This window comes from Danio aesculapii, chromosome 8, assembly GCF_903798145.1.
Source record: "Danio aesculapii chromosome 8, fDanAes4.1, whole genome shotgun sequence".
Classification (NCBI taxonomy): domain Eukaryota; kingdom Metazoa; phylum Chordata; class Actinopteri; order Cypriniformes; family Danionidae; genus Danio; species Danio aesculapii.
In genome coordinates, this window is record NC_079442.1 from 13,494,534 (window position 1) to 13,566,622 (window position 72,089).

The 72,089-nt window shown below is 37.0% G+C and overlaps 2 protein-coding genes and 1 long non-coding RNA gene across 3 annotated transcripts; 1 reads left to right on the forward strand and 2 right to left on the reverse strand.

Moving 5' to 3' along the window:
- Nucleotides 1-7,750: 7,750 nt before the first annotated feature.
- On the forward strand, nucleotides 7,751-8,619 carry LOC130233975 (uncharacterized). The gene is made up of 3 exons (XR_008838260.1): nucleotides 7,751-7,812; nucleotides 8,013-8,189; nucleotides 8,551-8,619. It is a non-coding gene; the product is annotated as an uncharacterized LOC130233975 (long non-coding RNA).
- A 10,429-nt stretch (nucleotides 8,620-19,048) lies between these two features.
- Nucleotides 19,049-30,909, reverse strand: LOC130233299 (cytosolic sulfotransferase 2). Its single transcript, XM_056463259.1, has 8 exons — nucleotides 30,755-30,909; nucleotides 30,283-30,421; nucleotides 24,720-24,848; nucleotides 23,939-24,039; nucleotides 23,047-23,173; nucleotides 19,544-19,641; nucleotides 19,282-19,456; nucleotides 19,049-19,206 (listed from the first exon to the last, which is right to left on the reverse strand). The coding sequence occupies exons 1-8, from the start codon at nucleotides 30,776-30,778 to the stop codon at nucleotides 19,094-19,096; spliced, it is 906 nt and encodes a 301-aa protein (XP_056319234.1). The 5' UTR covers nucleotides 30,779-30,909; the 3' UTR covers nucleotides 19,049-19,093.
- Nucleotides 30,910-63,357: 32,448 nt separating this feature from the next.
- LOC130233300 (H-2 class II histocompatibility antigen, I-E beta chain) lies at nucleotides 63,358-67,361 on the reverse strand. Its single transcript, XM_056463260.1, has 5 exons — nucleotides 67,256-67,361; nucleotides 66,743-67,015; nucleotides 63,856-64,137; nucleotides 63,666-63,779; nucleotides 63,358-63,577 (listed from the first exon to the last, which is right to left on the reverse strand). Exons 1-5 carry the CDS (start codon nucleotides 67,359-67,361, stop codon nucleotides 63,519-63,521), a joined length of 834 nt encoding a protein of 277 aa, XP_056319235.1. The 3' UTR covers nucleotides 63,358-63,518.
- Nucleotides 67,362-72,089: the final 4,728 nt, after the last annotated feature.

Here is a 72,089-nt window from a genome sequence, read left to right on the forward strand (position 1 = left end):
AACTCTGCCCCTCACTGACTCTTTTGCCCCCCCAATACACCCCGCACACTCCTCTAACTTATACTCCTCACACTCACTGCACTATTTAACATTTGCACATTTAAAGTTTGCACATATTCATTGCACTGATTCACTTATTTGAACTGGACATACCCACTGCACATGGACATTTGTAATTATGTTTATCTATCTGCACACTTCTGCTATTAATAGTATCCTGTACATATATTCATTTATTGTAAATCTGTTCATAGCTAATACAACCTGTATATAATGTTCATAGTACATCCATCTGTAAATATTACCATAGTTTTTCTATAAATGCACTTTATAACTTATACCTATATCCTGCACTTGCTGCTATTGCACTGCTGGTTAGACCTAAACTGCATTTCGTTGCCTTGTACTTGTACATTTGTAATGACAATAAAGTTAAATCTAATCTAATCTAATCTAATAAAAACGAACAGGCCTATTAAATACTAAGCAATAAGCACAAATTCTAGGAGTTTACACATCACTCTAATACTTCTTGTTTGAATATGCTAAAAAGGGGTTTACATTTATAGATATATAACTTGCCAATATATAAAACCTAAAACAAGGTGTTTTGATTAAGTCTTAAACCATGATTAAGATTATTTTGGATAATGAAAGCATTTTCAAAACAGCACTTTAATCCAAAAAGATTGAACAAAAGGACATTCCAAAAATAAGTGAGCTACACTTTCAGTAGAAGTTTCGCAGAAAGAGCAGGTATAAATGGCAAGACAGGGAATAATGTCTCGGTGTTTCGTAGGTTGCGCGACCATCAACCGTTTTCTAAGAAGATGACAAAACATTGCTGTGACTCTGAAACAAGTTTTATATATGAAGAAAATTACAAAGCACTGCAGTGTTTAAGTGATCTGTGTTTGTCTGAGTAAATTAATCTTACCGAAATGTGAATATTCCATAAAAGCTGAAGCTGATCGGCCAATTCTTGTCACGTGACTTGCGGTGGGCTCGCGGGATTCATTGGCGCGAGGGCAAATCCATACCTTAGCAGTTCGTGGGTCCTTGGGCATTTTCCTCTTTGCAGAGAAACTTTCCAAAGATGTCTGTTTCTTACTCATTTTGCTGCTTGTGGGTTAAATTTTGGGCACTCAAGTGACCGAGATGTAACGTTAACGGTGAGAATACGAACATTTTTCAAAATAAAGGACTTTTCAAAATAAAAGATCGTTCAGACTTAGATAATAAATAAAACAGAAATGATTAATGATTTCTTGTGCAGCTATGGAATAATTTTTGTGCCAATAAGAATGAACGTAACTTTATAAAACTGAACGTAACTTTCCAAGAAACGATCAAAAATATGCCACTGCAAAAGAAGAAAAACACAATGAAAACAAAAAATGAACTCAGTCGCACGAATTTAACATGCTCTTCAAATATGCTTCATTCTTTGTTAATGATTTTCAAAGAATCGTTTTCGCGAATCATGGATTTTGAATGAGTTGCCACAGTTTTCGCTTACGCTTCGTAAATTTTCGTTTGCTGTTTTGGCACAAACTTCTCGTGGGGGCGGGCTTAACAGCGATCTACACTGATTGGCTAATGAGCTTTTGATGGACAGTTGCTCTCTGACCTGGAAGCACAGACGTGACGTCAGTGGCGCGCATATCGGAAAGTTGTTGCGGTGTGCAATACGTTGTGCTTAATGTTAAGTATTAATGTTAGTATTTTACCTACGGTCGTCTCTTAGTTTCTAAAGATGACCTCCCGGGAGAGACACGGAGCGGTGCCATCATCTTCCACCTCAGCTTGTCCCTCAGGGCAGCTTGAAGTAAGTTCGTGTTGCTAAAGTAACGTTTATCAATAACAACAATAAAATTTTTATTCATGTACAGTGTGCAACAGTTCTGGCTTTTTTTAAACACTTTTATTGTTTAAATGTTGTGTTTAGAAACGTTATACATTTTTGGTTTATTGTGTAAAAATGTTTAATGTATATCAAGATACACTGAACAGGCTAGAGACCTAAAATACACAGACAACTTCAGATTAGAAAATAATTATTGTTAATAATTATTAATACGGTTGTTGATAACTAAGAATAGGCAAAGCTGTTTAATAAACGAATGGCGTATAAACATGCATCACCTCTGAATGTGTCAAGTCATCAGGCATAGTGACATTCCGTTTACCCAAGCCAGCTTGCAAAAGTTGCACCTCTTCAGCTGATGAAGGGGCCATGTCTGTATTTTTACTCAAAAGAAACACTGAAAACACAAAAGGTTTCCATAGTTTGTTGAGCTTCGCTGGTCTGCTAAAGCTGGGTAGCCGTCTTTTTGAACCACGCTTAAAAAATCCAGGGAAAGACCTTCAATAGATTGAAAATAAAAATTACTAACGTTATTAAATTATATTTAATACATGGATATGTTTATTGGGAACACAACAAAACCTCAAAAATAGCCCCTAACTACTACCACTGTTCTATGTATAGTGTTAAAATGTATTATAAATAGAAAGTGTTGCTATTTGTTATTGTCATGACTGCAAAACTGAAACCTGGCCATCTCTTGGTCCACTGTTTGACTCTGTCCCGAGTGCTGACCCTGCCTTGTGCTGGTTTTCCCGAGCGACTGGTTAAGAATTTCAAGGATGTTATGAACAGCTGCAGATGCAGCATGTGCACCGAGATTAATGCCTTGCTGTAGAATATAAAGACCAGTTTGATACCTGCACTACAATGACACGTCCTTACATATTATAAGTATAACTGTATAAAACAGCAATCTAACTAAAATTAAAACAATTAAACTACATCACATAACATCAGTGCACTGCAAACTTGTGAATAACAACAATAACCCGCAAAATAACTGTTGCACACTGTACATGAATAAAACTTTTATTGTTGTTATTGATAAACGTTACTTTAGCAACACGAACTTCAAGCTGCCCTGAGGGACAAGCTGAGGTGGAAGATGATGGCACCGCTCCGTGTCTCTCCCGGGAGGTCATCTTTAGAAACTAAGAGACGACCGTAGGTAAAATACTAACATTAATACTTAACATAAAGCACGACGTATTGCACACCGCAACAACTTTCCGATATGCGCGCCACTGACGTCACCGTCTGTGCCTTCAGCTCAGAGAGCAACTGTCCATCAAAAGCTCATTAGCCAATCAGTGTAGATCGCTGTTAAGCCCGCCCCCAAGAGAAGTTTGTGCCAAAACAGCAAACGAAAATTTACGAAGCATAAGCGAAAATTGTGGCAACGCATTCAAAATCCATGATTCGCGAAAAAGATTCTTTGAAAATCATTAACAAAGAATGAAGCATATTTGAAGAGCATGTTAAATTCGTGTGACTGAGTTCATTTTTTTGTTTTCATTGTGTTTTTCTTCTTTTGCAGTGGCATATTTTTGATCGTTTCTTGGAAAGTTACGTTCAGTTTTATAAAGTTACGTTCATTCTTATTGGCACAAAAATTATTCCATATGCAGCCCGGTACCAATTTATCCACAAACCGGTGGTTGGGGACCGCTGAGCTAGGGGATGCAACATGATCAGTTTCTACTGCTAAAATTTTTTTTAAATATGATGACGCGACCCCCACAAAGCTCGCTAAGGCCCCCTTGTGGGCCAGGACCCCCCTGTTAGGAACCGCTGCTTTACAGTAAGTTTAATTGGACTACTTAGAAAGCAAACTTTTTTTATTTAGATAGGAAACTTTTTTTAAAGTGAGTGTTTACTTTGCCTCTTTTTATGAAAACGACAGAAATAATATAGAGCAATAAAATATTGGTGCTGGCTTTCATCAGACAATATATCCGATGCAAAAACAAAAATAATAAAATAAAATAAGGATGCTAGCCTTCTGTAACTCAGAAGACCACAACACTTTGGATATTAGAAGCATGGATATTAAAGATATTCTATCATTAGGTATTTATGGTCAGCTAAAGTTCTAAAGAAACTTTTTAAAGGTAAACCCATATTTATAGTATTAATTATAAAACACAAAATTAGGAAGTATTGCAAAAGTTTTTTGTTATGCTGATTTTTTTCACCCAATTATACACAACAATTATATAATACAATATATATATATATATATATATATATATATATATATATATATATATATATATATATATATATATATATATATATATATATATATATATATATATATATTATACACACTTTTGTGAGGTAAAAAAATAAATAAAATGGGGCCTTTGGATTTCCCATAGCCCCAGGGCCCAGTTTTTCAAAAGTAATTCACTAGGATTTTGGATAACGGATTGGATCAAATCTTGAAAATTGGTTTTTCAAAAGAAAAAAATGTATTACATAACTGGATTAGATCACGTAATCCAATCTTGGTTTTGATTCGGAGCAAACCTTTAGTTGGGTGTTTCAGACCTTTTTTTTTTATAGGATTTGGATCACTTTGATCCAAAAAATGTGGATTAAACTGATCGCATCAGAAGGGTGGATTCAGGGTGGATTTCATGCCCAAAATGTAATGAAAACTTTAAAAATGTATCAAATAATACTATATATGGATCATGCAGTATCTTACAAGATATCCTATTTATTCATAAGGTTTTAATTGTATTTTCTCATCCGTCAGACTACAGTGACTATAGGCTTTAACATATTCAGCCTTTCAGTATAGGCCTATAGCAAGGTAGAAAGAGTTTGGCCTCATAAAATAATCCCCCAAATAATCCCCCTGTCAAAATTGACCAAAAACAATACATTTTATTCTGTCACTAATTTATATATATATATATATATATATATATATATATATATATATATATGTATATATATATATATATATATATATATATATATATATATATATATATATATATATATATATATATATATATATATATTCATCACAATGGAAAATATTTTTGTCTTTAGAATATTTATTAGTGATGCATGCAATGATTACAGAATAACCAAAAAAAAATGCAAAGAATGGCAATCACTGATTTTAAAATCACTTTCAACAATTGCAAAGAGACTGAAAGGGCAGAAGCACAGCTTCGTCTGGCAGAGGAACAACTGACTCTGACCAAACTGCAGCAAACCAAGGCCAGACTTGAGATCCACCTCCTAAAGCCTATGCTCAGACAAGCTGGTCTCTCCACATTAGATGAGGAAGTCTGAAATTATCGTGGAGTTTTTGACATTAAGTCTTTTTTTTTATTTCAATACATCTATATTTCAAACTTATTATAAATAACCTCAATGTACAGTGTTTGTGTTGTAGTTCTCAGATGAATGGACTGCTGGAAGAGGATGGGGTGGGAATTTTCTTGTTTTTAGTTTTTTAAAAATGTGTGTTTTTATTTCAAATAAAAATAAAGTTATATTGACTCCGCACTGGCTATTCTACTTGTCGCCCTTTACATATCTATAGTTCTACACTGTGATTTCCTATCCTGTTTGAGCTCTGATTATCCATATTTAGTGATCCTGAAAAGTTCCTATTCTGATCAGATTGATCCAATCCGATGTTGCTTTGAAAAACTGGCTCAAAAAGTAAGATGGATTACGTGATCACGGATTGCAAAAAAAGGATGACTAAATCCGGATCAATTTTATCCGGATTAAACCTTTAGACCGGGCCCAGGGCCTAAAATTTATTCAATGTTGATTTAACTTAGGTCCGCTATCTGGGGAAAATCTCGGATATTATTAGTCTTTTTTCATACTTATCTTCCTGAAATTTTGACTGGATAACTTAATATAGGATTTGAGTACACAATAATAAAATAAAAACTCGAGACTGAAGCTAAAATCCCATATTGAGTTATCCAGTCAAAATTTCAGGAAGTATAAAATTTCAGGAAATATATAATTATCCCTCATTGGTTTAATTAGGGTTCCTCCACTGTAATGATACTGTAAGCCCGCTACTGATTTTAAAGCAAAACATATTCGCGGCTCGGAGGCGTTGCTATGCGACCTTAGAACGCGTTCTAAAAAATTCTGTTCTGTTCTCATTTTTCATTTCTGCATTCAGTGTTCGATAACTTTCAGTGCAAACGCAAGCAATTTAAAGCTGATCATATCATACTATCTGACATGTCATTTTCAGCAGATTACTCAGTTTTTCAGCGTCGAACCATGGCCCGAAACAGTCTAGATCACGCGATGTGTTTCAGGAGCGCTAAAGATCAGAGTCTGTATTTTGCCGCGTGCAAAGACGCAAACTCTGTCTTGAGCGAGGAGACCAAAGAAGCTCTGTTTGGGAAAGAGCTCTCAAGATGGCGACACGCACAGCCAACTCCTCCAGCGGTGAGTATCCTATCTTTACATATATTGTTCATGTAGTGTTCTTGTACCGGATATTCTAACATACGTGAAAAGGGACAGTTCACCAAAAAAAAAAAAAAAAACTCACTATTTACTCTCCCTCGTGTGGTTTTTATATTGGCTACTTTCTTTGTGTTATTAAATAAAATATTTTGGAAACAACAGTTGATGGTACACTTTGATTTCCATATTTGTTGGTAAAGTATGTTTTGATGCTAGATTTTGCTTGTCAGACCAGTAAAAATGGAAGAAAATGTGTACCCTCATCTTTAAAATAACATTTTGTGTTCAACAGAAGAAAGAAAGTCATATAGGTTTTGAACAAGTGAAGGGAGAGTAAATGATGAGAGAAATTACATTTTTGGTCAAACTATCCCAAAATGTGGCTTAACCCATTAGAATGTGGTTTAAGTTCAGTATATGGTTTATTGCCTACAGTTTTATGACCTTTCAAGCGCATATAGAAACATCTACAATCTACATGCAGTCAAGAACCCAGTATATGAACACAACACGTAAAATACCATGTTATGTGTTTTCCTCCCCTAATAAACTATTACAAAGAAAAAGCTTAATGAATTTGGAGGGGGATAAATGTGACCCTGAACAGCAAAACAGATTTTTTTATCAACTAATGAAATAAACGTCCACTTGTGTATATTTTGTTAGGATAGGACAATATTTGGCTCAGATATGGCTATTTAAAAAGTTCAAAAATATTGAGAAAATATCCTAATTAGTTATTCTGTTTAGCTGAACAGAAAATATTTTACAATTTGTTCTTGATTTTCTCAACACATTAAGCCACTTTATATTTTTAAGGCACATGTTGTTTACATTTAGTTTTAATTTATTGTGTACTGTATATTAAGCAATGTTAAGCATTTTTTTTCACATTTTCACATTTTTACCTGCATTTATATGCCAACTATAATTTTAAATAGTTTTTTCTTCCTTTTTTAACACCAACAGGAGCGAGGGATTTCAGAAGTCCTCACAAAATCAAAGAAGACACCGCAAATGCAAGGTGAGCTGGTCAAACTATCTCAACTGAATTCAAAACTCATTTGTAAGAACCACATTAATGTTTAAACAATCATGTGATCCTTTGCAGCAACACGTTGGATTCCAGAACTTGGGGTGAATGAGAAAGAATGGATCTTCGACCCCCTGTTTTATAGATTCAACGACTGCAGAGTGAGGACTGTCTCCGCCATAACAGGCAGGCCTGAGCAGCCTCTAAGTGGCAACTATGTAAGTAAATGTTGAGTGTTTTTGATTTTTTTTTAATTAATACAAATTTCTGTATTATGAAATATCATTGGGCGTCTACTGTATGTTTATGAAAAATAATATTTTTTATTATATAATTGTATTGTCTGTACTTTTCTAACGTTTCTGTTTTATTTTCAGGGTTATTTTCATAGGAAAGCTGCTCAAAAGCCTGTCCGCCTGCCGCCCTTACACCAGAAAGAGTAAGAACTTTTATGTCATTGTTAATATCTCTCTATTATGCTAATTAAAAGGTTCTCATTTTGGAGTTTTTGGTACTATGTTTATGAGAATCAACTTTAATTCCTCATTTATTTAAAATCACTTCATTTTTCTCTCTAAAACCCTGCTTTCTGATAGCTCGATCATCTGTAATCATCTCTGTTATTGTAATCTCTTTCAGAAAAGACAAGGCTAGAAGGACACTTTGGCAGTCGAGACCCTGTGCTCTCCGTCCGAGAAGTCAGGTGACTCCTGTAGAATTGCCCAAACTCCAGCCAGTACCACCACCTAAAAGGCAGGATCAGAGATCAGTGGGAGCAAGTGGTAAATTATCCAGCCAACCACAGCTCCAGCAAACGTAAGTACTTTTACAACACTACATTCATGTATGTCATATTGCACTATAGTATATGTGAATGTTATATTTTACTTTTATCATTGCTACTTTATTCTTTATTTATATTGTTTAACAATTTTGAGAGTGAAAAGTTAAGTAGAAATTTACATATACAGGAAATATGTATAACAATAATGGCTTTAGACCAAGTTAAATATTTAAACCACACTTTTATGGCCATTAAATAGTTAATTTCTGTTTAGTATAGCTCTTATTGCCAGACACTGATTTCAAGACAATTGAAGCTTTTCTGTTTCCTAAAAGTGCAGATGCTTGTTATAGTGTGATTTATAATCATCTCTTTTACTGTAATCTCTTTCAGAAAAGACAAGGCGAGTAGGACATTTCGACAGTTGAGACCCTGTTCTCTTACCCCGGGACCTCAGGCGACTCCTGGACAAGTGTCCAAACTCCAGCCAACACCACCGCTGCCCAGAAGGCAGCAGAAAACAATGGGAGCAAGTAAAGAAACATCTGCAGCCTCCTGCCTACTGCAGCTCCAGCAAACGTAAGTACCATTACATCACTACATTCCTGTATATTGTGTGGCAATATTGTATATTTGAATGTTGTTAGGTTTATGACTTGTTAAATGTTTAAGCAATCCGCTTGTTAAGTCGTGACGTATTGAATACTGGTTCCCGGTTCAAGTCGCTACTCATTTGAATTGAGAAAATGTTTGTTTATGACCACTTTTTAGTCATATCACACATTAAAGTAAATTTTGTATCAAATCATGGTTTACACAACAGTCTCTGGACTTGCTTCATCACAGACACTAATATTTTAACAATTTATAAAAAATGTATCACTTTCTGGCCATCAGATATTAGGCATGGATGTATATTCTGTGATCGTGATTTTCCAAAGTATTACATCGCTTTGGAAATGTTTATTATTACCATTTGTTGAGTCTCCCCATACAGTTTGACACAGCGTTTGGACCCAAAAGCCGCTTCGCGTGACATCACACTTAACAAGTGGATACTTTTCTGCCCATTAAATAGTCCAGTTTTATTTAATATAGCTCTGATTGCCACACACAGATTTCAATCGATGTTTTTCTGTTTCTGCACATCCCAAAAGTGTAGATGCTGCTTGTCATATTGTGATTTAAATTAATCATGTTTCTGTAATCTCTTTCAGAAAAGACGAGTATAGGACATTTCAAAAGTCGAAGCCCTCTTCTCTCAGTCTGAGAGGTCAGACGGTTCCTGGAGAATTGTCCAAATTCCAGCCAATACCACCAATAAAAAGGCAGGTAGAAGGCACAGTGAGTGAGGCTCTGGGAGCGAGTGCAAACATCTCTACAGCCTTTGACCAACTGCCGCTCCAGCAAACGTAAGTACTTTTACATCACTACATTCATGTATTTATTTAAATGTTCTATGTTTCTTATTAATTCTTATTGTATTATGTTTATACTATATAATGGGATCGAGAGAGTTAAATGTTTCATTCTTATATACCTTTGTCAGACGCTGATTTCAAGATTATTTAGGAGTGTCATTCATGCATATGTGCACAATTGATCTTTTTCTGTGTCTGCACATACTAAAAGTGCAGATGCTCTTTCTCATAATGTGATTTATCATCTTGGTTACTGCAATCTCTTTCAGAAAAGAAAAGGATTGGATATTTCGACAGTTGAGACCCTTGACCTTCCCTCCGAGAGGTCAGGCGACTCCTGGAGATTTGACCAAACTCCAGCCATTACCACCACCACCTAGAAGGCAACAGCAGGATCTGGAAACAATGGGAGCGAGTGAAAACATCGCTACAGTGTCCAGCCAACCATCGCTCCAGGAAACGTAAGTACTTTTACATCACTGTACATTACATTACTACATTCCTGCATTACATATCATACTTTTGTATAGTTTTTTATATTAATTAACTGTATTGACAGTAAATCAAACTAGAACTTTAGTTGTACAGGAAATATGCATTTGATAATAATGACTTATGACTTTAAATGTCTAAACCACATTTTTATGGCCATTAAATAGTCCAGTTTTAATTATTATAGCTCTGATTGCCAGACACTGATTTTAATATAATGTAATACTGTGCAAAAATTCTGTTTATCTGTTTCTGCACATACTAAAACTGCAGATGCTGTTTCTCATAATGTGCTTTATAACCATCTTTGTTTCTGTAATCCCTTTAGGAGAATCTCTCTTAAAGAAAGAATAGAAGGCGAACCAAAAGCCCAGAGAGAACAAAACAAGAGAAGAGCAGAGAAAATAATTGAAGACATCATAGAAGAAAACGAGAAGGCCAACGCAGAGAAAGAATTAAAATGGAGGTCAATGATGAAAGAACATATTGAACGATATGACATCCTCGCGGACTACTTTGCCCAAGATGAAAATTTGTGAGTTTCTGACTTCTCCATCTTTGGGAACAGAAGACACAGTAACAGTCTTTGACCCTCTGTGTTTTGTCTTGTGTGTATTTGTGTAGTGATAAAAAGATAGACCTCCTGCAGAAGATGGTGGACACCAGTTATATCTGCCTCAAAGAGGCCAAGAAGAAGAATAAGGAGCTGTTGGAATTAAAATATGGCACTCCATTGAAAATCTTAGTAAGTGAAGAATGTGTCTTAAGTAAAGCTGTTAAAGCCTCCTACAACATAATACTAGACTGTACTACTGAGCTCAAACACAACTTCTTTTCTCTCCAGAATGAACGGATGACACAGATGATCTCCGAGATCAGCAGAAGCAGGGAGGGTGCTGAAGGGATCGTCTACCATACAGCCCTTCATTTAAAGGAGGAAGCATTGGTGGACTCCTGTTTGGACGCCTGCGAGTTTATTAAAAGCCGCAACCTCCAAACAACAGTGAAGCAGCGCTTGACAGATCTCCAGTTCCAGTAAGATAGAAAAATGCTTTTCTTTATGAACCTAATGATGATCAGAAGTGGTTATAACTCTATTCAAATGTGGCCAACTGGAGGATTGAGTGGCCCTTTGAAACCTCTTGATAATCTTATTGTTGCTTTCTATTATTCACAGACAAAGACAACAGGAGACAACAATGAAGGAATGTAAGATTGATGAATGGAGAAAACATCGAGGACAGACTGGCAAATGTCTGCAAATGGCACTCGCGCCTTCTGTGATTATAGTAAGTGTCTTGATCATCAAATACTGGATCATTGATCAAAAATGTGCGACTAAGTTTTATCATGTCTTTATTGCAGACTGGAAGTAAACTAAAGCCACTCAGCCCTCCACCAAGAGCTGTAAAGAAAGCGGAACTGGTTAAACTGCCTTCTCAAGACCTCAAGAAAAACATCCACAAAAAACAATAAAATATGAATGAAAACCTTTGCTTTTGCATTCTTTTGTGAAAGTTTATTTTTAACTGAATGTCAGACATGTCTTATATGTTGTGTTGGAAATCAGAACATCCAAATTGGAAACTTTTTGCAAGGCATCAGAACTATGGAAAGAGAAAAAGCAGAAGATCGTTGCCTTGGTATAAAAAAAGAAAATCAAACACACAGTGTCTGAAAATCTTTTTGAACGAGGAACTATTTTCTTCCACCATTCATTCACATCTGCAGCTGATCAGAACAGCAGAAACCGTTACTACTTTACCAACATCACTTAGAGCTATTGTTTGAATGATTCTTTAGCGTAATGTTTAAAGTGATGACAAAACAGGTGATTTTGCTCACATTTTTAAGATTATATCCTATCAGTCTAGTGACATTTCCCAGTATTTCTCTGTTGCAAACGGCATATCACAATATTTACCCTCAAAAAAGCCAAAGCAAAGCAAACACTAGCATATTACTATAGTATAAATACAGCAGTACAACATACAAAACATCCATCTTGTGGATGGACAACGTCAACCATCTTTGCTCTGCTCAATGACAGGCTGATGGATGCCGACATTCTGTATCTCAGAAATTATAAATATTTAAATAGGCACTATCCTCATAAATAAACTGAATAAATGCAATCTAAACAACTACATTATAACCCAAAAAACCTAAAAAGTACATTATGTTGTCCAACAGCTGTATTATTTGTCAACTGTATACTGTAGTGAGTTTATTGATCTGCTGTTACTCTATGTAGGCAGAGTATTACAGAAGGTTGAGGAGGCTGTACGAGTTTTGACATTGTAGAATATCACATGGCTATCAGCCAATCAGATTCAAGAACCAGACAATTTTTGTATAAACGAGCAATATCACACTAGTAGCAGTGCAATGTGGCTGTATATCTGTACTGGTGGGAGGCGTGCGTTGGCATGAGGCTGCAAGCCTAAAAACTAAAAATAAACAAAATTAATCAACTTAAAATACATTTTAAAGCAATAACTTATACTTTTAAAACAGAAATAAAATTACAAGGCTTTAAAATGTGTACTTTCACATTTTTCATAAGGGTTGGTCAAACAGATTATCTTATTCCAAACTCATATATTAAAAGAATTTAAAGGTGCAGTAGGTGATTGTCCTCAGAAACATTTTTGTTGTGCAGGTTGAAAGTCTCTTCACATTCCAATAGTTGATTAAAGTAAATGATCTAAATATATTTTTATGTATTTTTATATTCTGGGTAAGGCATAAAATTAAAAAATGTTCATCCAATTAAAATTTGTTGAGCCGACAATTCCCATAATTCTGATAAGTAGCCCAAACTGTCTGTCAACAAATGTAGATTTGTACATCTGTTCACCCATTTATGCAGATCCGCCATTAGTGCAAAGTGAGAGTAAAAGCAGTAAAAACCAATGCTGCATCATTCATTCATTCATTTTCTTTTTCGGCTAAGTCCCTTTGCAGCTGCAGCCTAGTACTGGGAAATATCCATACACTCTCATTCACACACATACACTACGGCCAATTTAGTTTATACAATTCACCTACTGCATAGTGCATTTCTTTGGACATGGAGGGGGGGGGGGTGTGAGGGTGGAAACCGAAGCAACCTGAGGAAACCCACTCCAACACTGGGAGAACATGCAATCTTCCACACAGAAATGCCAGCTGACCCAGCCGAGGCTTGAATCAGCGACCTTCTTGCTGTGAGGCGACAGCGCTACCCACTGAGCCACCAATGCTGATTCAAAACTTTTTTAAATATTGGAGTTACTTTTGCACGCTGGAGGAAGGATGACACCATGGCTGAAGTATGTCTTTCAGACAGGTAATGTTGCTTTAAAACAATTTGTGACCCTTTGCTAATTAATGGAGAGGAAGTTGAACAGACGAGTTCCTTTAAATATTTAGGTGTGGATGTTAACTTTCAATTCTCTTTTAATAACCACTCAGAGAATATTTTTAAAAAGGCTCAGCAACGGTTGCGTTTGTTGAGAAAACTGAGAAGTTTTGATATTGAGGAGGACATTTAGATTGTCATATATAAGTGAAGTTTATTTATAAACTAATTTCAAGGGGATCACATGTTTGATTGCTTGCAGCTGGTCCAGCAGTATCCAAATTACGATTCACCAATCAGACGATTTCTAAGCCACTATAAATAACCCAAGTTCCATATAACAGCCATCTTCATTTGAAGAATCCCCCTTTCCACCCCTTCTACTCCTCCTTTCCTAGATGGGTGGCACGGTGGCCTCACAGCAAGAACGTCATTGATTCTAGTCCTTACCAAGCCAGCTGATGTTTCTGTGCGAAGTTTGCTCTTTCTCCCTGTGCTCACATGGGTTTCCCCCAGGTTCCCCGGTTTCCTCCCACAGTCCAAAAACATGCAACTTAAGTTAATTGACTAATCCAATCGGCACCATAGACATGAAACTAGAACAGGGGTGGCGAACCCGCGGCTCGCGAGCCGCTTGCGGCTCTTTTACTGCTCTTGTGCGGCTCAACCTCTCGCGCGATTTAACATACATTAACCAATTGACTAATGCCCCATTCACACGGGGCTTCAGCGTTGCTTGCTGCAGAAGCTGGTAGTAGCTCAACTTTTCAAGCGCCAACGGACGCGTCAGCCAATCAGATTGCTGTATGCAAATACACCTGCTAGACAGTGGCCTATTGCTGACTGAATTTCATTTTCTGACGCTTCTATGACGATCGTTTCAGCTCTAACTTCAGACATGCCTTCAGTCAAGGGTTGACACGAGTGACGTGCAGTTCGTTAATATCAATCGTCATGGCAGAGTCAGGAAAGCGTACAGCTAAGCGTAAATACGAAGATGAGCGCAGAACATTTTTATCTGAATGGGAGGATTTATATTTTTTTGTTGAAAGAAATGGAAAGCCATTCTGCTTGAAATGCCAGACTTCGTTGTCACATTTTAAGGCTTCAAATCTCGAGCGCCATTTCACCTCTCTCCATTCTGCCGTAGCCCGGGAATTTCCCAAAGGCAGTGAACTTCGCAAGCACAAAGTAAAGACACTGAAAGGTCAGGCAGAAAAGCAAACTCAGCTTTTCCGAAAATTTACTAAGCATTCAGAGACGTATGTTTTGCGCATCTGTTGTGTGGCTCTTTGCAGTGATAAAGTTTTTTTTTTTGGCTCATCATGCCAAACAGGTTCGCCACCCCTGACCTAGAAAGTAGTTATCTCTTAAGAGCAATCACTATCTGTCCATTAGCTACTAAAGCAGGGGAGTTCTCGAGATCTACCTGAGCTCAAACTCCCCTCTCGCCTTGTAAACGGGAGGGAGCCCCGAGCTCGAGGATCTTATGAGCTCAGGGCTCTCTCCCGGGACAGCATTCCAAACAAGCTTTATAATCAATCATCAGCTAAGTGTGAACTCACTTATTGAAATCACTTATTGAGTCTGTCCTTGCTTTTAATATTGTAGTCTGGTTTAACTCCCTCTCTGTTAAAAGCAAAAATTACCTTTTTAAGGTTGGTAAACCTAGCGAGCAAAATAATTAGTGAGAGACAAACTGCTCTCACTGATTTATTTATAGCAGCAACAAAAAGAAAAATCCCCACTATTGTGGAAGACACTTCCTATCCTTTACATGGTTCCTTTAAAGGTGCTGTATGCAAGTTTTTGACTCTTCTAAATCATAAAAATATCATATGTTTGCAGGTATTTAAGAAACATGCCAAGTGAACATTCTTGTTTATCTGAAAAACAATGCTGAAGTCAGATATTCTGCTTTGAAAATGTGTTTTCTGTGCCGGCTGTCTTGTTCATGTTTTTTTTTTAATGTTAGCTTACCCAATTATAATTCAGCACCCTGGGTTGCCTTGTTGGAAGACCACATATTTCATACATTCAGTCATGAAGACTCTCAAAGCATGCATCCATGACCGAAATGCGACCTCCGGTAGACAGTAACATTATCAGACTCCGAAATGAGACGCAGATTCAAAGTTCCTCATGAGGTTAATATTTAGCAAATAAATATTATGATATTTACGATATTATGACTATTAGGTGAGCAGGTTACATTGTAACCGTGTGTCCTAACAACATGCTACGTGACAAGGTTTGCAGTGATAAGCAATTTGGCTGTTTGCACCAAACGAAACACGACAGAAATCCAGCAGTGCAATAGCAGCAAGTGCAGGATACATGTATAAGTTATAAAGTGCAGTTATAGAAAAACTATGGTAATATTTACAGATGGATGTACTATGAACATTATATACAGGTTGTATTAGCTATGAACAGATTTACAATAAATGAATATATGTACAGGATGCTATTAATAGCAGAAGTGTGCAGATAGATAAACATAATTACAAATGTCCATGTGCAGTGGGTATGTACAGTTCAAATAAATGAATCAGTGCAATGAATATGTGCAAACTTTAAATGTGCAAATGTTAAATAGTGCAGTGAGTGTGAGGAGTATAAGTTAGAGGAGTGTGGGGGGTGTATTGGGGGGGGGGGGGGGGGGTGCAAAAGAGTCAGTGAGGGGCAGAGTTCAAAAGGGAGACAGCTCTGGGGAAAAAGCGGTTCCTCAGTCTGCTGGTTTTTGTCCGGGGGAGCCTGAAGCGCCTGCCGGAAGGCAGGAAAGAAAACAGTCTGTGAGCAGGGTGAGAGGTGTCCTTAAGAATACTGCGTGCTCGGCACAGACAGTGTTTCTTCTGGATGTCCTCAATGGCTGGCAGTGTAATCCCTGTGATGCGTTGGGCAGTTTTCACCACCCGCTGCAGTGCCTTACGCTCAGCAACAGAGCAGCTTCCATACCAGACTTTGACGCAGTTGGTCAGGATGCTTTCTATTGTGCAACGGTAGACGTTCACCAAGACGGCTGATGAAAGCTGGTTCTTCTTAAGTTGCCTCAAGAAAAATAGGCACTGGTGAGCCTTCTTGACCAGGCTGGAGGTGTTGGTAGTCCAGGAAAGGTCCTTTGAGATGTGGGTCCCCAGGAACTTGAAGGATGAGACAGGCTCAACGGCCATCCCATTAATGTGGATGGGATCATGTGAGCCTGTTCTTCCCTTCCTGAAGTCCACAATGAGCTCCTTGGTCTTGTTGGTGTTAAGGAGCAGATTATTGTCGGTGCACCAAGTGGCCAGATGCATATCCTGGACAAGGCCTAATCCTGAGCAGCTACTGTGGTGGTCATGGAAGAGTGGAGAACATGAGACTGATTCCTGTGACGCTCCAGAGACAGACGAGTCTTCACTGAGGCCAGCTTCCAGCCTCCGCCACTGAGACTGCAGCTCTGCACATGACGTTTGGCCAGCGGAGAAATTAAAATGATCGTGCCCAACTGAGCCTGGTTTCTCTCAAGGTTTTTTTTTCTTCACTTCCGCCATTTAGTGAAGTTTTTTTTCCCTCTCCGCTGTCGCCACTGGCTTGCATGGTTCGGGATCTATAGAGCTGCGCATCGTTGGATTTGCTCTTCTGTGTTTGGACTCTCAGTAGTGATTATTAAACCACACTGAACTGAGCTAAACTGAACTGAACTTAAACACTAAAAACTGAACTACACTGTTCCAATTTACTATGACCTTTTATGTGAAGCTGCTTTGACACAATCTACATTGTATAAGCGCTATACAAATAAAGGTGAATTGAATTGAATTGAATCTCCTTCCTGTAGGCAATCTCATCATTATTGCTGATTAAACCAATCACTGTGGTGTCATCTGGAAATTTGATGATGGTGTTTGATGATGGTGTTTGATGATGGTGCAAATTTGATTATGCATTGGCTTGCACAGAGTCACTGTTCTAGATTTCAATTTCAAACGATTTATTTTATTTTCAAGATTTCAGGTGAAAGCTGCTGCTTTCAGTAGTATGGCAATAAATTATGTAAAATGACATTCAAACTCACATTATTAGCCTTTAACACTGAATAAAGCACCTGAGGTGATCAGTTTATCCTGTTGTTCACCTCTGAGAAATAGAAGTCGTTTTTAATATATCAATTAGAGGTGTTGGTAAGAACAAAAACTCCTTTTAATACGAAAAACATTCCTATCGTGTGCTGTTGCTTTTATTGAGATCACGACTTAAATCAGTCTCAATGTTGTTGTGGTCAATCTGGTAACTTGCACTTGCATTTGTTTTGATCCAGGAACACAATACCTAGTTCAACCACTGGGTGTCAAATTACATACTGCACCTTTAAGTTACTTTCGTCTGGTAGATGGTATAAATCCCTTTAGCAAAAAAGGCTAAGTACAAGAAGACATGTATTCCTACTGCCATTGTTTTTTTAAATAGAATTTTAAAAATTGAATATTTACATAATTGTAGGTGTATTTGAGTTTTGTTGTTGTGTGTGAGCCTGTAGACCATTTTCTAACCCCTGTGAGATAGACAATAAAGTTTATTGAATTGAATTAAATAATCACACAAAGCTGATGTAGATTGTGTTGTTTTTACGAATTTTTTATGAATGGGTTATATGTGTTCAGCCACTGGGTTATGTGTTCAGCCACTGAAATCTTCAGGTGAAAGATTGATTTGACCATTTTCAATTTCATAGGGGACCTTTTACAGCGTTAATAATATAGATTTTTATTTAGTTTAACAAAAAAACTTAAATAGCGTAAAATAGTAAATAGCGCTATTCCGCCTAGCCTGCTGTACTGAGGTGAAGTTGGTTTTATATTCACTTTTAAATTCATTTTTGAACAATGACAATCTGTGTATATTGTTTACCACGCATACAGTAAGCATACAGTAGTCACTTTAGGACAAAGCTTGTGAGAGAGTGAGACCAGCGATCCTTGCATGCATGAAATATTGCACTTTATGATAAGTTTGCTTGCTAACTACACAACTGAAAGCGTATACAAAACAGTTTTTCACTGGGAATTGTAGTATTATAAAATATATAACGTTTTCTATCTGGCAAATGACATGATCTAGTGGGTCTCTGTCATCTTTAATGTGCGTGTTTGTGATTTTAAGAGGCGCAGCTTTGGATGGCTGGGAAGGGTCACCAAGTCACAGTTGAATTGTTATTACTGGATGGTGTTGTGTGATGCTCAAAATAAACAAAACTAATCAACTTAAAATATGTTTTAAAGCAATAACTTTATTTTAACCAATAAAACAAATAAAATTACAAGGCTGTAAAATGTGTACTTTCGCAATGTTTTTGGACTACATACAAAATACAAAAGGCGCAGTCTGAAGTTTCTGGTTCACAGTAAAAAAATTCTTACTAGCTGCAGGAAGGGTTGGTCAAACAGATCATCCTATTTCAAACTCAAACTTAATTCCAGCAACTTAAAGAACTTAAATGATCCTTTTTAAATATAACATATGCAAGTAAACAATAGGATCTCTAAGTAGACCCCTGGATGATTATATATACTGTATATATATATATATATATATATATATATATATATATATATATATATATATATATATATATATATATATATATATATATATATATATATATATATAAAATTCTGGTTCAAGATCGAGAACTGTAGTTTTAAACCTCAGTACGGAACTTGACAGTGGTATTCTTCATCTTCTGTTTGTAGACCTCATCAAACTGTTCATTTTGTGCCACAGTGAAGTGATTTCTCCAGTCTCCAACTTTACCTACACAAATAAAAAGAAAATCAAAGCGAGTGGAAGTAAAGGATTTAGAACGACAAAATTAGATGTTTTATTAACCTTTTCGCATGAAGGGTGAGATCTTGAAGTCCATGACTGGGAGAGTGGAATAGTTGGTCATCTTGTTCTGTTTCATTACATCAAACTGAACCCCTTTTGTTATTCTGTCCCTCTCTTCGGCTGAAGTGGACAATCCCAAGAAGGAGCACAAACGAGCTACTTCACGTCCAGTGTCCTGAGCAAGACATATACAGTACATTTAATATACATACTGATTTTATTAATATTTTGCTAAAATTGTAACTTCATAAACTGCACTTACTTCAACCATATCCTCATAGAACATGTACAATATGTTAGAATACGTCTGTTTTTTCTTCCAATATCCACTAACATGATCGTACCAAGGACCAAATACATCTAGAGAAAAATGATTTATTACAGAATAGATACAAATTTTATGATTTAAGTGAGTATTTTATATGTCTTACATAATATCGTTACTCTCCAAACATGTATGTAGTAAAATTGAAATAAAATGATACGCTTTATGACAATAAAAAAATTTTCCCCCAACATTTTTCCAAGTAGTTACTGTGTGTCATTTCATGAGTTGAGCTAAATGACACAGTTACAGGGCTCTATTTGAATGATCTAGGCGCAAAGTCTAAAGCACGTTGCGCAAACTCATTATGGGCATGTCCGAATCCTGTACAATCGTAAAAATATTTTTAAAATATGGTTTGTGCCGTGGGGCATAGTCGAAAAGGGTTGTGCTTATTCTCTTAATGAGTTATGGGTGTGTTGAGCATATTGTGCAATAAATCAATAAGAGTTTAGTCTCCCATTCCCTTTAAGAGTCCAATGTGTCACACCACGGCACATTTGCTATTTGCATGGTGGACTTTGTAAGTAGAAAAACTGAATGCTTCACTAGCGAGAAAACAGCGAGTTAAACAGACCATCTGCGTGAGGATAAAGAATGAGCCTCCTCCTCGGCCTCTTTACTTTCTCTTTGCTTTACTTTTTACTCTTTACTTTACGCCTTTACTTTTGTGGAGTAAGGAAACGGTGAAAACTCACTCCACTGAAGTCATCTATTAGTCTACATATGTAATTTAGTTTATTAAGCACCAAGATTAGTTTTAAAACTATTCATTCATTCATTTTCTTTTCGGCTTAGTCCCTTTATTAATTTGGGGTCGCCACAGCAGAATGAACCGCAAACTTATCTAATACATGTTTTATGCAGCGGATGCCCTTCCAGCCGCAACCCAACTCTGGGAAACATCCATACACACTCACCTTTACTCATACACTACTGACAATTTAGCCTACCCAATTCACCTGTACCACAAGTCTTTGAACTGTGGGGGAAACCGGAGCACCCGGAGGAAACCCACACGAACGCAGGAAGAAAATGCAATGTAAACCACACAAACGCCAACCGACCCAGCCGAGGCTCGAACCGGCAACCTTCTTGTTGTGAGGCGACAGCACTACCTACTGCGCCACTGCGTCGCCATTTTAAAACTTTTACATTTTTTCAAATAATTTCCAGCAAATGAATAAATAAACGATAATAATGAAATGTGGTCAAAAAACTTTTGTTAGTTATGTCCAAACACACGTCCCATTCTTGGTTTTTATTAAAGCAAATATAAATATGTATATAATAAATAACACTGCTAATAAAAAAAACAATAACATTATACAAATGCAAATTGTCATAAATAAACTGAAGGTGAAGAAGGCATGGAGGTAGTGGTTTTTATATTTATATTGAAAATAATAATTTTTGTCACATTTTAAACCTTTGTTTTTTTTTCATATGTAAAGATATTTGTGTATTGGTGTATATCCTTTATGTATTAAGCAATGTCTAAGCATTTGGACACTCATAGGCGAATAACTAACGTGCTCTGCGCTGGACTTTGGACCAGCTTTAAGTTGGTCAATGGCGCAGTCTAATAGCAACGCACCAACAATATGCCTTAAAACACATCCTTTTCAGACCAGACATTTAAAGACAGGTCACATTAAAAAAAAAGTCTTGAAGAATCCCTCCAACCATACCTGTCAACCCTCCAGTTATTCTCGTATTTCTCCCGTATTTTTAGTCTTTCTCTTAAGGGTGGCAAATAAACATAATGAGCCGAGCCTCCCTATACGCAACCCATACCGCCGAACCATCAGGGGCCGCCCCTAACTCTTAAATGTGAGTCTTTTCCGTGCTTTCGCTTTGTTTAGGCATTTAAACACTTTGAAATAAATATAAAAACGGCGAGATTCCCTTTCCTTTTCATTACAGGTGCCGTCTCCCCTTCATATGCAATCTTCAAAGCAGTCATATAGTTGTGTGTGACTGTCAGCTGAGGCGCTCCATAGTGATAAATAGACGCTGTTTCCCAAATGAATTCTGTACACGCGATTTGAAGGGAAGTGAAAGTCTGGGTTTTGGGTGCATGTTTGAACAGACATATACACATAATTAATAATTATAATAATAACATCTATGTCGATCTTGGTGTTTTTTTTTCTTTCAAACACAACTAATTTCGTCCTAAACGAGCATAAAAAGTTAGGAAAACTATCAAATGCTTTTGTTATAACATTAAATGTGTGCATTTTTTAAAGTGACATCTGTTATTTAATGTAATCAAATGAAAAATCTAAATAAATAAGAGATTAATTTGTTGCTCTTTAATCAGAATGTGTCAGTTATACAGTAAAGAAACTGCTAATGAGATTTGATAGCTTGATTCTATTTCATTATAATAGCTATTAATTTTAAGAAGCTAAACTGTTTGCAAATGTATTTACAGCTAATGTATACTTTTTATTTTTCGTTTGTAAATATTAATAATAAAACATATTACTGACCATTTAACTGTTTATTTACAATGAAACAGCTCCAACAGAACATATTGAGTAATTTGTGGATTTTTTAAAAGGGGGTTGGGGGTCGGTTCGAGGGAATCCCTTATTATGGTGGGCATATCCCTTATTTTTACATCCCAGTGTTGACAGGTATGCCTCCTACCCTCCCCAACTCCCCCTCTTTTCCAGATGGCCGACATGGTGGCCCAGTGATTAGCTTGAAGTCCCTTCTAACCAGTTGACATTTCTGTGTGGAGTTAACATCTTCTCCCCATGCTTGCAAGGGTTTTCCCCGGGTTCTCCGGTTTCCTCCCACAGTCCAAAAAAACATGCAACCTAATTAAATTGAACATACCAAATTGATACCATAGCCAAGCTCTTAGCGAGTACACCTCTCCTCAGCCATCCTATATCTGTCATTAGCCAGAAATAAGCTGGGGGGAGTTCATCGAGATCTACCTGAGCTCAAACTCCCCTCTCACCCTGCAAACGGGAGGGAGCCCAGGGCTTAAGATTCTCATAAGCTCAGGGCTCTCTCCTGAAACAGCATGCCAAACAAGCTTTATTATCAATCATCAGCGAAGTGTGAACCCTTGAATGCATTTTTAAAAGAGCACATACATGCTTTGGTGAAAACACAGGAAATAAAACGTAAAAATTCCCAGTCAAACTACAAAGGACCTTATTTTCCATAGTTCAGAGAAGAAATATTAAGTGCAATATGATTTCACTATAACTTAAAGAAAGCAAATAGTAATTTATAATAAATGTTTTGACACATTACAAATGTATCATTACTCAGTGCTTGTGTTTCAGTACAACTAAGCACAGACTGCCTGTAAGGAATGACCTGTAAACATTCTTGATCGAGCTATGCACTGATAGAAAACTGGCTTAAGTTAACCACTTCCATATTACATTTCTTTAATAAAATGTGTTACTTACTCCTGCCTTCCATGAATTTTTTTAAGAAAGTGTTCCAGTCTCCTGGTTCAGGCTGTCCCATGTTCATTCGATCAAAATGAAAATATGAAACTGCATTGTCTTTTGCATTCCGAGCTACATACACAACCTGGAACAAAGAGCCAAAAATAAGAAAGAAAGAAACTTTCGCCATGAAAACTTTTAGATAGTTTAGAATGTTAATAAATACGGCAATGTTGATGTTTGATCTTTGCAGAATAAATCTATTTCAGCGGATTGATTTCACCTTTTCGACACACATGTATTAAAAATAAATTTAGGTCATGACTGGACATCTAAGATGATCTCTGAGTTGAGTTCCCTAAAATGAAACCAAGAATGAACTTGCTGTGCTCCGAGCATTGTGCGCTCACTCATCTCATTATGTGAGGTTAATGTTGAAATTACACAATTTAATACGTTCCAAAAATTTTATTATATGGTTGTTACACTTGTGTTGTCAATATACTCATGTTTATATAGGCCTATTGGTCTGTGTGTGTGTTCTATTGCACGCAAAGTTTGTATACATATATAACTACCTCTGAGTATATTAGGTGGCACAAATCATTGACTTAATCATTTGAGGGTCTTGGGCTGAAAATTTTGGGAACCATTGCACTAGTGTACTAGAGAATGTGTGTCTGGGCTACCTTGCTGAATGGTCTAACATCGAGGCCTATATGAATGTTACACTTTTTTTCACAAGGCAGTTTGAATGCTGGTTCATGACAATCCATAAAGGTTATTTTTGCTTGTAATCTCCATCTATACAAACTACAACATTCTCCAAGAACACAATGGATTGGCTGTGTTTGGATGCTGTTGTAGATTCACAAAGTCATTAGCATTAATGCTATACATACAGCTATACCTTTGAGTTCTGTTCCCAGAAGGACTTAGGCACAAGTTGCACAGGTAAATGGGTTTTGATGAGGCGAGGAGAGGTGGGCAGATTATCAGCCAGCTCTGTGCCTGAAAGTCAAAATAAAATGTTATTCTAGAGTTGTCATTACATTTAAATACATTCATTCATTCATTCATTTTCTTTTCAGCTTAGTCCCTTTATTAATCTGGGGTGGCCACAGCGGAATGAACCGCCATCTTATCCAGCACATGTTTTTATGCAGCAGATGCCCTTCCAGCTGCAACCCATCTCTGGGAAACATCCATACACACTCACACTCATACACTATGGACAATTTAGCCCACCCAATTCACCTGTACCGCATGTCTTTGGACTGTGGGAGAAACCGGAGCAAACCCATTTTAACGCAGGGAGAACATGCAAACTCCACACAGAAACGCCAACTGACCCAGCCGAGGCTCGAACCAGCGACCTTCTTGCTGTGAGGCGACAGTGCTACCTACTGCGCCGCCTTAGTTAAATACATTAAAATATAAATGATATTTGAAGAAAACAGTGTATTAATGTTAAATGTATTGTCCTTTAAGTGTAGAAGCCACACTATATGAGTTTGGCAAAGTGGCTCTACCAATTCCAAAGTCAAAAATTCCTCTGTTTTCATGAATAGGACAATTTGACCAAAACAACTGTTCACCACAAACACTCTGGTTTCCTACCTGAACATGAACAAAACCCATTAGAAGATATTAATATATTATTGTACATTCATAATACTTTGGTCTCTGACCTAATGGCAATCCTTGAAAACACATCTCCAAGAATGGCACCCTCATATAGATAGGCTGGGAGGTCTGGCGCTCTGGACTTTCATTGCCAAAGTATAGAAGGTCAAGTATGTATGAAACCCAGGTGGTACCTACAAGAAAAAATACAGAGTAGAACTTATTGCATGCTGCAAAATCTTTTCTTAGAGACATAACTCAAGTAAATTTGTAATGTGCTTAAAAATTAAAAACCACATTAATTAACCATGTGTATAATTTTTTTCAACTTAGTATGTCATTAGTTAGCACTAATAAGTGCAGACATTTAAAATATTGTATGTATCTGCAAATAAGAAAAAAAAACCTAACAAAACTTACACATAACACACTTTCACAGCAAATTTAATCAGACAGAAATCAGAAAACACATGATTTCACTCAAATCTCTTTTAAATGATTATTTTTGCTTCTAAAATGTTGTTAAAAAATTCAAATAGGCAATATGTATTTTTAAATGCGGCTTATAAAGAAATTTTATGTATACCTAGACATAGTCAAAAAAGAATAGTTCAGTACATAGAAATGGCCATAGTGTGAGTCTCAAGTGAGAATGTGTCTGGTGCACACCGAGATGAGATAGTGTATCCTTGAGATTGTTTGTCAAGCCCACACACCCGTGGAGCACACCCAGAATTGCAAGATGTTTTCAGAAACATAGAGTGTTGATAAGAAAGTGTCTGGTGCACACAGAGATGAGTGTGTGTCCTACAGAGGGTTTGTCAAGCCCACTCACCTTTGCAGAGCACACCAAATATTGCAAGATGTTTTCGGAAACAAGATGGTGTCTAGTGCATACAGAGATAAAGGAGTGTGTCATACTCCCAAAGGTGATTTGTGAAGCCCACTCTTGTGTGAGGCACCTCAAGACTTGCTAAATGTTTTCAGAAACAAGAGCTGCATCTCAAATGGCCCACTATGCACTCATGCACTATGTACTTACACACTCAACAGCATAGTATATGTATGTAGTGTCGTCCCAATTGAAACACAAATGATTTTTTACTAAGCGGACATTCAACCCGTTTCCCTGACTATGTTTGACGGTTGCCAAATCAGTGAAATAAATGACCAAACTATTAAATAATACCTGTCATGAGTATAACCGCATTCACCATCAGGAGGCGCTATAATCACTCTCGTAGGAGAATTTTGCTTTCACCATCCAAAATAAATAAAGTAATCCAACATATGCGGCCGATTGCTCCGCCCCTTCTGCTACGTGAGCTAAGCTGCGGTCGTTGAGTGCGTGAAGTGTCCATCATTACACACTTCATTTTACCGGCTGAATGAGTGCATCATCCGGGTAATTAAAGTGCACTTATTATTTTTAGTATGAACGCACTACTTACAATATTTATACTACAAAATGGCATAGAATAGTGCATAAGTATGCGATTTGAGACGCAGCTAGGGAGTGTTTATAACATGTCTGGTGCATATGGAGAGAAGAGTGTGCCACTTACATGTGATTGGTCAAGCCCACTCACCTGCATAATGCACACTAGGAATTGCAGTGTTTTTCCAGAAATATGGTGTGTTGATAAGAAAGAGCCTGGTTGATAACAGAGAGGAGAGAGAACGTGTCCTACAGGTGTGGTTTGTCACTAACCAGATATAGAGTTATTGTTGGGCAATTAAGTGGTTAATATTGATGAAACAGATGAGTCATCAGATTTTTCTTGAAAATGGTCAGACTCAGCTGTTTGTCAAGTCATTTCACCAGGATGGATCATCAAAGGTGAATTTCCTTGCAATGGATTTTGTGCCGCTTTGGGATGGTACCGCAAAGCTATGTCCTGTGGGGAAGTGCAGGGTCCTGCCAAGCAAATAACCCTGAAGTAGTGGGCTTAAGTAAATGGGTGCAGAGCCAGCCAGTATTTTGTAGACGAGTGATAGTGTGTTAAATTTGATGCAAGTGCCAACTTGCAGCCAGTGTAGACTGATGAATAAAGGTGTGACATGCACTGTTGGTTCATTAATTCTGTCAGTTTAAAACTAGATTAAAGACACATCTCTTTGCATTAGCGTACACAAAACAACAATGTTTTTGAAATCCAAATCCTCTAAAGGATTGTTAGTCTGCATTATTTAGGGCAATCGGAGCATCTGCCCTTATTTTAGTATGTTTTTATTATTCCCAAGGTTTCCATAATCCTGAACGAGGCCGTATTCTGAGCAGCTGTAGTGGTGGTCATGGAGGAGTGGAGAGCATGAGACTGATTCCTGAAAGACCCCAGTGACAGACGAGTCTTCGCATTAATCCTGAAGGGCCAGCCTGTATATCAGCCAGTGACCTCTCCCACTTGCAGCTTCTGCACGATGAGCCAGGTTTCTCTTTATTTGTTTTCCCTTCACTTTCGTCAATTGGTGAAGTTTGTACCTCGCCATTGTTGGCCACTGGCTTGGATGGTTTGGGACTTGTGGAGCTGCGCATCGATAGATTTGCTCTTTAGTATTTGGACTTTCAGCAGTAAATATTAAACCACACTGAACTGAATTTAACTGAACTTCAACTCTGAAAACTGGACTGACACAGTTTTAATTTACTATAATCTTGTATGTTAAGTTGCTTTGACACAGTATATATTGTAAAAGCGCTATAGAAATAAAGATGAATTGAATTTATTAAAGACCATTAGCTGCAGTGGCTTGATAATGTGGATTGGGAGGCTAGCCAAGAGAGCATTGCAAAAGTCCAGCCTGGATAGGACAAGAGCTTGGACAAGTGATTGAGCAGCATTTTCTAATAGAAAAGGTCTAATCTTCCTGATGTTATATAGGACAAATCAGCATGAATGGGCCGTTACAGCAATTTTCCAACAGAATTATATGAAGTGTTCAATATATTTGTTTCCTTATTGTTTCCTGTTACTATTTGGGTTCTTATTATTTATTTATTTTTTCAGTCTTACAAATACAAGAATCCAAAGTAATTCCAAATTTAATTTAGTGAGTTGTTCTTTTGTGCGACGTGGTGGCACAGTGGGTTGCGCTGCTGCCTCACAGCAAGAAGGTAGCTGGTTCGAGCCTCGGCTGGGTCAGTTTCTATTTCTGTGTAGAGTTTGGATGTTCTCCCCGTGTTGGTGTGGGTTTCCTCTGGGTGCTCCGGTTTTCCCCACAGTCTAAAGACATGTGCTATAGGTGAATTGGCCGTAGTGTATGTATGCAAATGCAAGAGTGTATGGATTTTTCCCGGTGATGGGTTGCAGCTGGAAGGGCATCCGCTGTGTAAAAAATGGACGGATAATTTGGCGGTTCATTCCACTGTGGTAACCCCAGATTAATAAAGGAAAACCTGCAATGCTGTATAATGTGTCAATTCTACACAGTTTTGCAGATTTAAAGGGCTCCACAGACTGTTTAAATTAAAATAAAATAATGTGGTCTATCGCTTTTTGTCAGCACATATGTGTGAGCATTTTAGTGACTTTTCCACATGCAACTTTAACTGTTGTAGAATCGTTAATGATACTACCATATAAAAATAACATTGGCATCACAAGTATTTTGGCTATATTCGACTACAGCAGGGGTGTCCAAACTGCAAAGTTTAGTTCCAATCCCAATTAAGACACACCTGAATCAGCTAATCAGGACAGAGTTTGGAGACCCCTGGGCTATAGCATCTTGGTACAACTGTAGTACCAGTAAACCATGCAACCCTACTTTGTTGTGGTTGTTGCTGTGTGAAGTCGCACAGGTAGAATTACAAGTCTTTACACTTGAAGGTCTTCACAAAAAAATTGAAAAGATTAAGAATAAGTGACAATGGGCAACATTGTCAAGACATTGTTAAATTTATTTCAAGGCATTAGTAAAAAAATTTATGCATAGACAGAAAGACTAAAGCGTGAATTTTCTAAATATGTGAATCCCTCGACAATGTTTGGGCACAATAACTAAGGGTGCTCTGAATTGGGCTCAGGCATGGTTCACTTGGCAGGCCCTGACCCGGTTGGAAGAGGGGTGGCAGAGTGCAGTTCACTTCAGCCTGAAACTGAAGACGAGACGTGATTTTTAAGGGACTGTTTCATATGTGTTTATTAATCATCCTTACTGTTCAATGAATGCAAACTGTCGTAGTTTATTAAAGATGCAAACCCCTCACTGCATGACAACTGGACCTTTAGCAAACCTCCTACTTCCTGCAGCACGAGGACTTTATGATCGTTTATGAGCGTCAAAAGTGGCTGATCTATTTGGTGACATATTTGACTGCGTGTTACTGCATCCCAATCAACTATAATGATATAAAGAAATCTCCACTGTGCTGAGCGAGAGCGCTTCTTAAACTGAACAGTGCATCATCAATGACGTAATCGTGCTCAGGCTCGTATGCAATGTAAGTGCGGGCCGTCGGGGGAGACGGGACAAGTGTGCTTTGGCCCGGTTCAAGGCAACTGTACATAGTGTGAGTACACCCTAAATCTAATAGAGAAACTGAATGTTAAGCTATGACATTACCACCTCACCACTGAGCAACATTTACAGCTGCAATAGTATTATACTGATAAACAGAGGACCAGTTTCTTTTTCCAAAGTTGAGGCCGTTATGGCCCTGGTCTTCAAACCACTGCCCAATCCACAATGCACCAACCCCTTACTCAGAGGTACTGTAGAGTGAGGAGCTCTGTTACCCGTGGAAGAACTTAGAGTGGAACCCCTTATCCTCCACATTGATAGAAACCAGTTGAGGCTTGGGCATCTGTTTCAGATGCCTCCTGAACACCTACATAGGAAGGTGTGCCGGGCTTGTCCCACTGGGAGGAAGCCCCAAGGAGGGGAGTGTTTGAAGAGAGGGAAGTCTGACATGCTGCCCCCTGCATCCCAGCCCCAGATAAGTGGTTGAAAATGGATGAATGGAAGTCACAGGGCAGTGCTGATAACACTTATCTATGTATTTCCATGTTTGTACATACATGTGCTTGTATAGAATAGAGCAGAATAAAAAGGTCTTTTCCATATTAAACAAACATTATTTTACAGAAATAACAAGGAAATATTTTGTCATTTTTCTCCTATTTTGTAATATATTTATTTTCCTGGTTATTGCCTTTGTGGCTTTTGGATCAATACAATTGAAAGCAGTAAGAAATTTTGAGATATTTGAAATAACATGACACTGAGATATAAAAATGTAAAGCAGTCAAGATCTACCTGAAACAACTTTTAATGTGCATTTCCCTGAAAGTAATCCCACACATTTAAATGTTCATGAAGTAGTTAGGATTAATAATTCACAACCCTGTAATGTAATTCTAACTAAAGCTTGCAATAAGATACAATTTACAACTAAATTTAAGTTTAATGTGTGTGATAGCTGTAACTCAGCAGTAAAGTATCAGGACTTTGAGATAGCAAACAGTTTTCTTTTTCTTTTTTTTGTAGTAAGTAGAGACAAGTATAAAATGAGAGGAGTCTTAAATGAAAGCGTACTTAAGTTCAGAAAGAGCATTATAAACACCATTATTTCTATACACCAAATCAAATAAATGGGTGTTTATGAAAACTTTAAGATGCCCTCACCTGCTTTGGGGTAAGTGGCAATTAGAATGTCATCAGGTCTTGCCTGAAAATTTTTCACTTTTTCCCAGTTGTCAGTGAAATAGCGGGTCATAGAAACACCCTCAAAATCAATCAGCTCAGGCCGACTATCCAGTTTCATCTGCAAAATTTAAGTGTCAGGTAAATGCCAAATCTTTACTGCACTCAATAGACATTTGAAAAATCATCACTGGCCATACACTTCAGCATGGAAACTTAAGTAGATTCTATATGTCCATAACAATATCAGTGAATAAAGTACACCCAAACAGCTATTGTATTTCATAAAACACTTCTAATGTTGAATAATGGCAGAAATAAATGTATCATAATTTGTGCAAATTATAGATAAGCCTACTGGAAATTCTGTATTGTTCATTCCTAATTATTGTATCTTAAAAATATGAACGGTACAGCTGTTGATATATACCATCATAAAGATATATATACTCACTGAGGAAAAGTCAGGGATCTCCATTATGGTGAAAAGATATCGCGTCTTTTAACAAGCTTTCTTAATCCTTTTTCCTTTTTGCTTCCAGCTCTCTTTTGCTCGCCTTAAATGTGTCTTGTAGCTCCTACATATGTAGTTACATTCCGAGCTGTCATGCAATGCTGATGTCAAATCACAGCTTATCTTATCTTTAATGTGCAAATTAAGGGCAATTCACGTGGCCAACAAAACTCTATGATTTTACAAGTTGCTGCATTTGAGTTAGCTGCATTTGGGAAAAGGTACATGACAGGAACAGCTGAAACAAAACTATTTAGAGGTTTGTTACAAGTAATTTTACAACAGGGTAACTATTCACACAACAATACAGTAATTTTAGCAGAAAATAAATGTGATATGAATAATTATTAAATAATTAATAAATTATTAGTAACCAATCAAGTTATGGTAATAACTTTAACTTTGCTAAATTTGATTGTAATATAATGTGCACCTTTTGTAAAGCTGTTTTAATACAATAATTGTTGTGAAAAGCGCTATACAAATAAACTTGATTTGATTTGAATTTAATTAAAGCCCCTTATTCTATGCTGCATAAGACTGTAGCATAAAATACCCAATTTATTGTATAAATTATATAAACTATATTTGTAATTAGACTGAAAGTCTATTCGGAAACTATAGTAACTGTGTGTCAAATGAAGTCACTTTTATTTCTATAGCACTTTCTGTCAAATCTGCTTTACAGGCTTTAAGGGTAAACAGGCAAACACTCAAAGTCAGAAAAGAAAATTTCATCATTGTGGAACATATTTAAAAAAAATCAAGCAGTCAGCAGTGGGAGTGGTTCAGTAGTAGAATGCAGGTGTAGTTCTAGTTAGATAAAAATGATTCAGATAAGTTTAATGAGAACGTCACTGTAAGGAGATTTATCTACAATGGTTCGAGCTGTATAGGATTGCCGAAAGACATGTTTGTGAAATACAGTACATTTCTTGTCTATTACCATCTGTAGTGGTCCGATGTGTAGGGCAGAAGAGAGAAACAAACTGCGGATCCAAAGGCAGCATTAAACACATTTAATGAATAACTATAACAAAAAACTGAAACAAGGCAAAACCAACCAGGAAACACACAGCAAGAAAAAAAGGGAGAGGGAAACACAAACTGATGAAATTAATAATCAGGAAGGCATGGAGCTGCGGAGGGCCAGGAGCGTGGAACTGAGGAGAGCCTGGAGCGTGGAGCTGAGGGGGACCTGGAGCTTTGGTTCAGGAGGCAATGACAGTTTATACAACTCCAGTGGGTCAGAAAGTTTTGGTTCAGGAGGCACTGGCAGTTCATACAACCCCAGTGGGTCAGGAGGCTTTGGTTCAGGAAGCACTGAGAAGTCACATAGTTCTGGCGGCACTAGAAATTCACACAGATTCAAGAGAATCTGGCGCTGCCATTCGGGGAATTCAGGAGGATCTGGTGCCCTGCATTCTGGAAGCTCAGACGGTGGTCGATTGGGAAGCTCAGGCAGCAGCGACCAATCAGGAAGCTCAGGTGGCAGTGACGATGGCTCTGGTAGCCTAGGCAGTGGTGGTGGCGATGAAGACTCTGGCAGTGATGAAGTGCTGGTGGCCATTTTGTGAAAGGGTAATATGGTGGATTCAATAACAATCAGGGCAAAATTTAGTAAGTCATAAAGGACCATAACGGGTGAGGGTGGTCTTTAAAGGTTCATTCAGTCAATAACAGAAAATTTCAACCAGTACAAAATCAGGGAGATCTGTTAGCTGAGCAAGTTTTAAAAAGTGCTTTATGTGGTCCTCGAGGGCACAGTGATGTTGGTGTGTTCTAATGAGCCAGATCGCTGGATCCATATTCATTATAGCCACTCCAAAAGAAATAAAAAATAAATACTGCTGGATCCTAAAAAGGGTCTGTTGTTCTGTAGCGGTCCGAAGTGTAGTGCAGAAGAAAGAAACAAAGTGAGGATCCAAATGCAGCATTGAAACATTTAATAAAAAACTTTAACAAAACTAAACTAAAACAAGGCAAAACACACCAGGAAACACACAGGCTTTGTGAGAGCAACAAAAAGGAAGAGGGAAACACAAACTGGTAAAAAATAGTCCTAGTAATAAGTGTTAATAAACTGCAGCCGTGTGTGAGTGAGTGTCCGGATGGTGAGTAATGGTCAGCTGGAGAGGGTGTTGATTGTCACACAACATCATGGTAGTTCTAGTTCTTGTGGTGTGTGTGTTTGTGTGTATGGTTCATCAGTGATCTACAGTCCCTAGATCGCTGGTGATTGTTACACCACCTTTTGCTACTTATTTAACTGACATAAACAGTGTGAAAACCATTAAAAGTAATTCACAGATAGTCACCAAAAACCGTTAGTTACACTTGAACTAGAAACAAAAGAGAAATAATAAAACATATAACTGTACCCAGCTTAAAGTTACCTGAGAGAGGGAAGGCGGAGACCTTGAAAGGAGCAGGGTACTAAGAAAGAGCAGCACATTTTGCGTCCTGTGTGAAAGGGCCTCAGAGTGCTACTGATATCTGCAGTGCCTTTAAATGAATTTAAATAGGTGAGGGGGAAAATGCACCCTAATGCCTACTTGGAATATTGCATCACATAATATGGCCTAGTCAACACCCCCTGTGTGTTCCAGGATTTTTTTTTGAATGCGGTCCTCTGGGAGTTTCATTATTTCATTCTAATCTACCTTCATTTTAATCTAATCTACCTGTGTGGAGTGGTGCTATATCAGCAGCAGTGGATTCCTCCGAAACTCAAAATCATTTGTTTATTGACAAACCTGACATTGGTGAACAGGATTATCTAGCTACCAAAATGGCACTAGAAGACATTAGCTTGTACTCGATACGTCTAAAACCTGGAATATCTTAATATTTGTGTTAACTTGCCATTTGGCAAGAATACACAGTGGGATCAAATTAGTAATCTTCAATTTTAAAATGCATATTGAAATAGTGAAAGCTATGCAGGTTTTAGAAAGAACTTTGAATCAGTCGTGCATACACAATACTTCACATAGTTAATACTTCACTATGTGCAGTAGCACTAGATGTACAAAAAGAGACTTTGTCCAGATAAACTATCTGATCCTGTTATTAATTTACTAAATATTACATAATATGTCAGCAGTCTGCTGTTTGGAGCAGTATTTGCATCAGTGTGTCCTGTAAATGTGTTCATTTTACTGCAATTGTTACTTCTTGACAACACAATGCCCTGAATTCTATGCTTCCTTCTTAGCTCCCTGTTTTTTTTTAAATAAATATTTATATTTGATTGAAATTATTATTATTATTAACTACAGAATCCGTAATAGAAATAAGCCAACAACCATGTTGTTCTTTAACCCCAATTCACCTCAAAATTACAATAAAACAACATCTCAAAGCTCCCTATTTTAAAATTATTTAACATATTTAAAAAAAGAGCCCCTAAAAGTTTACAAAATTATCAATAAAACACCTTAATATTGTAGCTTAACTTACCCTAAAACTGAAATTTACTCACAGTGAAGTTGTTCCATGATTTCTTCCTCTTTTGTACCAGATAATAGCATTAGACTTTCCTGTAAGGAAAAAATACTATGGAAGTGAATGTGTACAAATGTTTGTATTGTGAGTTGGTGAAGAAGCATACAACAAGGCAGAACTGTGAGCTTTAATTGAGAAATTAGATTCTTAATTTTTAACTGTGAGTGGATTTATTAATAACAAGTGCATAAAATATGTAAGTGTTGTGATTGTGCTCGGGTGCGTTGCATGTCCTCCTTTTTTTCCTCTCTTGGTGGCAGTGTCCAGTGCTTCCTCTTTGTGCCAAGTGGTCAAGGCGTATCATCTGGCAAAAATGGAAAAGCAGGTAAGCGTCAGTGTAATGAAGTCATAGCTCACCTCTTGGGTCTCTGAGCCTTTCTTTAATGGCCTGGCTTCATTGGTATAAGCCATGACCGATTGGTCCTTAGTGATGATCCTCGGGTGTTTCCATTGTTTTGCCAGGGCAATGCTGATCTCTATGTGGGATATCCATCACAGTATGCAGCAGAAGAAAAAACTCATTAAGGTTTGGAGTAACTAGGGTGAAAAACAATTATGAACTAATCACAATTTGCATTATACGGCATCAATCATTACAATATTTTGCAGGCAGAAACCCACTTTTAAGAAAAAGAAGTACACTTTATTTTAATTTTATTGAGTACATTAAAGTATTGTTGGAGTGTATATTATAGCCTTTCTGTGGTTCTTAAAAAAGCGTTAAAAATTCTTAAAGGAATAGTTCACCTAAAACTATAAATTCTGTCACCATTTACTCATCCTTGACTTGTTTCAAACCAGTTTTTGGGCACAGAAAATTCTTGAACTGCTTTAGTTTTCTCCTGATCTGGCTGGATTCCCTCCAGCAGACACAGTGTGACCAAGAAACTTTAGAGATGTGCAGAAGAAGTGTGTCCTTTTCTTATTCACAGTCAGATGAACTTCTTTTAATTCATCCAGAACAGCCTGATAGCCAAGAAAGGCTGTTCCGCTGATGGAGAATAAATTATTATATTGTCCAGGTAGACAAAGCAGTTCTTTCTTTTTAATTCACCCAGGCCATTCTTTATCAACCTTTAAAAGGATGCTGGTGCATTTTGAAGACCAAAGGCCATGACCATAAAATGAAATAATCCCTGGCTGCATATAAAGACAGTTTTGTCTTGACTGTTCTGTTCAATCAGAAACTGTCAGTGGAAACTGTTGAAGTCCAGAGTAGAAAACTCAACAACACCATTTAAGGATTCTATAATGTCTCGATGGTAGGAAGTGGATAAGCATCAGATTGACACCCAGAATTTAGCTTTTAATAATCCATACAAAAATAAGATAACCACCCATTTTTTGGCATCAGAACCACAGTAGAGGCCCAAGCATAAGGGCTCAATGACATTAGCCCCAACATTTCATTAAAGAGCTGCTTTATAACTTTGTTTGGTTGGGGAAACTTGGCTTTTGTTTTATGGGTACATCTTGAGTAACAAATCTGGTGGGTCAACACACTGGCTGTTCTAATCATATCAGTACAGACATCTGAATTCTGCGGCAGTTTTTTTTTTTTTTTTTTTTTAAAAAAAAACATCCTTTCCATGTTCATCCAGACAGGTATTGCGACATGCCTCCCTCAAAACATTTGGTTCTTTACTGAATGTACTAGGAGAAACAGTAGAAAAGAGACCTAGAGGTGAGGAATTATGCCAATCATGAATAAAGGTATCATGTTTCTGAAAGGAATATTCCTGATGAGATTAAAACCAGTAGATGTTGTTCCTGATATCCATTTGAAGACCACTAAAGAATAGATAGTTCAAGCCCAACACAACTAAACTGTAAATTGAACCTTATCTAGTCCTAAGGGGTGTTGGGCTCCTCCAGCAGCCAATGAATTGGACCCTCTGTCCAAGGTTTCAGTTGTTGGATAAGATAACCAATAGTTAAAGGTGCAATAGATGGTTGTCTTCAAAAACATTTTTGTTGTGCTGATTGAAAGACTCTTCACATTTCAGCTTTTATAAAGATGGTCTTGTAACACCCTCAGGAGCTGAGTTGGCTAATGAGTAAGTTACCTTTCTAAGGGAAGTTTTACAGTCTTTAGTTGGGAAGCTTGGAAAGCGCAGTGTTTCCCAACCCTGTTCCTGAAGGCACACCAAGATTACACTTTTTGTGGAAGCTTTGTCTACACATTCATCCACTCGTCAGCATCTAGAAGGAATTTACACACCCCTGATTGATGACTGCAGGATGTGATGCTCTGCCTGTGAGGTGTTGAGTTAAAACCACAGGATAATTCTCATATTTCATGTTTTGTCTGGTCAACTTCATTTCATTTGTAAATATACATCCTTTCCTGTCATTCAGACCTGCAACACTTTCCAAACAATATAGGCACACGAGCAATTTAGGGATAGTAATCAGTTAAATGGTTTAAATAATGATGTGACTTGAGGCAGGTGATTGTAATTATTATGTGGTACAAAAGCAGCATCCAAGAAAGGTCTTGTCCTTTAGGAGCAAAGATGGTCCAAGGATCAGCAGTTTGCCAACAAATATGTGAGAAAATTATTTAAATGTTTAAAAACAATGTTTCCTCAAAGAAAGATGGGAAGAAATTTGGATATTTTACCCTCAACAGTACTTAACAAAATTAAAAGAGTTTGATGGAATGTCAGAGTGTACAGGACAAGGGTGCGATATTTCTGTTATTCTACATTGAGATGCTGTATACATGTCAAATGGTTATACTTTCATATCAGTAACGTTTTTGATTCGATTTTAATGTTTTGCACAAGTTCGTGCTCAATCGCAATTGTTGCTAGTCTATGGAGCCTGTCCTGTGTCATTGTACTTTGTAGATAACTTTTAATCAGTTTAACCTTTGAGATACTGCATTCTCTAGAGCTTAAAGTGACCAGATGTGTGAGAACCACTCTCAGCGTGACAAAAACATTTGGAAAAATTGATTGCATCACCTTTTTGCAAATGAATTTAAGTGCATCCAGAGGTTTAGGTGTCTGCACAAAGCTGTCGATTCCTAGCACAAATCATAAACACTAACATCCCGCGAGTCTACACGAGTCAGGGCCTTTTCCTGTAATATATCCTGAAGAATTACCAGATTCTCCTTTTCTTTTAGAGATGTGATGTCATATAAAAATCCAAATCCGTGCCTGTGATCTCAAAGCAGGGAAAAGCGTGCTTCCATGGAATAAATGGCACCGTTGAAGACTTTGTTAAAGAAGCCCACTTCGTAGTTTTGTGCACCAAACTTTGTGGAGATAAAACTTCATCTGTTTGCAATTCATTCACTAATACTCTTGCACTGGACTGCACTTTTTCAAAGTTGTTATCCGTGCGGTAATCCAGAAGGAATCACTTTGTTGCATTGAGCTGTTCTGTTGCATGTGTGATGTCCGTGTCTGTTGTCTGTAGCCTCTTGCTGGCAATTTCATACAAAATGTCATACAATGTTAAAATACTGCACACAAATGGGCTTGATTTGATTTTGGTAGAAACGCCATTCGCTTTACATCTGGTCAATAGTATCTGGTTTTGACAAGTGGGACTCAATAAAAATAAATGCCCCTGCACTCATTTTTGGGTCCTCCTTCCTGTACTTTGACAAAACGTGGAAACTTTGTGTTTAAACAGACAAATAAATAAAATATGTACAATTTGGCATTATTGTAAACACAACTAATTTTGTCTTAAATGGCCAAAAACAGTTTGGAAAGTGTGTGTGTATATATATATATATATATAAGTGTATATATAGGAAAGTATAATAATTTAAACAATATGAAGGTTAAACCATTACTTTGAACTACAAAACAGACATAGTATGTTTATTTATAGCACACTTCTCAGTAAAGCTGGTCAACGAGCTGAAAAAATTCTAAAGGATAAAACATAACATAAATGACACTGTGTGTAACAGTCACTTTGTAACAGAATAATGTTGTAACAGAATATGCAAAGCAGATGTCCATTGGCAATTCATTCCAAAGACAGGGGGCAACAACTTAAAAAGTTGTTCTTACCACCTTTTGTTTTTACACATGTACAAAACATATGTCTAAGTAGGGACATCTAAAAAAATCTAAAAAGATCTTTATGATCTTGAGGATATGGGAGCTTAAAAAAAACTACAAAAATTTTAATTGGATTCTGGAATGGACAACAAACTAGTGAAGTGAACAAATATTGTTTAACATGATCCTTTTTCTTTGACCTGGTCAACATTTAAGCAGCATTTTGAACCATAAGTTCAATCTACATTGTAGAAAGGGCTGTAATTTACAATTACAAAACTGTTTCTTAATGAACTTACTTCAACCAAATCTTCATAGAACAAGTATAATAGGTTAGAATATGTCTGCTTTTTGCCCCAATATCCATTGACATGGTCATACCAAGGACCAAACAGATCTAGAAAGAAAAGTGATGTTAAATTAAATCCCAAATTATATTAAAAAGGTTGTTTGTATCCTTTTTAAATAGTTAGACTTTTACTTATTCTTTCCATCCATGAGTTTCTGTAAGTAGATGTTCCAATCTCCTGGTTCAGGCTCTATCATGGCCATTCGATCAAAATGAAAATAGGAAACCACATTGTCTTTTGCATTCCGAGCTACATACACAACCTGGAATAAGTGAAGAAAGATCCAGGACATTATAAAAGAAAACAAAATTTTCACAGGAGGATACAAGAATAATGTATTTTTTCTTTTAATGATTTTTTTTTTTTTTTTTTTGCTGATTAACTAAGTTACATAAAACATTGTAAAATAACAGTGGGTATGTTAGTGTAACATGGCAAGGGACAAATTGGGTGGGGATCTAAATCAGGGGTGTAAAACTAATTTTAGCTCTGGGGCCTCATGGAGGAAAACCTATTACCAAGTGGCTATGGCTATAAGTGGCTATTACCAGACTGGTAAATGTTATACCATACACCATACGCCATTTTTAAAACAACAACTTCAGATTGTTTTCTTTGCTTTAGTACAATCAAGATAAAACATAAAGCTGAAGCCTGAAGACAACGTGATCTCACTGGAATTTGCAACTTTTAGATTTAGTGGCTAATTCATATGAATTTGTATGATCTCATTCGTACAATTTAGTACAATTTGCTCATCCACCAATGACGGTTGGGTTTAGGGGGTGTGGTTGGGCGCCACACCTCCTTTTTTATATCGTACATTGTCGTATAACTGAACTCGTATGCATTAGCCACCAAACTGACCACACGTGAATTAGTTACGTTTCCTTGTGGGAACAGCTCAGTGTGGTATGGCAGGGCATAGAGGGTGCTGCGTTCCAATCTGCATACTATGCCTCCTAAATAGTATTTGAAAATAGAATTAGTATGTCCCAAACCATGTTGAAAAGAGTATGCCCGAGGTTCCCGGATGGTTTGCTATTTCTGGTAAAAAATTTAAATGTAGAACCGTCCAGACTCTTGTGCGCTTTATGTGAATGCAATTAGAACTACAGACGCATGTGAAAAGTGTAAAAACTACAAACATGATGGATGCGCAAGACCAACAGTCAGGTAGAGAGGCTTTGGTAAAGATGTTTAAAGACTGTTAGTCAATATCTAGCCCACTGGAAAATATTGAAATCACATTATCTGTGTTATATTTAATCTGCAACAACAATACTGAACTTGTATAAAGACGCGTTTGGACGTCAAAACGTCTGAAAAAGTTTATCAGTATGGGAAACACACTAGCTCGCCATAACCCTATTGGGACGCAGCAACGGTCTTTCTCTCTAACAGAGATGTATAGTAACGAAGTAGAACTACTTCACTACTGTACTTAAGTACTAAAAGGCAGTATCTGTACTTTACTGGAGTATTGTTTTTTTCTCCTACTTCCACTTTTACTTAAGTACATATTTTCGATGAGTTTAATACTTTTACTCCGATAGATTTTTTATGAGCTGCATCGTTACTCGTTACTAGAGGTTTCAAAATGGTTGATATCGGTTCAGTAATAAATCATAACGGGTTATTACGTACTGACGTCATTTATCTCCTATGTGCGGTGTCGCAATACTATGGCGAAGGACGGAGGCGCGAGGGCGAGTGAAGGCGGCACAGCACACGAGCCGCTTCTTCACTACTACAGAGAAATGTAGTGAGACTCTATCTCTGCCTCTCTCACTTTGGACATTTGACCCGCTGGCCTGTTTGTGAGATAACTTTTCATCTCCTCTTGGCTGTTAAAGCGATACTTGTGGATCCAGACCTGGGCGTGTATGAGGTGCAAGTTTTCTCCACTGTGTCTATTATAGATTACCTGTGATAACCGCGTATTATACATACATAGCCTGTAACCGCGGCTGTTCTTCCCGCCGTCAGTGAACAACGCTTTCATTTCTAAAGCAGATAGCAGCCCTTTCTGTTGAGAAGGTGAAGACAATAACCAATCAAAGGGGTGTAAGACCTCGCCTGTCAGCGTTTAAAAAGCAGGCGGGAGAATATTTACATTGGTTTATTTGCTATAAATGCTCATGCTGTCTTCTGTGCATGAGTTTTGTTTGATACATTCAGAAAGAGTGTTTTCTTTGAGCGGGTCAAATTAAGGGTACAGTTCATATATCTTACTGCTGTATTAAAGGACACAATTGTATTACAAGTAACCATTTAACTGTCACACCAAGAAAAAAACCAATAGAATTTTTTTATTTATTGCATTTCTTAACTCCTAATGTCGCTAGTTAACACAATCAATACATTTTCCCCCAACACATCCCATAATTTCTAAAATATCAGCCTCTACCAAATGGTTGAGATGTTGGTTTATGGTAAAAGTACCAGAATGAATAAATATACTATAAAAATATGAAGTTTAAGACCAATTTAATTAAAACATAATTAAAATGAAACATTTTTGAATACTAAATCATAGCCATAAGCCATAAAATATTTAAGATTTTCATTTAACACAGTAATATACACGTTTTCTTTTTTTTACAATAAAATCAAAATCAAGTGAATTAGAACGTTCGTTAAGCGTTTACAACTAGTAATTTGTGCTCCGAAAATGGGTTTCAATAGCGTTTTGAGTGGATTATGGACTGTTTTTGTGACACACAACTTTGAAAGGTGTGTGTTAAAGCTGTTATAATCTGTCAGATCTGTGGTTCAAGCGTGAGAGAAAAACAGTATTGTAAGTCATGTTTCTTTTCGTTCTGCTTAATGACGTGCCCCCAAAAAAGAGATTTAAAATAAACAAAACAATATGATGTCTTTTGACTGCATTCTTTAATAACTACATTACACAATACTTGTACTTGTACTTTCAGCACTTGAGTAGTAAATTTTGAAATAAACTACTTGCAATACTTAAGTACAAAAAATGTTGAATACTTTAGTACTTCCACTTAAGTATGGTGCTTAAAGAGCACTTTTACTTCTACTCAAGTCACTTTTTGATAGAGTACTTGTACTTTTACTTAAGTCTGGGTCTCTAGTACTTTATACATCTCTGGCAAAGCAGTGGGGGTAGATGAGATGACCCTCTAGACCTCAAGAACATTGCACAGGCCCAGGACAACAGTGAGAGAAAGCCGCAATTTAAAAGCCCTGGCTGACCTTAGAAGGTATCAAGCCCAGCTGGCATCATTTTCCTCCCAACTCCATTCAGCCAAAACTCTATACTACAGTAGCAAAGTTAACAGTACTTCAGATACCCACAAATTATTCAAGATATTTAATACCCTGCCATGTCATGTCCAAAAAATACTCAAATTAGCAGTCTGTTTTTTTAACACATCCATTCCAATTCTTCTTAAAACAACACCTGTTTAAGAAAATCCACTTTCCTCCTCATTATGGAGGAAGAAGTATCCAAACATTTCTCTGCTTTTCCCACAACCTGCCTTCTGGACCCAATCCCCTTACACATCCTGTAGGACATTTACAAAGCCATAGTGCCGGCCCCTAACAAACATCATTAACACACACTGGCACAGTCCCAACCAACTTTAAACAGGGCTGGGTAATCCAATCCAATATGTTGAAAATTACAGACCAGTCTCTCTCTCTCTTTGCTTTCATTGCCAAAACACTGGAAAGAGTTGTTTTTAACCAAATTTTTACATTTTTATCTCACAATAACCTGCTGGATGCAAACCAATCAGGCTATAAATGTGAACATTCCACTGAGACTGCACTACTTTCAGTCACTGAAGCCGTGCAGATTGCTAAAGAAGGTTCTAAATCATCCATTCTGCTTGTTGACTGCGTTTGATACATTGAATCACCAAATTCTACTGTCCACTGTCTCCTCAATTGGCATCACTGGAACCCCACTCTGCTGGGTTTAGCTCACCAGTAGATCATTCAGGGTTGCCTAGAGAGAAAAGGTATCCAAAGTTCATCAGCTGGCCACTGATGTTCCTCAGGGATCTGTACTTAATCCCCTATTTTTTTCTATTTATACCACATCACTGGGAACCATCATTCAATCACATGGTTTCTCTTATCATTGTCATGCTGACAGCACACAGCTCTATGTTTAATTTCATCCTGATGACCCAATGGTAGCTGCAAGGATCTTACACTGCCTGGAGGATTTCCCAGCTTGGATGAAAGACCACCACCTGCTGCTTAACCTAAAAAAACTGAACTTCTCATTTTCCCTGCAACTCCACACATTCACATTCAAATTTCTCAATCCAGCTGGGATCATCTACAATTACGCCATGTAATTCAGTCTTCAATCCAAATCTTGTGGTGATCCTTGATGATCAGCTGTCCTTTAAAGAGCATATTGCTAACACAAGTCGATCATGCAGGTTTGCACTTTTCAACATCAGAAAAATCATACTCTTCTTAACAGATCATGCTGCACAACTCTTGTCATTTCAAGACTGGACTACTGCAATGCTCTTCTAGCTGGTCTCCCGTCTTGCACCTATAAACCCCTTCAGATGACCCAGAACTCTGCAGCTAGTGTCGTCTTCAATGAGCCCAAGAGAGCCTATGTTCTCTCTGCATTGGTTACCAGTTGAGGCTCATGTCAAGTTCAAAACATTGATGCTTGTTTACAGGACAGCCACTGGCACTGCACCCTCTTACCTTCACCTGCTCCTGAAGGTCCACATGTCCCCTGGAGCCTTCGGTCGAAGAGTGTGTGCAGCTTTGTGGTACCATCGCAGAGAGGCTATAAGTCACTCTCTAAAACCTTTTCATTCAATGTTCTTCACTGAAAAACCCATCTTTACTGTTGTCACTTGATCCATGATTACAACATACCAACACCAAATCCTGTGGAAATGCACTCTTTCTCTCTATGTATCTCTAAAATCTCCCCCCTCCTTAGTCCAGCACTAAATTATCTGAGCACAAATGTTTCTTTTGTATGATTTGCACTTCTTGTGTGTATTGCCTCTTCTTGTTAAATCACTTCTTGTTAAGTCACTTTAGATGAAAGCATCTGCCAAATGACTAAATGTAAATGTCTATATATTATAGCAATCTATTTAGTCTATAACACGTTATTAATAAAATCCACCTCATATTCTCATGAACTGTCATGTCATAATTATATCACATAACCCAGAACGAGGGGCAGTAATTTGTTATATGGCGCATAGTCAGGCTAATTTTTTACTTAATTTTTTTATTGTTTATTAATTTCAATACTGCTTCTGTGTTACCTTTAACACCCTGTGGATGGTTCTCATACATGAATTTAACACTGGCCTACTACCACTGGCCCACAATTTAACACTGGGGATTTCACTAGATATATTTACGGAGACACTGGTTATTTAAGTAAATTTAAGTAGTATACCATTCCTAAAAATGAGGACTACTTTGATTAACATTTACATTTAGTGGATTCTTGTATTCAAAGTGAGACTGATTGTAACATAGCAGTAGTTTGTTACTGTGGCATGTGTGTAGTTCTCCAGTGATCTGCAACTATCAGATCAGCAATCACAGATAACACTCTTAAAACAGTCCAGGAGGTGTAGTGGAGGGGGAACGGGGGAGGGATGGAGAGCCAGGTCCCTGCAGTGGAGATGGGCCTGAAGCATGGAGCTATGGAGGACCTGGAGCATGGAGCTGCAGAAGGCCTAGAGCATGGAGCTGTCAAGGGCCCAGAGCATAGAGTTGCGTAGGGCCTGGTGAGTGGAGCTGCAAAGGACCTGTGAGTGGAGCTGGGAGGGCCTGGAGTATAGAACTGCAGAGGGCCTGGGGAGAGAACTTTGGCAGATCTGGTGGCTCTAGTCCAGCAGGCACTGGTGATTCAGACAACCCCAGTGGATCAGAAGGTTCAGGTTCAGCAGACATTGGTAGGTCAGACAATTTCAGTGGGTCAGGAGACTCTAGGCCAGAAGGCATTGGCGGTTCAGACAACCCAGGTGGATCAGGTGGTTAGGAGTCAGAAGGTACCAGTGATTCTAACAACCCTGGTGGATCAGGTGGCTCAGAGTCAGAAGGTACCAGTGGTTCAGATCATCCTGGTGGATCAGGTGGTACTACGTTAGGAGGCAACGTTGGATCAGTAAGCTGCATAGACAATTCTTGTAATTGTAGCTCTGATGGTAACAGTGTCCACTCAGCTCTGGTGGCAGTAGATAGCCCTTTGTGGGACTCAGATAGTGACTCTGACTCTTTGTGCAACTTGGGTGAACCTGGCACCTGCCATTTGGTGGATTCAGAGGGATCTAGTGCCTGCCATTTAGTGGATTCAAATGGATCTGGCACCTTCCATTCTGTGAATTCAGGAGGATCTGGTGACTGCCATTCTGTGATTTCAGGAGGATCTGATGGCCGCCATTTGGGGAATTCAGGAGGATTTAGCAGTGTCAATGGCTCTGGCTGCCCTGGTGGCATTGTGTTAGAAAAGAGTGGTTCAGACAGTCCACCAGAAATAAAGATATTTAAAGTTTGCTACCTTTATGAATTCCCCCAAATATTCCTCGATTGATCAATTTCCTTGAGGGAGATGCATGATTTTTACTGCTGGATCTATGTTTCGGCTGAGTCTTCTGTAACAAAGCGGACACTGACAACGGAGATGAGGATCCATGTGCAGTTTATTTAGAGAAAAGTTGTGCAGATAATGGTTAGGAACAGGGGCAAACATGACCATAAAAGTAATCCAATAAACATTATCAAATTACACAGGCAAATGGTCAGGCTAAGCAACAAAGAATCACAAACAAACGGTCAAAAACAGGAAGACTAGACAATGGAAACGTGTTGTAATGTTTGTGAAAAAACAAGCCCAATGTGTGTGTGTGTCTGAGTGTGTGTGTGTGCTGAGTTTATAGTCCAATAAATCAGCACATAATGATCCTTCGGCTGTGTGTGTAATCAGTTGGAATCAGGTGTTGGTGTGTGTGCGGTGCATGCTGGGAGATGTAGTTCATTACTGTAGTGTGTGTGTGTGTGTGTGTCTGTGCTATGTGTGTGTGTGTGTGTCTGCGCTATGAGTGTGTCTGCGCTATGTGTGTCTATGCTATGTGTGTGTGTGCGTGTGTGTCTGCGCTATGAGTGTGTGCGTCTGCGCTATGTGTGTGTGTGTGTGTGTAATTCTCCAGTGATCTGCAACTGTCAGATTGCTGGCAATCACAACACTAATGAGTATACAAATGAGTAGAACAATGTGGAAGTGATTTGACAACAAAGAGCCACATTCACTTTTGATCAGTTTATTAGTATAAAGTAATATATACTCATATATGCTTTAATTGTATAATTTCTTTTCAGCATAGCTACAAACCGTTTATTCCACATATTAAAAGTTTCCATCTCAACGTAAACGCACTTTTTCCTTTTTGTGTATACACACAACACCAGTTATCTAATATTACTCCTTGTTTACATCTTTACCAAGTGTTACAAGTGGTTGGTTTTTATAAAAAACAAACAAAAAAAAAACAAAAAAAAAAAAAAACAGGGAACTCAAGACTTATGGAAAAGCACAGGAACAGAATAGTAAACCAACCCTTTACATCAGTGGTTTTCAGACCTGATCATGAGGACGGAACAGTTTGCACATTTTGAATCACTTTAATTTCTGTTGTATGTTGGTCTGAAAATTACAGATCCAGTGGATGCAGTGTCTGTACTGATAGATTTTTTTTTATTATTATTAATTAAATTATTATGGTTGGTCATTTACAATTCCATCTACAAAATATGTTAGTATTATACAATTTCAATACAATACATAACAGTTTACAGAACTAAATTGAATTATAAACTGAAAAATGCAGCAATAGATGCTCATCACTTTTTAGATACATTACCATCTTCTCTGAATCAAAGTGAATGTGTGAACATATTAGCACCATATTACTTAGATGATGAGAGGTGAAGAAGCATCTTGACCACTGGGTTGCATAATATTCATTAGCTGAAAAAGAATGTGGAAATAGAACATACATAGTTTCTTAAGCAGTAGACCAATTTGTCCTCATTAAAAGGTTGCAATGACATTAATTATATAATTATCCTAGTACTATAATTTATAAAATGCATTCATATATTAAAATGTTTATTGAGTTCCTTTCATTTTACTCACCATTTTCTGCTCCAATCAATAAAAACAGTGCAAATATAGGAGGACAGCTTGATAGCTTTAGCAGAGACATTTTCTCTCATACTGAAACCTAGCTGAATGCTGCTAGGTGCTTTATGTGCATGTGCATGAGATGGAACTCTAAGAAAACTGGAAAACCAGTCACTGCAGGTATAAGTGTCAAGCGTTGCTATGCGGCATCTTTCCTTTATTATTAAACAGTCAAGTTACCTTTCTTTTGATATGAACTCTGTTAAACACAGCTTCACGCACAGCTGTCCAAAGTCCACAGAGTGATAAAGTTGCATTAAACGATTGCTGAAAGTAATAAAAAACTAATTAATAATAATGATTGAACACTGATAATGAGCACCTGTCATTAGGTGGCCGTGGTGTATAAACTAATTGAATGCCATACTTGAGTAAAAGTAGAGATACCTTACTAAAAAAATGACTTTGGAAAAGGTTATAGTCACTGTTTAGAATATTATTTATATTATTATATTATAATATATTATTTTTTATTGTACTTAACCCATGTAAGTCCTCCTGCAACTACAGTTTAAAGCTCATAGTTGCTATTTTTTCTTTTAGAAATCATTTTAGGAGTAGGGTGAAGCTGCAGGCCTGGAAACCCAACTGCATGCTCAGACCTGCATGCTCACACCAGCACTTTCAGACTTAGGCCCAATCCCAATTCTATTTTTGTACCCCTACCCCTTCCCCTTTGTCCTTCAAACAGAGATCAGATGATTGTGACTGCTGTAGTTATTCCAGTTGGGTTATTTTTTGGTATTTATCTTCAGGAAATCACTGAAGGCATATATTATGTTATCATAACGATATGTTGTGGCAATATGCTCGTAACTGTACTGTGCATTTACACCCTGGCCATATTCATCTATGTAGACACACAAAAACAACATTAACATTATAGCAGACACTGTAAAAAGCTCATTCCCAGCCACTAGACTTTTCTGACAGGGTATTCGAGTGTCATCGAGTGTCAGAATGTTGTAGGACTACTATACAGGAGTTATTATTATGGATTATAGATTTTAGCTGAATTTTTTAAAATCATGAAGGTAAAACACGAAAACACGGTGCAGCTTTGCAGCTGTTGTGGCTGGTGTATTCTGGGAAATTTTCTTACCCCTTGATTTTGAGTGTGGTCCTGAAAAATCTATCTTTCAAGGGCTATCTAGCCTTTCCCCTTAGCCCTATGCCTTCAAGATAAAGAGAATTTAGACACCCATACCCCTTCACGTGAATGCCCAAAACAAGTGGTAAGGGGAAAGGCTAAGGGGTAAAATTGGGATTGGGCCTTTTTATTTTCTCAAACAGTGCCGCATGCTGTTGGATCGGGTGAAACGCCATGTCCAGAGACCCAACTGCAGACACAGTCCTCGCTGCAGCCCGCAGCTAGTACTGGACCAAATCCACTACGTAACGGACAATCACCCACATCTCCCCCTTCCTGTTACAGTAGCATGTGCATTACCTTAGTGGGTGGTACAATGTACACTATGTAGTGGACCTGGTCCAGTACGTCATCATGCGTACAGACTGCAGCAAGAACAACTGCATGCTCAGACCAACACTTTCTAGCAAAGAGCAACATCAGACACGTAACCCTAACTCTAATGCTATCCCTAACAATAGGTCTGGAAGTGCAGGTCTGAGTGTGCAGTTGGGTCTCCGTTCCTGCAGCTTCATAATGGTGCATTTTATACAGGTAATAATAATAATAATAATAATATTTTATTCATAACGCGCTTTTCTAAAACCCAAAGCACTTACAAGAAACTACAAACAACAAAACACAGTAAAACAATAAAAAAATACAGTAAAAAACACAGTAAGAATAAAAGATATCACAAATTAAAAACAATCCTAAAAAGATGAGTTTTAAGAAGCTTTTTAAAACCGTCCAATGAACCAGCATTCCTAATGTTAGTGGGAAGAGCATTCCACAGTTTGGGGGCACGGAAAGAGAACGCCCTACCTCCCATGGTGTTGAGGTTGCAGTGAGGCTGAAATAGCGCAGGACCAGAGGCAGAGTGTAGACAGCAAGAGGTAGAGAAAATGGATATCAGGTCACAAATGTAATCTGGAGCAGAACTATGAACCGCTTTATATGTTAAAATCAATGTCTTAAAATCAATATGAGACTTGACGGGCAGCCGGTGAAGCTGTTGGAGTATAGGAGTGATATGAGACTGAGACGATGTATGTGTCAACACACGTGCTGCAGAATTTTGGATGTATTGTAAAATCTTGAGAGAATTAGCTGGTAACCCTCAAAACAGAGAATTGCAAAAATCCAAGCGAGACGTGATAAAAGCATGGACGAGTCTCTCAGCATCAGGCCTTGAGAGGAAAGGATGTAAACGGACTATATTTCAAAGATGATAAAAGGCTGTTTTAATTACATGTTTAAAATGAGGCTTCAGACTAAGCTGGCAGTCCAAGAAAACACCAAGATTACGCACCTGCGGAGATGGTGATAAGACAGACCCATGAACCGTAACTCAAATTCACTACACCTCTTGATGTTAGAAGGAGTGCCAACCAATAAAATCTTGTTTTTTTAACTATTCAGTTTAAGATAATTATGTTGCATCCAAGCTTTAATTTCAGTTAAGCAAGCATTAAGTGATGACATTGTTGCCAGTGAATTGGGAGAAGTGTTTACATAGATATGTGTGTCATCAGCATAACAATGATATCGAATCCCAGTTTTTTGCAGGATTTGACCAAAAGGCAACATATAAATACTAAAGAGAAGTGGACCAAGTACTGACCCTTGGGGGACACCGTGACAGAAAGGAACAGTACGCAATCTGTGACCCCCCACATAGATAAACTGTGAACAATTTAGCACAATCCCATCCACCCCAACCCAGTTATGAAGTCTGTCCAAAAATATGCTATGAGAAATTGTATCAAAAGCTGCGGTTAAGTCTAAAAGCGCTAAAATACCACAAGCCCCGGAGAAGGTCATTTACAACCTTAACTAACGCGTCTTCTCCCTCCCTGACGAAAAAGCAACAAGGTTATCCATGTTTAATTTCTAAATAAATTGCAAGCAAACAGCCAAATAAAAGTTCTCAGGAAATAAAAAAGGATTTGTTTTCTTGCTGTCATGTGACAAACCCTCCCAAATTAAGATAACATGTTTCACAAACATATATTAACACAATCATGAAGGTCTATAGATTAAGCCAAGCTAAACGAATCTTTCAAAAGATCTATAGTTTATGGTATACCATGTGAAAAGTCCATGCAGCAACTAGTTGCCGGGGGGCAAATAACTCCATGGGCAATTGGTGAATAATGTGTTAATAAATCAAGGTTATTGGTCTTGTGATGTTTTTTTGCTTTCATAATACCCCACCTAAAAATAACTAGACCCCATATCTTTACATTAAATCAAGTTTTAATTTTGAGAGAAGCATGTGATCAATAATCTCTCATCAATAATCATTGCTAATATAATCAGATATCATTGCTAGATTAGATGAATTTTAGCCTCCAATAAATAAACCCATTCATCCTACCTTATTTTCGTTTTTGAAGAATTCCCCCCATTCACGCTATCTCCCACTTTCCTCCTTTACCAGGGGGAGCTCTCAAGACCTACCTGTCATACTACATGACCAGGCGGAAGCCCTGGGCTCAAATATCTCCGAGCTCAAGGTTCTCTCCCAGGACAGCATGCCAAATCTGCAACATGTATCAAGCAATAGCTGAGTGTAAAGTCTTGAATATAGAATATTTTGATAAACAATTTGATACACAGCAAAAGTAAAATGAACTTATCTGAGTATTTGGTCCCACTCTCACAAAGAAAGTTAAAATGACACTGGAGTGGAGTTAAAGTGCTGACTGAACATTAATGATGAACTGCTGAATGATGATATTTTTACCCAGGTAAATGTAACAATCTTAAAAGTTACTCGAGTAAGAGTAAAAAAAGTAGCCGATAAAAAAAGTTTTAGAACCTGACCAAAGTACTGCTGACTCTCATTCTATTAACAATACAATGTAATCAACACCTGCACCATTGTCTCACTGAAAAACTCACTGACAAGATCTGATCATTAATTCCGATTTTTAAATGATAAAGCAACATTTTCTTGTCATAACACCAGTAACATCAATTTAAGCTAACTGTAATTTTAAAACCAAAACCCTCAAGTCAAACAATCATTCTTCACAGCGGTGGTAAATCTTGTATTGCTCTGACTAGAACTAGAAAATCTGAGCATGTCACACCAACCTGATATTTACAATGGCTTTCAGTTACATGTGGGATTGATTTCAAAGTAGTAGGTCTATTGTTTATTTCTAATCATTCTAATGATCACATTGCAGATATACTTTTTGAAGTTTGATGAAGAGACATATAGTGCATCCGGAAAGTGTTCATAGCGCTTTACTTTTTTCCCCCACATTTTTTGTTACAGCCTTATTCCAAAATGGATTAAATTCATTTATTTCCTCAAAATTCTACACACACACACACAATACCCCATAATGACAATTTAAAAAAAAGATTTTTTTGAAATTGTTGCAAATTTATTAAAAAAAAAAATAAATAAAATAAAACTGAAAAATTACATCTACATAAATATTCACAGCCTTTGTTCAATATGATGTTGATGCACCTTTGGCAGCAATTGCATCCTCAATTCTTTATGAATATGAAGCCACAAGCTTGGCACACCTATCTTTGGGAATTTTTGCCCATTCCTCTTTGCAGTACCTCTCAAGCTCTATCAGGTTGAGCCAGTTTAGGACATTCATCGTTGTTGTGCAGCCACTCCATTGATATTTTGACGGTGTGCTTTGGGTCATTGTTCTGCTGGAAGATGAACGCACTCTGAAGCAGGTTTTCATTCAGGATGATTCTGTACATCGCTGCATTCATCTTTCTATCTGGACTAGTCTTCCAGTTCCTGCTGCTGAAAAACATCCCCACAGCATGATGCTGCCACCACCATGCTTCACTGTAGGGATGGTATAAACCAGGCACCTGGTGATGAGTGGTGCCTGGTTTTCTCCAAACGTAACGCCTGCCATTCACACCAAAGAGTTAAATTTTAATCTCATTAGACCAGAGAATTTTGTTTCTTATGGTCTAAGAGTCCGTTAGATGTCTTTTGGCAAATTCCAGGCAGGGAGTGGCTGCTGTCTGGCCACTCTACCATACAGGCCTGATTGGTGGATTGCTGCTCAGATGGATGCCCTTCTGTGAGGTTCTTCTCTCTCCACAGAAGAACGCTGGAGCTCAGACAGAGTGACCAACAGATTATTGATCACCTCCCTGACTAAGGTCCTGCTCCCCCGATCACTCCTCTTAGATGGCCGGCCAGCTAAGTCCAGGTGGTTTTAAACATCTTCCACTTACAGATGATAGAGGCCACTGTGATCATTGGAACTTTCAGAGCAGTAGAAATTATTCTGTAACCTTCCCCAGCCTTGTGCCTTCAGACAATCTTGTCTCAAATGTCTACAGACAATTCTCTGTTTTCGTGCTTGGTTTGTGCTTTAACATGCACTGTCAACTCTGGGACCTTATATAGACAGGTGTATGCCTTTTCAAATCATGTCCAATCAACTGAATTTACCACAGATGAACTACAATTAGCTGCTGAAACATCTCAAGAGTGATCAGTGGAAACAGAATGCACCTGAGCTCAATTTAGAGCTTCAAAGGCTGTGAATACTTCTGCACATGTGATTTTTCAGGTTTTTTATATTTAATAAAATATTTTTTTAATCAATTTCAAAAAATCTTTTTTCCCATTGTCATTATGGGGTTTTGTGTGTAGAATTTTAAGCAGATAAATAAATTTAATCCATTTTAGAATAAGGCTATAACATAAAAAAAGTGGAAAAATTGAAGCGCTTTGAATACTTTCCAGATGCACTGCAACTATATATATAAAGTGTTTATGTATAAATTACTTTCCTAATGAGCAAGTGTGTATAGTTCACTGTGTGGTAGGTTACACTTATTGCTCACAACTGTCTTTCAAGACAGAAAGGTGGTATGAGTAATGGGGGGGCCTGTGCTCCAGTAGAGCTTTATGTCTAGCCATGTCCTATACAGTATGGGCCAAAAATAAATCAAATCAGACCCCTTGCAAAAAAGTGTGAAAACACCTTAAATAATATGAATAGTTGAATAAGTAAGAGGGTAGGTCTATCTTTATTAAGGTGACATTGACTTTCACATGATTAATGTTTTATTTCTCTTGTTTGTGCGCTTTTGCATGAGGAAGTAAACAAACAGAAATAGCTACTGCATTTTTATGACAGTCATGCATAACTGGGATTTAAAAAAGCAAACAACAACAGCAGAAAAAGGGATACAAAAGTTGTATGAGCAACATGTAAACAGGTTTTTTACAGGAACTAAATAATCATTGAGAATGTGGGCTCTATCAAAACTTCCTGATCCCAGATAGAAGGCCTTCATTGATTTATCATTGAATCAACAGTCAAAAGGTTAAAACTTCAACATTGAGTTTTTATTAGGTTTGCACCTTTAAATTATGTTATTATTTCAATGATTGAAATAGATTTAAGAACACAGAGGCAGTAATGAATTTATTGAGTTAAGTAAGTGATTAATTCATTGTTTTTGATAATTGATGTTAAACACCTGCTGTTAACAAGCAGAATTGATGATGAACACCTGCTGTTAACAAGCAGAATTGCAAAAGTGTAAAGGTGCGGTCACACTTGACTTTTCCTCCCATAGACTTCCATTCAAACGCACGTGAATGCGTCAGACCGGAAACGCAGTGTCATGTGTCAAGTTTCGCATGTTGCTGCGGTGCAAAGTTCAAGCTTGGTGAACTCTGACCTGCGAAATCGCATCACTTGACTGCGTGAGATCAATCGAGGATCAAAACATGACCTCTCTGGACAGAAATTTAAAACATGGAGCAATCGCTGGCTTTTTTAATGTCTAATTATCTTGTTTAATCCCGCCCCTTTTCGCAGCGCAGTACGACAGAATTTCGCACACACAAACGCTGGTGTGACCGTAGCTTAAAGCTGCGGTCACATTGGGCTTTGTGTGTGCGAAATTCTGTCGTGCGGCACTGCGAAAAGGGGTGGTATTAAACAAGATGATTAGACATTAAAAAAGCCAGCGATTGCTCCATGTTTTAAATTTCTGTCCAGAGAGGTCCTGTTTTGATCCTCCATTGGTCTCACACAGTCAAGTGATGCGATTTCGCATCACTTGACTGCGTGAGATCAATCGAGCAGCCCGGTGTGACCGTAGCTTAAAACTGCGACCACACCGCACTTTTCTCTCCATACACCTCCATTTATATCCAGACAAATGTGTCAGACTGGAAATGCAAGCTTGTGCGACAAGTTTCGCAGTTCGCTGCATTAAAAAAGTTAAAGCTTGGTGAAATCTGACCTGTGAATGCATCACATCCCATGATTGCGTGAGACAAATCAAAGATCAAAATAGGACCTCTCTGGACAGAAATTTAAAATATGGACCAATCACTGGCTTTCTTTAAATGTCTAATCATCTTGTTTAATCTCGCCCCTTTTCGCATCTGAACTTAATCTGTTTGAGTATGTGAAACCATTTAAGTATAGTGAAATTAAAATGAAGCTTAATCAAACACTATAAGAAAACGTTTCAAATCTTTCAAACCATTTGAATTCAAAAACTTATCTTGCAAGTACTGATGGGAAGCTTGGATCTTTTCTGATATCCGGATCTTTCGGACAGTTCGTTTCAAATAACCAGATCAAAAAAATGGGTCACTGGTTCTTTTACACTACAACATAATGACATCATCCCATGTTAGGACTCAACATATCAAAAAATATAGTCAGCAATCATAATTTCTGTCGTACAACATCACCACCGTCTGAAAAGTTTCTTACAAGTTTTGCAGGCCAAATAAAGGTTTATTTAGAGTCAGAAAGGGTATCAGGCATGTTAAAAATTAAGTAACTTGAGGATAAGTGCTTTAGATGTGAACTGTTTCACAAAATTCAGTTTGATTTGGTGAAAGAGTTTGACTGGTTCACTTAGAACATAGGTCTCAAACAGCTCTGCACAGTTTTGCTTCCACTCTATCAACACAGCTTATCCAAATAATCCAGGTGTCCAAAAGACATGAACTTTTTAGCTAAATTTATCAATCTGACAAACAAGGAGAAATAAAACTTAAATTAATTAAAAGATCTGATGCTCCAGGAGGGGCTTTTAATAATAATAAAAAAAAAATCTATATAGATAGTATTGGCGGCGACTCTGTGGCGCAGTAGGTAGTGCTGTCACCTCACAGCAAGAAGGTTACTGGTTTGAGCCTCGGCTGGGTCATTTAGCATTCCTGTGTGGAGTTTGCATGTTTTCCCCAAGTTCGCATGGGTTTCCTCCGGGTGCACCAGTTTCCCCCACAATCCAAAGACATGCGGTACAGGTAAATTGGGTAGGCTAAATTGTCCGTAGTGTATGAATGTGAATGTAGCAACCCCACATAATAATGGGACTAAGCCGAAAAGAAAATGAGTGAATAAATGAATAGATAGTATTGGGGTGCCTCGAGGAGTGCCTGATGAGTTCAAGGTTAGAAATCTAAAACTTGCAGGGCTCCTCCATCTTCTGGTGGTCAACAGTGAATAAAAATGTAGATTGGATAAATTTAACAATATAGACAAATGTAAAGGAATCCATAATCAACTCTGTTAATAGTTTGGTGGCCTAGCAGAACCTAGTTAACAAAACATTTATATTATATGGTTTCATATTATACTTTAATTTCCAACAACACAGCTCTTAAAAGATCAATTACTAGAGCACTACTTGTGTTAAAATTAAAAGGAGATTGTGATAAAATATAAATAAATAAAATAAATTTCAGGCGAAGTGGTGGCACAGTGGGTAGTACGTTTGCCTCACAGCAAGAAGGTCACTGGTTTGAGCCTTGGCTGGGTCAGTTGGCGTTTCTGTGTGGAGTTTGCATGTGTTCCCTGTGTTCGTGTGGGTTTCCTCTGGGTTTTCCTGTTTACCCACAAGTCCAAAGACATGCAGTACAGGTGAATTGGGTAGGCTAAACTGCCAGTAGTGTATGTGTGTGAATGAGTATGTGTGGATGTTTACCAGTGATAGGTTGCGGCTGGAAAGGCATCTGCTGCGTAACAAACATATGCTGGATAAGTTGGCAGTTCATTCCGCTGTGGTGACCCCGGATTAATAAAAGGACTAACTCGAAAAGAAAATAATTAATGAATGATATAAAATGTTATAAAATAAATTTCAATGTTATATATAATAAATTTGTATAACTGAGGGAAATGTTAGATACATGAATTGAGTTCATTTCCATATATTCTATTTATGTTCCTTTTATCTACAGAAAAGTGAGAATTATTAGCCCCCTTTTGATTTTTTTTTTCTCTTTTTTCACAAATGATGTTTAACAGGGCAAGGAAATTTTCACAGTATGTCTGATAATATTTTTTCTTCTGGAGAAAGTCTTATTTGTTTTATTTCGGCTAGAATAAAAGCAGTTTTAAATAAAAAAAATCATTTTAAGGACAACATTATTAGCCCTTTTAAGCAATTTTTTTTCAATAGTCTACAGAACAAAGCATCGTTATACAATAACTTGCTTAATTACCCTAACCTGCCTAGTTATCCTAATTAACCTAGTTAAGCTGTTAAATGTCACTATGCTCAATACATTACAGATATGCTCACTGAATACAAACCTACAAATCACACAGATCTTTAGGATCATATAAACTAGAAATTCCAAGAGTTCAGTCAAAGTAGGGTGAATCGGCTTTCAGCTACTACACCCCCCGCTGCTGGAATCAGCTTCCAGAAATGATCAGATGTGCTCCAACATTAGGCACATTCAAATCAAGATTGAAAACACATCTGTTTAGCTGTGCCTTTACTGAATGAGCACTGTGCTACGTCCGACAGATCGCACCATTATGTTTTCCTCTTCTTTTTCATTCTTTAAAACACATTTTATCTGTTTTTATGCTTATTTATTTTTTTACCATTTTCATTATTTGTTTATTATTATTCTTTTATTTCTGTTTATGTAAAGCACTTTGAATTGCCACTGTGTATGAAATGTGCTATATAAATAAACTTGCCTTGTCTTGCCTTGCCAATGCTGTATAGAATTGTCTATTAAATCTAGTCAAATATTATTTACTGTCATCATGGCAAAGATAAAATAAATCAGTTATTAGAAATGAGTTATTAAAACTGTTATGTTCAGAAATGTGTGAAAAAATCTTCTCTCTGTTAAACAGAAAACAGAGAAAAAAATAAACAGGAGGGCTAATAATTCAGGGGGGCTTAAACTTAAATGTATCATGACCATTAAATATTGAAAACAGAAGTGTTTAATGTTGTCATTAAATATAATTTTTTAAAACTTTAAAAAAATGAAAACATTGAAATTTCCATAAACATGACAGTAAGTTTCACATGATTAAATGAACTTTCTTTTACCTCATGTGCTTGTATGAGGAAGTTGGGTGTTCTGAGGCGATTTGACATGATAGACATCGTTGTTATAATGCCTTTGGGCCATATAGGGAAGTCCATTCATTAGATTTAAACACATGCACACGCAAACGAGCACACACACACACACACACACACACACTTACACACACACACACACACACACACACGCACACGCACACACACACACACACACACACACACACACACACACTTCTTGCTAGTTCCATAACACACTGGTGTTAAATGGCGTATCATTGTGTGTATACTGTTATATGTTTGTTGTTCAAATGAGATGATACAAGACATTTAGGTGAGATAAGTACTACAATTTGTTAAACAAAAATATATTCAAAATTATTCTTTTATCAAAAACAGAAAAAATGATAACCATTGATGAAAATAAATGACAAGAGTGTTGCTAAACAACAACAAAAAAAAAAAAAAAGAGAGAGAGAAAAAGACAAAAACATATGTGGTGAGTTAGGGTAGATTAGATTACATTTTTTTTTAATTGATTTGCCACAAATTTCAGAACCCTGATGTCAATTTTCAAAATTCTAGACACAAAACTCTAAACAGTCACTACTTTTAACACAGATTCTCCAGTGTTCAAAACTCTGCATGCTGCGTTCGTTATCTTAAAGAAGTCTTGCATTTGCAGGATCATTGGTTCACATGATCCTTTTATCATACAAATACTACAGGAACAGAACTTTAGATCACCAGCACACAAGATGCACATCGTTTCAATAAACAATCTTTAATAATCATTAAATAATGTTGTTTAAAATAATGTTACAGGTTTCATTATGGTTTATACATACGTGTAGAGGGAGGGAACAGTTCAGACAGTGGATACACTTTTATTCATTCCATCATAATGTAGGTTTACTGTTATTTTGTTCTTACTGCACTTCCCCATATAGCTGATATATGGCATATATATATATATATATGGTTATTTGTCAAAATAGAGCAAAAATCACTGTTTACATTTTTTTCAACCATATCTTATACAGTATATATATGTGTGTGTGCGCGTGTGTCTGTGTGTGTGTGTTCATATACAGGCATATGGACACCTATACAAATTATAGGCCATATATTTGTAGAGGTAAAATATATTATATAATAGATAATATATTTACGTAACATATATGTACATATTTGTAATTCTAATAGTTTAAAAATAGCAATATTTTGACTTGCATAACATTTTATGTATGTAAAATTCACATGAACTATTATGTCACATATGTGATTTGCATACATTTCTATTTAGCAGATTTCTATTTTGGAATCTGTGTTTCTATCAGTCTGGTCTTGTGGATTTTGGCACAGGTTCTCCACTACATCACAGTGGTGTTTTAATTACTCAAAAATCTTGGAAAGAACCCAGTGAATCCAGGCCTGACATTGGTCTGCTGTGATTGGGCTTTCTTACATACAGTACAGTTATCTCAAATGTGAAAACATTGTCTGTAAAAGTGGTACTTGGAACAAAGAAACCATAAATATGGAATAAGGATGAATAAAGATTAAATCTGGAAATAATGTAGTCCAGCTGGGTCATCTTCTGTGGTAACTGATGTCATTTGATCTATCCTGAAATGTTCATCAACTAAACATGTACAGTAATATGGTACATCAGTATCAGTTGATAACAACATCATGTTAAGGAAATGAATACGCATTTATTTCAAATGTAATGTTTGAGTTGCATTTTGAAATGGGATCAATTTGATATTCAATTGTATTCTATTGAAAAGGTGATCTTAGTTCAATGAACAAAGTATCTTTGACTTGTGTGTATTGTATCCAAGCATTTGAAAAAGGAGTTAAGAGTTTTGCAAAAATATGCAATTTTGGCCATGGTTGTGAATTTTGTGTCTAGAGTTTTGAAAATTGACACCAGAGTCCTGAAATTTGTTGCAAAACAATTGTAAAAAAACTAATAAATTGTTACTTTGAGGATTGCCACCAGAAACCTAACTTTGTTTTTACCCTCAAATGATCACTTTACACTTGGTTTTGTGAAATGTCTTATATAATTCATGTTTTAATTGTGTACAAATGCTGAAATCTCAAAACTCCATCTTCAAGCCAAATGTATGTATGTTGATTAAAGTGTGTAAAAAAAAAAGAGTATGTGCTGGTAAGGTATGTTTAGAAGCTGGTATACTGCTGAGGTGTTGATGCAGACATGGACAAACAAACCTGCATCAACATCTCACCAGCATATGCTGTTTTTTCACCAGGGAAAGCTAAGCGAAAATCAAAAAGTAATAAGGATGCAGCACATAATCGATCAAACTTCATTTATTCATTCATTTTCTTTTCGGCTTAGTCCCTTAATAAGGACAACCCCTTAATAATCCAGGGTCACCACAGGGGAATGAACTGCCAACCTATCCAGAACATGTTTTACGCAGCGTATGCCGTTCCAGCCGCAACCCATATCTAGGAAAATCGATCAAACTTATAATATGAAATTAATTTCGCTCACAAATCAGAGGGTCATGCCAAATTTGAATGGGAAGCGTATGGCAGCAGTGGAGATTAGAAAAAGCACTTGAGAAATCAATTTACGTTGCATATACATTATTGTGTTTGTAAGAAATACAGGTAGAACACATCAAGTTGTGTTACATAAATAGCTTTTTCGATGGCATCGCAGTGGTATGCCAATTCAATGATGCAAATCATGATTCTTATCATCCGTATTATTAGCATAACCTTACAAAACATAAAGACACGCCATTCTACGTGATGACAGATGTTTTTGCACACTGGAATTTAAGTAGAAAATCATCAAGCTATATTTGACATTATACTACTTGCTACATCCGTGGCCGTTACAAAACTATAAAAAATGCAATAAAGTTAAAAACATTACTTACCAAGAAATTAGCAGGTTATCGTGTTTTTCCGATTCACTGCGTCCAACGTCTGATCGATCCCATGATTCTGCTTGCGTAAAATTCAAATAATTGCGCCTTAATTTGACCAGCATTTGAACCTTATTGAGGCACTTAGCGACAGTTTTAAGCTTGATTAGAGCAATCTTGGGCGGAGTTAGTGCAAATAGCTTGAGTTAGCAATGTGGGCTATTTACAATTAGTAAACACAATATATCGGTGGCCATATCGATATCAGGCTGATAAATGCTATTTTTAATGTTATCGGTATCAGCCCATTATTAAAATCATGCTGACATCTTTACGCTAATAAATTACATAATTGTTCAGAACTACCTGCCTCACGCATGTGTGGGTCAAACTTGTGCAGACTTGTCCAGTGCACTATAGTAGAGCTTTTGCACATTGTTTATTCCTTCAAAGTTTGTCCTTTCTTTGTGTGGTATTGTAGTGCGTTAATAACTCAATAAGTAACCATATCCCTTATCACTGTAGATATATTAGACAGTGTCATTTTATATTTTAGTTTAAATCGCCTCAGGAAAAATATTACATGTGTAAACATAATAGCAGTGATGCTAAACAACTTGTTTGATCGGCATATTTATAATGATTATAACAAGCGCACGTGATGGCTATCACCACGCACACACATAGTGATCCAACAGAGCCTTCACAGCAGCCCAACAGGGGAGACCTGTGCCAGTTACTGAGTCCAGCATAGGCAACCATACGCCACATTCTGTCTTTATATAATGTATTGTGTTTGTCATAAAGTCATCTGTGCTCAATGCTCAGTTGTTGTATCAAAATCGGACTCCCCTTCGCATGCACACGCATCACCCAGGTTCTGCAGTTAAACTTTCAAACTCACATTTATCATAAACTTTTCATTGATAATTTTTCTTGCAATTGACAGCAGTAATAAATATAGAAGCATTGTCTGATTGACAAGCAGCAGCTACATGTGTTCAAAAGAATCTAAAACAACAAATGGGATGAATTTTCATTTTCTAAAGTAAAACATAGTATCTGTATTTAGCTTTTTGCATGTACAATGGCTCTGAACTGTCAAAAACACCTCGCAAAACACTTTTTCGGACAATAAATATTTGTACATACATGTACATTAATGTAACACGTTTTATTCAAGAACATTTGAGCTGGTTTCAGTTCTTCTTGCATTTTAATTCATTCATTCATTTTCAGCTTAGTGCCTTTATTATTCAGGGGTTGCCACAGTGGAATAAACCGCCAACTTATCCAGCATATGTTTTATGCAGCGGATGCCCATCTAGCCGGAACCCAACACTATGAAACACTCATAAGCTGCGTCCTAAATCCCATACTTATGCACTATTTTACACCATTTTGTAGAATAAATAGAGTAAAAAGTGCGTTCACACTGAAAACTCTAAAAATAATAAGTGCACTTTAATTACCCGGATGATGCGCTCATTCAGCCGATAAAATGAAGAGTGGAATGATGGACACTTCACGCACTCAACGACCGCAGCTTTGCTCACGTAGCGGAAGGGGTGGAGCTACCAGGTGCACATGTTGGATAACTTTTTTTATTTTGGATGGTGAAAGCTAAACTTTAATGGTGAATGCGGTTACTGATGGCAAGTATTATTTGATAGTTTGGTTATTTATTTCACTGATTTGGCAACCGTCAGTTGTCATCAGGGAAACGGTTTGAATTTCCACTTAGTAAAAAAACATTACTGCTCCATTTGGGACAACACTACATACATATACTATGCTGTTGAGTGTGTAAGTGCATAAGTACATAGTGCATAGTGTATAGTGTGCCATTTAAGACGCAGCTACACACTCTTGCATTCACACTCATACACTACGGCCAATTTAACTTATTCAATTCACCTGTAAAGCATGTCTTTGGACTTGTGGGGGAAACCGGAACACCAGGAGGAAACCCACGCGTACACGGGGAGAACATGCAAGCTCCACACTCCACACTGTTGTGCAGACTTGACATCTAACGGCAGACGTTTGAATTCTATTTCTACCTCATAGCGTGTAAACGTGCATAGTAGAGAGGATTCTGTATTGAGTCTGACTTGCCAGTAGCTGTCCTTTTCATCAAAGATGGAGAAAATTTTCTTTCCAGAAAGCTTACACACGATATCTTCAGTTGTTGGAATAGAAAAGTATTGACGAAGAACAGCTTTATTAAGGTCACGAGTATCCAGGCACACTTGTAATGACCAATTCCTTTTTTCAGTGATAACAAGGCTGTTGAGCCAAGGAGTGGGCTGGGTGACTGGCGCTATAACATCTCCTTGCAACAGCTGATCCAGTTTATCCTTCAAGGAAACACTACATAGTGTCAGCAGTGGGACCACTCAAGCCTGCAGTTGACAGCAACTTGATGAAGAAAGTGAGCTCATCCTGACAAAAGTGAGACTAAAACCAAGTTATGGTTAGCAGTTGCACATTTAATAAATGTGCCAACTGACCCAGCTGAGGGTCAAAATAGCGACCTTCTTGCTTTGATGCGATTGTGCTACTGCGCCACCATGATGACGCATTTCAATTAAAATAATATTTATTTATTTAACTTGTTTGTTAATTAAATCTCATTTTGTTATTTAATCTATTATTTTAATGCAAAAGTCAAGTTGCATGTTAGTTTGCTATGCGAAGAAAAGAAAATAATTTATTTTTGACATGCTGATTCATGTGAAATCCTGAATATAGGAATAATCAGTTTCAAACTTTTATGAAGTTAAAATAAAATCAGTTGTTCACTGTTTAAAAATATAACATTTTCAAATATTTATATTTATTGGCTAATATATCAGTTGTAGGTCTCCAAATCTTAAGAGTTATCAGTTATTGATATCAACCAAAAAAATACATTTCGGTGCGTCCCTAAATGGAATCAATAATTCATATTGCTTATGTAGTTTGTTATATTTTTTAGAACAAAACTACAGACAGCTGTTTATCCTTTTTATTTTTAAAAGTAAATGTTCAAAAGTAAACACCGATGGTAAACTCTGATTTTGTTCTTTCTGCTTTCAAATTGTGCAATAAAAGTGGCAAATTAACTGTGACATAATTCATACAACAGGACATACACTGTATAAGGATGGTAGGTGTAATGTTCATGATGTAATTGTCCATGACAGAGTGCTCTGTGGTGGATTCCATTTACATTAACGTCCGAACATAAGTGGCAATGTAATCGGGTGACTTGGAAGTACTGGAATCCTCCCTGTCAAAAAATTTAATAAAAAAATACATAGAAATATGGGACTGATATTTTTTTACATAGTTAAATATGTATTATTCACTCCACTGACCTGTAGTTTTCTTCTTGTAGTAAATGATTCCAGCAGCTGCAGTGATGATTCCCAGCACAAGAGCAGACATCCCGAGGGAAATTTTATTCCTCTCAAAGACAGGAAGTGATGGATCTGTATGTTCAACTTGTGTATTAATTTTTCGATCCACAAACATAATTTCAAAGCCCAACAGCTGATTTCTACTTACCCCAGTCATAAATTATGGGTTTGTTAGAGCTGGCATGTTCAATCACACATGAAATCCTTTCTCCAGATTTCGGGCTGTACTCCAGCTCAGAGTGAATCTGGTAATACCAGTCACCATCAGCCATCTCCATAGTTGAGGTCACTTCAGAGGTCATCACTTCACCATTTCTCAACCAGTACACATTAATGTGTGGAGGATAAAAATCATACGCACTGCACATCAAAACTGCTGATTGTCTTCCACCGGCCCGGGTCACTGAACTAAGCTTAACCTTTGGTTTCACTGAGTTGAGAAGAACATAATTAATAAACTGCTTCCAGCATGTCTATATATGAATGTGTATGTTTGGGTTGTCAAAGTTAATGAAACAATTAAATACCTCTAACAATGTTAAATATTTTGTTCAATATATATATATATATATATATATATATATATATATATATATATATATATATATATATATATATATATATATATAATTATTCAATTATTATACCTTTAAAAAATATAGAATTTAAAAGTGCATTAAGCACCTACTTTGAAATTGTTACGCTTCAAATATAAAAACTTCACCCAAATCAAACAATTTTATGAGTTGTGAGTTCTGTGTGTGCTGAAAAAATGGTTTATATTGTGGATTGGACTGATAGACAGAGCTCCACAGCTCTCTTTGTTTGATAATAGGAGAGTAAGGTCCTGTCTGCACATATGCGCTTTGGTTTATCACATAATAAGTAGACAAGAGAGACATTTCTTATAACATAATTTTTTTCCTTTGATTTCGTAAATTTTTTTTTATATGTATATGTATGTACAAATAATAAAATGACCTCATTTTGTCTGCCTAAAAGTATCAATAAATTGTACAGACATTACAGGTTAAAGCCAACAAATGTTCTAATAAGTTAAATATCAAGTCTGAATTCAACTTCTGTGTGCTGTAAAAAAGACAGCAATTCACATAATGAGCAAATAAAAATAACTCATTATAATTGTAATTAATCAGTTTATATGTAAATAAAAGCCTAAATTAGAATCTGTTCATTGTGCAGGCTGAAGTCAATGTGTCCATTTAGAAGACATTAAATAAACTTAACAGCTTTTGAAAAAATCTACACTTAAAAAAGCCTGTAGTTAAAATCTGATTTTTTTTCTTGGAGTATAGTTTTTTAGTAGACTACTTTTGTACTTTTACTTGAGAAGATTTTTTGACATAGTACTTTTACCTGTAATTGGGCATTATTTTACCAATACAGTATTTTACAAAAAACAGCACTTTATTCATTCATTCATTTTCCTTCGGCTTTATTCATCAGGTGTCCCTTTATTCATCAGGGGTCGCCACAGCAGAATGAACCACCAACCCATCCAGCATATGTTTTACAAAGCAGATGCCCTTCCAGCTGCAACATTCTATGAACTAAACTAAAACTAGCCCTAATAAGGTTCTAACAACGTTACCACCAAATGTGATTACAATGTTTTAGAGAATGTTTTCATATCTTTTAAGAGAATGTTCTGGGAAGTGAAATGAAACAATACATTGAAAGCTTGATAATGTTAGAGCATAATGTTGTAGCAATGTTACTTCGAAACGTTTTTAGAATGCATTTAGAGTATGTTTTCCTACCATTAAAGAAAACTACCCACTAATAATTTTATAAGAATGTTAGAATATAATGTTCTAAAATTGTAACAAGCAAGTTAGAATGTTTCTAGAAAATGTTTTTCCATCTTCCTATCCTATCTTGTAAGACGATGTTCTGGGAACTAAAACAAAACTACTCGCTCAAAACAGTAATGCAACATTGCTTGGTAATATTCTCAGTACATGTAGAAAAACTTTAAATTTCTAGCTGGAATGCCAACTGACCCAGTCGGTGCTCGAACCAGCAACCTTCTTGCTGTGAGGGGACAGCGCTAAACACTGAGCCACTATGTTGCCAATGCTTATATCTCAATAAATAAAGCTTATGACATCAAGAGAAGTTAGCCTTGTCAAGTATGGCAATAAATAAAAAATAAAATAAAAAATAGATGGTTAGCACTTTTGTCTTACAGCAAGAAAGTTACTGTTTTGAGTCCTGTCTGAGCCAGTTGGCATTTCTTTGTGGATGTTTGGAGTTTGGATGTTCTCCCCATGTTCTTGTGGGTTTCCAGAACAAAGACAAGGGCTATAGGTGAATTGAATAAACAAAAACAAAAACAGTGTAAGAGTGTGTACTGTATGTGAATGAGAGAGTGTAAGGGTATTTTCCATCACATTGCAGGGTTGCAAGTAGGCCAGTGTAGTTGTCGGTTAATGCTACTGTGACTCAGGTGTGACTCCTGATTACTCAGGAACTAAGCCAAAGATGGGGCAGCACAGTTCTGCGGTGGGTAGCACAATCGTCCCACAGCAAGAAGGTTGCTGTTTCGAGTCCCGGCTGGGTCAGTTGGCATTTCTGTGTGGAGTTTGCATGTTCTCCTCTTGTTCGTGTAGGTTTCCTTTGCGTGCTCCGGTTTCCCCCAAGTCTAAAAACATGTGGTATAGGTGAATTGAATAAGCTAAATTGTCTGTATAGTCTATGTGTGTGAATGAGTGTGTATGGATATATCCCAGTGATGGGTTGCATGCTGGAAGGGCATCCGCAGCGTAAAATATATGCTAAATAATTTGGCAGTTCATTCCACTGTGACGACCCCAAATTAATAAAGAGACTAAGCCGAAAAAAAATGAATGAATGAATGAATAGCTTTGATTTCACTGTGTATTTAAAACATTCTGTTAACAGCTTTTCCTAGTTCTTGGTATATGCTTAATAATAACAAGATAGTGAAATAACAAATGGTAAAAGAATACATATATGTTAGTAAAGATCAAGAAGACTTTTATGCCACATACCTGCTTTATCACAGATGCCGTTTTCATAGATTTGAGAATTATGTATGCAGAAAAATTCCACAACGTCTTTCTCATGATCTAGAAGTGTTCCATTGTTCCAGAACTCTGCAAGTTTTATTCCAAACTCGTTAAACCCTACATACCTCCCCAGATTGCTGTTATACTGTATGAATAGATTTTTATTGAAATACATGCTGTTAATATACACCATGGCACTGATATTAGAGGAGCTGAAGATGCATCTTGATACACGGTACCTGTAATATACATTAGCTGAAAAGAGAACAGGTGGATTGTTCAGTCAGAAAATTATTTCAACAAGCATTGGGATGTATCAGTCAGTTGCTGTACATTAATGTCTTTAAAATAATACTGGTCAAGAAAACATTTGCTTTAGTTACTCTTCTAAAGAAAATGTTGCAATATAATTAACTAATACTGCTGGTAAAAACAATGATTTAATTATTATTAGTATAAAGATAATTTACATTTAATATCACTTATGTTACTTACCACTTTCACCTACAAAGAATACAGCCAATATCAAAATAAGAGAACTATAGGGCTTTTTCTGTGACATTTTAGTCATGCTGGATACAAAGTGAATGCTGCTGAACATGCATGGACATAACCACTTTACGCAGGCATATGTGTCAAGTGTTGCTAGGCAGCATACTGCTTTTATTTTTAAACGAAAGAAAAAAAAAACACTTTCTAGTTATTATCCAATGCTTATGTGGACCTTACATTTTTATTTTCATTACTGTATGCAGTTGTTAACAAGCAAAAGTAGATTTCTTCAAATTGCAATGCTTAGAGCTAATATGTAAACAGGTTGTGTGCCTAATTGCTCTAAGTAATGACTAGGGCCAGATGGAATCTGCGGACATTTTTTGCTATTTCTGCTGAGAATTTTGTAAAAAATCTGCGGATTTATGCAGAATTAATTTGGGAGTATTGTAAAAATTTTACTTAAAAACATTTATTTAATGTTTACAATGCAGATCCATCTAGATCCACTTGTTTGGTAAACAAAGCAAGACTCTCATATAATATCTCTACTAAAAGAAACTAAAAAATATTATTTTACTAACTCGTCACCTTAGAATTATAAAGAATTATCTGACATTTTTGTCAAAATTGAGTTATTCACACATTCTTATTAAATTACAACTTATTTCCATTATGGGATGTTTTTTATAAGTTGTTTACATTTTAAGACTTTTTATTTAAAAAAAAAAAAAAATGTTACGCACATACTGTTTGCTTTAGAATGCAATATACAAAACTTTGAATCTCATTATCTCAAAAACATTCAGAATGCAGATAGAACTTTATAATTCCAAAGTGACAAACTGTATTGTAAATAAATTAAATGAACAATTTCATATTAGTCAATAATATTACTGAAATTGATTTAAAAAAACTGAATAAATATAAATTTACACAAATTTACACAAGTAAATAAATAGACTCAATGATGGACACAAAAATCTGTGGAAATCTGAGGATTTCTGTGCGCACAGATTCCGTATGGGCGTTGATTTAATTATCTGCAGCTCCTTGTAGCTCTAGCTCTGTTAAAAGGCAGAAAACATATGATGACTTTTTAGGGATGATTGATTTTAGAATTATGGAACAGAGGATTTTACAATAAAAACAGCACTGGAGAGATTTTATGAAACAGGAAGAACTGCAAAAATTCAGCACTGAATTAACAGGAAAGACAGATGCAATAAAGGCATTTGAGATGATAAAAGATAAATTAGTTTGTCATTAAATGAAACAATGTAGCAGTTAAATAAGTGACAGGATGGGAGGTAGCAAGCTTTTACATCTATAGTGCTTATAGAGCTACAATCTCAATTAAAGAACATTGTGAAAATTAAACAACATACAGATCTCTGTGTACAATCTAGCATGAAAGGGAAGTAAAGACATAGTATATAGCCTATACATAAAGGAATAATTGTTGCACCAACAGCATCTTTAAGTATACTTATTGCAGATGCACATAATTTTGATCAAGGGTGTACTAGGAAGTACTAGGAAAACTTAAACAGCAGGGAGATTGGTCTTCTTATAATGTAGTGCTCAGTGAGTTTTGTCTACACGACATCTGTGCTAAAAAGTGACATTCAAGCATTTACTGTAGTAATGAGGGTTTGGGGTTATACTAAAATGAGTACAAGGCAAGACATACATATTTGTACTACTTAACAGGTTAGGATTAAAAGCAGGTTGTGATGATTAATCACATTTCTAATAAGAAAAACAATGATTTCTACATTTGGAATACCATCAGAAATAATTTCAAATAATGGGTGTGCATTTAAAAAGTATTTAGAGTAATTATAATCAACTAAAAATAACCAAATAAGTAAATAAGCACCAAATAAGTTAAAGAAGTACTGTTACTTAAGAATAAATCAAAGGCTAGAGTGAATTTATCGTGCACAATTACAAGGACTGGTCAAAAGCAGCAAGAAATTATTTAAGGCCAAAAATCTTTTTAAAAACTTGTGAAAATGCTAAACTTGATTAAGTTTGGATTAGTAAACTGGATTGATCTGTTAACATATGCTTTAATGAGTTTTTACATGTAAACTAACAGAAACAGGAACTTAACACTGCATGGAATACTATTGTCCTATCTTTGTCAAATAAGAATGTTTGTCATATAAGAAAAACTAACTGCCATGTATGAAGCTATTCATTCTCAGGAACAAAGGAGGGAACGACAGGAAAAAACTGTTTTGAAAGATGTTCCTGCTGTTGCTGAGGATGATGCAAATAAAGATGAGTGAAAGCCTAGAGGTAACTTCTCCAAAGGTAAAGGATTATCCCAATCTGATGGAGTCAGTCAAGAGTAGCCAACAATTGACTTCTTAATTTTCTTGAAAAGTGGTGAATATCCCACAACAAAATGCAGGTAAAGAACAATCGTCTAAAAAAAAAAAAAAGCCAACCCAGAGGATATGCATAAAAAAATCAAACTGATACATATGCATTTTATGAAGAAATCGACTATGACCAGAACTCAGATGATCAGCTCTTAAAAGTAGCTAATAACAATGATTGGTATCGTTGGGCAAAATATACAGTTGCAGCCCAGCTAGCAAAATTCATGTGGCTCAAATCCGGCCCACACCAGACACTTACATCTGGCCCACATACCGCATGGAATGATGGCACTTGGGCGGTCCGCTCCTGTTTGCCAGATCTGGGCCTCAATTAAGCCATAGCAATATCACATATCAGCCAGAATTTAACCAACTGAACCAGAACTGACCCTATTCTGGGCCACAGTTTGCTTTAATTTTGGCCCAGATCTGGCCCACACCAGACACTTACATCTGGACCACATACTGAATAGAATGATGGCTCTAGGGTGGTCCGCTCCTGTTTGTCAGATCTGGGCCACAAATAAGCCAGAGCACTAACACATATTAGCCAGAATTCAACCAAATGAACCAGAACTGACCATATTCTGGGCCACAATTTGCTTTTATTCTGGCCCAGATCTGACCTACACCTTACACTTGCTGGGTGTGGCAAAGTACAAAAATCCCAGCATGCATTGCAGTATGAATACATTCTATAGCTTATTGATGCTTCAGTTTTCATTAATTGCTTTTTATTCTGCTGTTTATGTTGACGTTGTTGATTTTGTCACTTTTAGTATCGTTTTTGTGATGTTTGTGAGTTTTGTTCATTTTGTTAATTGTCACCATTGTTGAGGTTCATACGCTGATTATTAATGTCTCTGTGAGCAGAAGTTGAACCATAGAATTTTTTTACTTATAAACCTTCATAATTCTATAGCATGTGCAGGCATGTTATTACGTTACTTTTAATTATAATTAAACATTGGTTAACATCAGTGAATTATATTATTTCATCACAAGTTCTGCCTCACTTGATTTTATTTATTTTTTTTTTCTTTTTTACTTGGCTTGTTTGCTGTAATAAATAAACTTTTCAAGCAAAGTTCTTGAAAGTTACAGCAGCCCAAAAGAACATTTATATTAAGAGGTTCAAGGCTATGAGCTCAACTTAAGCAAACACTTTTCTCCATGATGTTGACTTTAGTCTATGTGGTCCACATATGTTTTAAGATAACTGGGCCACATTTGCCATATCTTCTCTGGGCCACTTTAGGCTAACAGCCACATTAACCAGAGCTAACTGTGCCAAATACTTGCCAAAAGTAGCCCACATTTGTTTTAGGATAACTGGGCCACATTTGCCATATCTTATCTGGGCCACTATTGGCTCAAATCCACATTAGTCATAGCTTACTGTGCCGAATATTCGCCAAAAGTTGCCCACATATGTTTTATGATAACTGAGCCAAATTTTCTATATCTTCTCTGGGCCACTATGGGCTAACAGCTGCATTAGCCAGAGTTTACTGTGCCAAAATTTTGCCAAAAGTGGCCCACATATGTTTTAAAATAACTGGGCCACATTTGCCATATTTTCTCTGGACCACAATAGGCTCACAGCCACAACAACCAGAGCTTATTGTGCCAAATATTTCCCAAAAATGGCACACATATGTCTTAAGATAACTGGGCCACATTTGCACCTACACATGTGAGCCACTTTAGGTTTAGACCCAGATTACCCATAAATGGCCCACATTTGTTATCCACCATTTAGGCCAAATTTATCATTTTCCACATGGGCAACATTAGGCTCACATACAGATTACATTTTGCCATAAGTGCCAAATCTTTGCGCCCACCAATATTGATTGACAGCTGCGCGCATTAACAATTCTCTGTAGTAACGCATATAAGCATATCAACAAGACAGGATGAGCGCAAAGCAACCGGGAATAAAAGGTCTGTTCAGTTTGCTAGTGTAACACGGGGAGTGACAGAGACAACTGAGGTTTAGGATCCACTTGCAGGTTTATTCAAAGTCAGGGAGGCAATGGTCAACACAGGTGCAAACAGATGTATAAAGGCAGTCCAGAATCGTGGTCAAACACAGGCAAGAGGTCGGTAGACAGGCGGCAGACAAGGAGAAAGGGAAACCAGGCAAAGATCAACACACGGAGGAACAAGACTAAGGAAACACGTTGTAATGTCACTTTACAGTAAAACAAGACTCGGCAATCGAAGTGAGAGTGTGTGTGGTTTAAATAGTGTGTGTAATCAGTCTCTGACAATCCTCAGCTGGTGCAAATGTAATCAGTCAAAATGAGGAAGCATGTGTGTTTGTGAACGGAGTGCATGTATGAAAATGTAGTCCATGAATGGCGGATTCGTAGTTCATAGGTTATTGTGAGGGTGAGTGCTTACCAGCGACCTCTGGTGGTTAGAGATCGCTGGTAATC

Bases quoted from the DNA above. Each gene is read 5' to 3' on its own strand.
- LOC130233299 (XM_056463259.1), bottom strand. From the start codon at position 30,778: ATGGAGATCCCTGACTTTTCCTCA. The intron at 23,174-23,938 runs GTATAGCTGTAT...TCTTTGTTCCAG, and splicing joins TCTGGGAACAGAACTCAAAG to GTTGTGTATGTAGCTCGGAA. The intron at 19,642-23,046 runs GTAAGTAACACA...ATTTTTCTCTAG, and splicing joins AAAATTCATGGAAGGCAGGA to ATGTATTTGGTCCTTGGTAC.
- LOC130233300 (XM_056463260.1), bottom strand. From the start codon at position 67,361: ATGTTCAGCAGCATTCACTTTGTATCCAGCATGACTAAAATGTCACAG. The intron at 63,780-63,855 runs GTAAGTAGAAAT...TTGAACATACAG, and splicing joins ACCCATAATTTATGACTGGG to ATCCATCACTTCCTGTCTTT. The intron at 63,578-63,665 runs GTCAGTGGAGTG...ATTTTTTGACAG, and splicing joins CTACAAGAAGAAAACTACAG to GGAGGATTCCAGTACTTCCA.